A 72,089-nucleotide genomic window follows, 5' to 3' on the forward strand; every position below is an offset into this window, starting at 1 on the left:
CAGCATGCTCTATGAATCCCCACCAACAAATAGCCTTCGTGTTTTAACTGTCCTACACAATGTCACCCGCTACCTCTTTCATATCGCATATCTGGACTGTGATGCTGTTATATATGCCCTTCTGACCCTTTTCAAAGCTTTTCCATATTCTTTGGTCACCTTGTATGTCGTATATCTTGTATCGTAACTTTACACCTCAGAGCCAGACTAACATGAGTCCAAAATTTGGATTCTTCACTTTATTACTGCATTGAATGTAGAATATCATTCTGTGTCAACATATGAGATCCTAATTCTATGAAAGATATTCCTTCACAAATATTAAGCTGCATTTAAAGAGCGCAAGTTCCATCCTTTCTATGCCTCAGACAAACGTTTTCGCTCTCTCTTGAAAAGTTGCGAAAATGGACTAACGATAGTCTAGCTCAGAGGTACAGGTACTATAACTCTAAATTTAATTTGGGTGCATCAATACATAAATATCAAAACATTTTATTATTTTAGCATAAGCAGAACAGGTCACCAAATTAATTTTGTGTTCATTGTCTTTGGAAATCATAGTCGAGGGTGTACACACACAAATATCATTAGCAATTAACCTTGAACAAAATTAGCAAGTTGTTTCTAGCATCCTATGATATGAGGATCCCATTCTTTCCTTCTGTGCATCTAAGATAAAATAGCTCTTTTTTTTTAACTTATCTACTCTCAAATAATAGATATCAAGTAGAAACCTACATCTAGTAGAATTTACACTTAAAACAATATTCCTTTTATCTCATACAAAATGGTTCTAAGAGAGAAAGGAAAAATAACTGTCTTAGAATGTATTAAAAATGAAGTGATTATTTAATTAGAGGGAGAAATGTATTGTTTAATTTATTATGCTAATTTTATAATTCCATTGAATTTTTAATTGAAATCCATGTAATAATTGCACATAAAAGATTTAAATGCTGCATATATCTTGCAAGATTATTAAAACGTGCTTTTAGAAATTGTTAATTATGATTTAGAAAATTCTTCTTACATTGCTTGACTTTTGTATCTAATATATTTGTTTACGTTTTAAGTCATAACACATGTATATTTTTGTTTTTATTGTGATCTATAGTTCTAAATGGGAAAAAATGTTCTTTTCGGTGCACAAGCTAGAGTTTTTCAAAATTACTAAAAAGGAGAAACAAATAATTGTATTACTACATGCTTTTATTTAATAATAATAATAATAATACAAAAAGCTATGGCTTTTTGCATTACCTCTATTAAAATTTATTTTTTGAGTTAGATTACGATTTCTTTTGGCTTTATATTGTGCTTTGCACTTAAAGGGTCCTCCTGCGGGGATTCTGTTTGACCCTTTAGGCATTCCTTTCTTGAAATAGATGTCGGTTTAAGTTTTATTTTTCTACCTTTCCGTCTGGGTGAAAAAATTTTACTTATTAAATTTAATTTTTGATTCAATTATGTGCCCGTTATGATATTGATCAAATAGCCAACTTTGTTAATTTTGTTTTGTCAATATTTTCATATGACACCAGTCTTTTTAATTCGTGTACAAATAACTGCTTATCTTCAGCTGAAGCATTAATAATTTGAGAACTAATAGAGGGAGCCTGTATTTCGTTTTTGATTTCTTTATAGTCAAGAGTGTCACTGCTTTCATTGACTTCACTGTCTAATATGACATTTTTAAGTTCCATCTCAGAGATGATGTTTCAGTTAAGTCAAGAAAAAAAATTAGGAGCGGGACATTTGGGATCTAAAGCAATTTTAGCTTATTCATGCCTATCGATATAATTAAGTTTGGTACTATTGGGCAATATAAGTCCATTTTTATCCGGCAGCAAACATTCCTGGGGCAATCGCGACTTGCGCGTGCGACTCGAAGGTTGGCGATGAATCCCTTCCCGAACTTTTCTCCTCGCCAATCGATCGTAGCGCCATCTGTGCGACCTGCGTACGCGGTTGCGTTTCTAAATTCGCCGCCGGGACATGGAGGCAGAAGTGATGAACAAGCGAGAATGACAGATGAGAGTGTGAACAAGCTGATGGATAAAGTCAATTTATCCGCTGCATGTTTATGGACTCTCGCTGGTGAGATAGATTTACTTTATCCACCAGTTTGTTGGCACTGCCAGCTTCAATGACATATCTGCTTCCTGCTTAATTAATTCCAATTCAGAACTGCTAAACCTATTAAAAGATCGATACAGCAGTCTTCGGATGGAATAAACGAGTTTCCTCGTTAGTGTAGAGCTTCTCAACCCTTCTCGCTTTACGGCGGACATGATAGTTGGCCCGATTCTTGAGGCACACTAAACCAAATTTCATAAGTCAAACTGAATTAAAGTTCATCATGAGTTTTAGTGATTATTATGATCAGCAAGGGCCAAACTTTCACTTAACACGACTGAGAAAGTGGGTGTTTTTGTTCAGCTCTATTATGAGAAGAGCTACAGGAAGTTTTTAAATCAAGGATCTAGCTCCAATATTTCGTTGTTCTTCAAAAGTGTCACTGCTAAGAATAATGGTAACAGTAACAGCTCATGAATAACTTGATCAGAAATTTTTAGATGTACTATTTTTACTAACAGACAATTTACGTCCAAAGGCGCTAAACTCGGGTTTTAGGGAGCGCGTTCGCTCCTAGATCAATATTTTTTTCTTATGAAGAAAGTTCTTTGCTGATGCGTCAACGGATCACGAACCCAGTCATATTGTTCTTTGCCAGTCAACTTGAAGTAGTTCTTAAATTTTGTTCTGAATCATCGCCAAATGTTCTACTTCCATCATAAGCTTTTCTTTCAAGGTGTATATATAGTTCGTGTAACTAGGTATGCTTCGTTTCGTCGTGAAACATCTGAAATTCGTACCTCGTCCCCCAACTCAAAAATTCTTGGCTGGACCTTGCTTTTCAAAACACAGCGAACCACCGTGTGAAGAAGCAGGGAGTGATGATCTGCACCCACCCGAAAGTACGATGAAAGTATGAGAAATTGACCTTAATTGTATGAAGTTGACGGTGTTTACTGCCTCAACCGTGGCTAACTTCAGCTCATATGTCATATTGTTTGCCATGAGAGTTTCACGATGGAGAAAACCGATTTAAACACATGGATTTTGATTTTTTGCATTCAACATGAGCCCTCCGATGCTACCCATCTTTGCAACTGCTACATCACTGCATGCGCGTGTGTAGTTGTAACACTGGACCCCGTTGCTTTTTATTAGTTTAGCTGTATCGCAGAATATTTCATCACTCGTTGCATGATGAGAAAGTTCTTTGCAGAAAAGAAAATGATCTTTAATGCCGTCCTCATGAGCGAGAATAGTGCACCTTTTTATCTGTTCATTAGTCAACTTGAAATATATATATATATAATATATATATATATAATATATATATATATATATATATATATATATATATATATATATATATATATATATATATATATATATATATATATATATATATATATATATATATATATATATATATATATATATATATATATATATATATATATATAATATATGATATATATATATATATATATAAAGCAGCTAATTGTAATTTGTCAACCATTGTTTTTAATGTGCCCCGTGATGTCATTAATTAGTCGCCGAAACATCATCTGGAATTGGCACTTTGACTACTTCATTCATTGCATCGGAACCTATCAGTCCCCCCCCCCCCCCAGACTTCTTTACATGTTGGTAAAATAAATGTTCACATCGTTGGTATTAATTTAACGAAACTAGCAGCAACTGATGAAACTAGGAACATTATATGAGGCAGTGAGAAGCAAAGGGATGCAATTGGCAAAATTAAAAATTTGGAGATAACCAAAAAAAAAAAAAAAAGGTAGGTGAACCCCGCCTCTATCTTGGGGCAAGATATATTACTAGTAGCCCTGGTAGGTTCCGGTAGACAGCTTGATTTCGACAAAAATGTCAATGAAAGTCTACCTAGGGTCTGATCTTTAAACGCGTTTTACTCAAAACTTCAAAATGTCCACTTGCATCCCTTTGCTTTATATGTGATTTCTTGCGTAGCTAAAATAGGTGTTCTTCCTTATTCTACAATTCCAAAAATACCGCGGCACCACCAGTGCGCCGAGGCACAACTGTTGAAATGCACTTTTATAGGGGACGGTAGTCCCGTGGGCCACCCCCCCAGCTCGATGAGATGATTCGTTGTTTTGTTTGAAGTAAAAAAAAAAATCGAAAAGCGGGCTTAGTGCATTGAATAAAATAAGCATCAAGTAATTGATAACAATTAAAGAAAACCACCAGTAGTGGCCACTTCAAGGTTTAAACCGCACTAGTACAGTGGACGCCGCTTATATGAACCACGTTTGTTCTGAATAGTTTTGATTCCATAAAGCGGCTGATTCAATAAAGCGGCTGGTTCAATAACGCTGGATTTTATTCTGTTTTTGGCAAATTAATTCATTAAAGCTGCTGATTCAATTAACCACTGATTCATTTAACCGGCATCCACTGTAGTGGCCACAGTGAAGTGCATTTTTAAACTGCAGGGGTACAAAAAATTATTCCTCTTGAAAATCATTCAGCGATTTATAGCCAAAGGCTTTCTAAATCTTCTCACTTTCGAAAAATACCAGAATTTCAATTTGCTCAATTTTTTCTAGTGCTCCAAATTTGATTTTGCAGTGGCTACTCCATAATCTGAGAATCTCAGAAGTGGCCTTCTGACATTCTCTCATATGAAGTATTTACATTACTTCAGTAAGTTATCATCATGAGGCCAGTGCTGTTTCAGAAATACATCGCCAGCTCTGTCATTCCAGCCGAGGACTGCAGCTTCGTGCTTATTAGCACTTGTCAGCCCGGCATGGGAGTGACCGAGCTGGAGGTGGAAAAACCTCTTAAGGAAGCCAAGAGTGCCAAACAAACTGGTAGCTAATACAGAATTCGCACTAACCAGACAAGTGACCGAAGCAATGGTTCGGTATAACTCGAATATTGGACGCAAGGCAGGTATATTCAGAAAGTTACCGGCCCTAAAGCCAAGAAGAACCATTGCTTCGATCACTCGTCTGGTTAGAGCTAATTTTGTATTAGCTACCAGTTTGTTTGGCACTCTTGGCTTCCTTAAGAGGTTTTCCACCTCCAGCACAGCTACTCTTGTGCCGGGCTGATGAGTGCTAATAAGCCCGAAACTGCAGTCCTCGGCTGGAATTGTCTGAGCTGACGATGTATTTACATTACTAACTTTGAATTCAAATAACTGATGAATAAAATTGATTCACTATAATAGTTACATTAAGTACCAACAAAAAATCACATTATTACTGTTCATCTATTTCTTCAAAGTATAAAAATAAACTTGAAGTGACCACTAATGAAGCACTGGCCACTACTGATGTTTTAAGCTTATTGTTTATAACTTTCTTTCTTTTTCCATTTTTTTCCACGTTAGTTAGAAAAGAAAATATTTTGAAATTTTTTATGTGTTCTGGCTTACGAGAATGATTTTAAATAGGGGAGGGATAGTGACACAGAAAGTAAATTGAAAAATAGTCTTTATCTATATAAATAAAACAAAGAATATATTTTTATGTATGCATGTTCCTATGTGCCCTATACAATCCACAGTTAACATCGGATCTCGACCAAATTTGGCAGGGAGGTACTTGGGCGCCCGAGAAGGAACTAAGGGGGGATTTTCGAACGCCAAAAAGGAACCCAACCGTTCGAATTTTAATTTTAGGGCCCGAAAATCCTATTAATTGGCTCTTTCTACTCAAAATAATTATCCTATCAGTTCGAATGCTGTTGGTTCCTTCAGTCAAAAGTACTACTTTTACCCACTGAAATTGATAGAATGAGTAAAAAAATAACATGGACCCAGAAAATACTTTCATTTTCCCAACAATTATTTTTTAATTAATTTTTTTAAATAACCGATTTTGAAAACAAGGCATGGTCTTTATGATGTCACAAATGACGCTCTTTGGCGCATCTTTCTACCATGTTATGATAATCAAAAAGCGAATTAAAATTGCGCTCTACGCTTGTTATCAACCATATCGTTGCCAATACACGTGAGTAAAGATGCGAATTAAATATTTTTCTCCGTGAATGGCAGCACTAAATGGCATTTCATCATTTGTGATGTCATACGACAGAAATGTAAACAATGAAAGCGCACCGCTTTAAGTAATTTTTTAAAATTATTACACTTTAACAAATTATTCAAAAAATGGTCAGAACCTTTATTTTTAAGCATGCTCTTTCAGAAAAAAAATACTTTTAAAATTTTGGAAACGACCCCATTTAGCGCCATTCGAAAGCCCGCGAAAAATACCCCTGAAGTTGAATTAAGTCCGTCGAATTTCAAAAAAAACTAAGGTTGAAAAATCACCAATAAAATATTTGAAAGCATTCTTAAGTCTAATGGAATAGAATTTCATATCGGAAAATTATAGTTTGAGTTATCTCATTTTAAATTAGCGGGAAAACAATTCAGAAGATAGCTACATTTTTCTTTTTTGGACTGTGACTAAATGATTTTTTTTTTTTTTTTTTTTGAATCGAAGTAAAAAATTTCCCTTTTTGGTTGTTATTTGGCAATTTATCTTTTTTTTTAGGATTTTAGTAGTACTTATGGAGGGTTGCGTTAAATTTATATTCGTGAGTTTTTGATTTACCGTTTTTTGTTTCTTTAAGAGAGATTATTTTGGAGGGTTTCTTTTTTTTCTTTTGTAATTGAAGTCTGATTGCTGAATACGCGTCACTTGACATAACTGTTATTTCCGAGGTACACCGTGCGAAGCCGGGAAATGCAGCTAGTTAATAATTAAATATCGACAAAAACTCTACTTAAGCTTACATTCAAATTAATGTTTTGTTTTATCGTTAACGAAGTCAAAAAAAAAAAAAAAAGACAAAGTCACAATTAGCCACAGATACTACTTTGCGTGCAGAATACGGGCTCAAAGCATGCGGCCCACTACTGCCAATCTGGCGACTGACGTTTCTTCTCCTAGATCTTAACACATTGAAAATTATTTAAACACTTTACAAAGAAATCAGCAAATTGATAGAAGAGCAAATCTTACCTATTGACCATCTGGATACCACTTCACAGTAACAAGTCATCAAACACTTCCTATTGCAACATGATTGTCAAGACGATGAGGTTAAATTTTATGTAATTGTGATAAAAGTTGTGTGTGTGTGTGTGTTTTTTTTTTCAGAGTAGTTGTTTTACAAAAGAAGTATACTGCAATAGATAAACGCAGAAAAAAACAGAACTTTTTTCGTGTAGATTTTAATTTAAAATGTTCTGGAAAATATTCTTTTATTTGAGAACGAAATTGCGTTTCTCATTATTTACATGTTGACGTTTAAACGATATCCACTTAAAACTGACGATTGCCGTTATATGTAGTTCCACTACGTAGGCAGCGAATAAATTTATACATTTAGGAATTCCTAGACGTAACTCTAATGCAGAAAAACTACGCTATAATTGAATTGCTTACTTTGTTGAATAAATTAGTTCTTTTTTTACGAAGAAACCAACTTCCACAATTTCAGTTTTAAAAAAATATACGATCCCCTAAAAGGGGAAAAAAGGAATTTTTAAGAATAGCGCAAAAACCATTGAATATTTTCCGCACAAATTTCGGAATCCCGAATAAAAGCTTTTCTAAATTGTTTTTATGTTAAAATATAATATGGTTTAAGATCATATTTTTCAAAAAAAAAAAAAAAAAAAAAGAAAGAAAAAAAAATCATAATTCAAAAAAAAACCTAAATTTGAATTTTTGCTATTGTAAATGATGTTTTTATTATTGAATTTGATCGTATTTTGATAGGATTTTTTTTTTTTTAATTGTTTGAATAATTTTCAATGTGTTAAGATCTAGGAGAAGAAATGTCAGTCGCAGTAGTGGGCCGCTTGCTTTGAGCCGTATTCTGCACGAAAGTAGTAGATGTGGCTAATTGTGAAATTTTCACTTTTTTTTTTTTTTTTGTATTCGTCAAAAATTTAACAAAACATTAATTTGAATGTTAGATTAAGTTGAGTTTTTGTCTATTCTTAATTATAATTTAAACACTATTTTTCTATTTACTTTCTCAGTCATTGTCAGTGCATTTCACATTAAAATCATTCCCGCAAGACAAAGAAAAATTTTTAGATTATTTTCTCCTTTTTAGAATAACATGGAAAAATATCGATAAAGAAAGTAAGTTATAATAAATTATTGTTTTCAAACAACTAGATGCCTTATCTTAATAAATGCAAGTTTTTCAGAATCCAATGTCTGAAAAATTCGGCTACAATCTCATGCCACTGGAACTTATTCTGTTTTCCGATCTTATTCTTTTAGCAAACATCGAGCCACATGGATCAGCTTAACGGCGTTTTATTTGTGGTTCGGTTATCTCATTCGATAGCTGCAGTTGGTCCTTAATAACTACTACAGCATCCCTGAACCTAGCTTAACCGAACAACAAAGATGTCATGTCATTGAAGCTGAGAGTGCCTAAAAACTGGTGGATGAAGAAAATTCATCTCACCAGTGAGATGCCGTAAACATACAGCAGATAACTCTACTTTATCTACCAGTTTATTCGCACTCTCAGCTTCAATCAGGTGACTTCTGCATTCCGCACCATTAGTTCCGATTCCAGTCTGCAAAATAAACGGCTTTGACGAAATTGTTGCCTCTGGATAGCTTAACTCGCCCGTTGGTTATGCTGCGTGTAGTATTGTTATAAGTGCGCCACCCTAATGCCTGATACTATAGAAAATGTTCGTTTGCAAGAATATAGGGCGCGAAACAAAATCAAATAAATCTAAGCTTTGCTTGCAAGTGCAAAGTTACAAAATCGGAGACATGACAAGAAGTCTGGTTTCGGTTCACCTTGGTTTAAACTAAAATAACTTTTGTCTTTCGAATCTTGTTGCTAGAAACAGCATTGGGGAAATTACTTTCTTAAATTGCTTTTAAGAGTCATTACATGTTTAACTAAATCCGCCGATTGTGTTATGCTTTTTTAGTAATACCACGCATTATGATCTTTCGCATCAAATCTGGATTTGAAACAAATTCTCTTTTTTTTTATTACAAAAAAAAAAAAAAAAAACCGCTAGAACAATTACTGTGTTCGTCCACTGTGTTAATTCAAATAACCAAATTTTTTCCAATTTAAGTTCAAAAATGAACGGTTTGCTCATTAACGGGTATTTATATTCTCCTGTTTCTGTTTTATTATTTTTATTTTTACTTCGTTCATTTGATGTATGTAGAGCAAATTTTCATGGAATAAATGGACCTTGCTTAGCTTGAGTCTCCAATCTAGTGCTGCGTCTTCCCACGTTGTGCGGTATATTTTTTATATTTTTGTGTGCGATGGCCCAAACTTCGGCCAATGTTCTGCGAAATTAAAAACGCGCAATTCCATTTTACATAAAAAGACTTTCTATTCATTCCAAAAAGAAACCTGTAACATAGGTGCAATACATTTATCAAACATATTCATATCATGATTGTAGGTATAAGGTTGGATATTTGCATTTCTATGAGGCTAATATGCAGAAAGATTATACAAGTAATCCAATAGGTTCATATTACAAAAGGCAAAAAGTTCCATTACTTTTAATTTGTCATTATTCAATTTATTTAACAACGATCTATGCGATGGACCAGCCAAAACTCATCCGTCTTTCTTAGTCGAGGTAGATAAAAATCAGTAAATATTTTAACTTTTTTTTCAAAAAAAAAAAAAAAGTTTTCGACCGTAAATCGATTTTTGCCGCAACATTATCGGCCAAACATTATCGAATTACGGGAAAAAAGAGAACTTCAAAAAATCATTAATTGAGCTGGATAATCTCGATCTTTTCTTTGTTTACATTCCGTTACTTGATAAGCCATGACCTTGAAAGAAGCGTTTTCAATGTAGTGACGGTCCCTTAACCGTTTTTCGTTAATAACTCCTGTTTTACTGCACGGAATGCAGTGAAATTTCGTACCCTGGCTCTATTTTGCTGTCTAAGCATAATTATGTAGCAAAAAATAGGGGTTCCCATTTGAAAATCAAGAGTTGGTGCTCATTTTGCATTGTATATGTTCCCTTATCAAACTTTTACCTACATAGTTTAAAAGAAAACATTAAATCAAGTCGGATAACACCTTTCTTTCTTTTCTAGCATCTATATAGCCGAATAATTAAAAGTTTTTCGGGTTTTTTTTTCTGTGATTGTACCTTTGCTTTATCACATACAAAATTCATAAGAATTTTCCCTTGCGGTCTCTTACTCAATGGTGCTTCTGTGTACATAACTGCTTCAGGAAAGTATTTCCGACCCCGCTTTGCTGTTGGATTTCGAGTTGTCAGGATGCACCTTAACTTTCGTAGAAGTTCTGAAGCAGTTAACTGAAACACCCTACATTGATTAGAATCATTCAAAAAAATACTATCATTAGAGTATAAGACGGCAGGGGCGAAAATTCTTTCACAGTCGCCGGATCCGGAGTTTTTAATCTCTGTATTCGGTATGGTACCACGAAGCAGGACTATTGAATTTGATATACTGATCTCGCGGAAATGAGGAACTGGTTGCAGTTACGAAACGTAGCTCTTAACTTGGTCATCGCCAACAGTTATTGTCGGAAACGTTTACCGGAGATAAAAGCCGGTATAGCTTGACCACGAAAAGAAGGCAAAAAGGCGGGTGATCTTGAAGCAAAAACGTTATTTGTATCATTTGTAATAGGTTTTTTGGTGTTATTTTGAAATAGATATTATTAGCGATACCGTACGACTTACTATTCGGTACTTTCTGGCAGATTCTACGTATTACGAATGATACAAATGATGTTTTGCATCAAGGTCATCCGCCATCTTTCCGTCGTCAAGCTTTAAGCAAAGGAAGAAATAACAACCTTAAAATAAAAACATTGAAGCTTACTACAGACCCGTGTTTCGGCGTTAGAAGGAACGCCTTTTTCAATGCAAAAGAAATGAACTTATGCATGAAAAGACATCCGATATTTCCTTTCGTTCATAACCTCTTTTCTTTTGCTTTAAAAAAGGCATTCCTTGTAACGACAAAACACGTGTCTGCAGTAATCTGCAATTTTACGTTCTTAGGTATATGCACGTGTGATCGGGTCGGAACAAAAACTCAACATTCACTCAGGGGTGAGCAAAATGGAAATTAAGGTCGATTTTTGAGAAAAATTTTTTTTCCCGAATACAATACTTCCTTTTTTCTAAAAGGAAGTAAAAATGATGCTGATCACAAATATGTGATAAAAGAAGGGGGTTTTTACTGAAATGTTTGAAGTTGATACTCGTTTTAGAAATGAAGACGATCCCTTGCAACAATTTACTAACATAAATTTGTAGAAGACATTATTCCTGAAAAAATAACATCTTTCACGTGACTCTAGTGTCAAGTCTTCGAATACGAACGAGTGTTTCGTTTCTTTTTCTGTGAATGTACAGTCATAGAAAAAAAAACGAAACACTCAATCGTATTCAAAGACTATTGACACTACAGACACGTGAGAGGTGTCATTGTTTCAGGAATAAAAAGTTCTATAAAATTATGTTAAAAAATTGTTGTTAAGGGGTCGTCTTCATATTAAAACGAGCATCAACTTCAAATTTTTCAACGAGAACCCCCTTTTTTTATCACATATTTCTGATCAGCATCCTTTTTTAACTTTGTATGCAAAATTTTGTTTAATTCGATCCAGCCGTTACTTCAGAATTGAGTTTTGAAAAATTCCTCTCGTAATGTTAAAACGTATTTTGATATTTTTACTCATAACACAAAAACTAGATTAGGCACGGCAAAGATTGTATTTTTATATCAAAGTATGAATCGACCCAATAATAAAAACGCCCTTTACAACATCTAAAATGTAATTTTAGTTTTTTTATGAATTATTTTAATACTTTTAAAAAAAATATGATCTGAAACCATATTAAATTTTAACAGAAAAACAATCTAGAAGAGCTTTTGTGCGGGAATCCAAAATTTGAGCTCAAAATATTCAGTAGTTTTTGCACTATGCTCAAAACTTCATTTTTTCTTACTTTAGGGGACCGTATACTTTTTTAAAACAGAAATTATGAAAGTTGGTTTCTTCGTAAAAAAAGAAAAAAAAAAGTTCAACAAAATAAGCAAACCAATTATAACGTGGTTTTTTTACATTAGAGTTACGTCTATGAATTTTTTAAATGCATAAATTCATTCGTTGTCTCAGCAGAAAAACAACACAGTATTGCAACCGTCAGTTTTTTGTGGATATCATTCAAACGTCAATGTGTAAATAATGCGAAACACTACTTTATTGTTTAATAAAAGAATATTTTATAGAAATTTTTTAATTAAAAGAGACACTTAAAATACTTCTGTTTTTTTTTTCTTGCAATAGACAGTGTAGAATTAATGGCTCTTCCCGGTAATAATTTGCTAAAAGGAAAAATTATTGCCTTGTCTAAATCAGGAAAAAGCACTCGAAAAATAGCCAACAGTGTGAAGTTTCGCCTTTAACAGTATCCAGATGGGTCAATAGGTAATATTTGCTCTTAGATAAGTTTACTGGTTTTTAGGAATTATTATTATTATTTTTTGTAAAGTATTTGAATAATTTTCAATGCGGTAGGAGAGGAAATTTTAGTAGCAGTAGAGGACCGCGTGCTTTAAGCCTCATTCTGCACGAAAGTAGTAGTTGTAGCTAATTGTGAACTTTTTTTAACAAAACATTAATTTGCGTGTTAGATTAAGTTTTGTCTATTCTTAATTATAATATAAATACTTTTTTTTTTCTATTTATTTTCTCGGTCATTGTCCGTGCATTTCACATTAAAACTATTCTCGCAAGACAAAGATAAAATTTCAATTTTTTTTTTAATAACGTTAAAAAATATCGACCAAAAAAAAAAAAGAGTTGTAAAAAATTGTTATCAACTACTAGATGCCTATCTTATTAAATGCATGTTTTTTAGAATCCAATATCTGAATATTCGACTCCACCTTTATGACACTGGCGCTCTAATTCAACTTTCTGGTCCTATTCTTTAAGCACACAACGGGCCACATGGACCAGCTGCGAGGGCTGAACGTGGCCCGCGGCTCCACTGTGGTCTAGTTATCCCATTCGATGGCTGCAGAGGGTCTTAGTAACGAGCACAACAGCCCTGAACCAAACATCTGGATTAACCGAACAATGACGCAGGTGTCATGTCATTGAAGCCGAGTGTGCCTAAAAACTGGTGGATGAAGAAAATTTATCTCACCAGTGAGATGCCGTAAACATACAGCAAATAAATTTACTTTACCTACCAGTTTATTCGCACTCTTAGCTTCAATGAGGTGACTTCTGCATCCCGCACGACTAGTTTCTATTCCAGTCTACGAAATCCGTAGCAAGAACGAAATTGTAGTCTCTGGATAGATTAAACCGATCTGTCCCGGGCGCGAATTTAGAAACACGACTGCGTACGCAGGTCGTACAGATGGCGCTACGAGCGCAATTCATTTGGCGCGGTTCGACTCCTCGCGTAAATGCGCCAAGAAAGCGATTTCGCTTTTGAGGTACTTGCGCGTGCGCAATGATGTGATGTCTTTTTTTTTTTTTTTACCTTTGTTGCTGGTATTTCGTTGATTATGTGATATGAATGGGTGTGTGGTCAAAATTGGTTTTTTTGTTACGAACTTTGATGTTTTTCAACCTACGAACAAAACTTTTTTGACATTGTATTTCTGAAATATTCTTTTGTGAATTTATTCTTTGCATGTGAAAGTTCTGTGTTGGACTGTCGTTGAGATGAAACTTAAGAATGTTTCAATTTGCTCGACTGAACATTACAAAACATTAGAAATTAAAATTCTTTAAAACCACGTTTGAATGGATGTGGTGTCAAAATGAGCTATTTTGCTACAAACATTTACTTTTTTTTTTGACCTGCGGACATATCTTTATTGACATTGTAATATTCTTCCGGGAATTTCTTTTTTGCATCGGAAAGTTTTGATTTGGATTGCCGTTTCGATGAAAATCAAGAATGTTTCAGTTTTTAAACTGGAAATTGCTTAACATTAGAAATTAATTCTTCAAAACCACGTTTTAAACTGCATGTATGCAATAAATAATTATTTGGAGATATTTCATTAATTTAATTTCTAATTCTTGATTGGTTATCAAAAGTAGTGATTTTAAACGTTTAAAGTGTCAACTGAAAGTAGAATTTTCAGCAATTGAAGTATAATTGAGGTATCAACAAAAAAAAAAAAAAAAAAAGAAAATCTCAATCTAGTTTGTAGACATACTTCATTAGTATTTAAAGGTACTCAACTGGTTATGTATATCGTATACAGCAACAGCCTCAAATGATTGAATTAAAACCCTTAGTTGTATTTTTAACTGCTTTCTTTTTTTTTTTTTACTGTTTTTTAAGTAAAGTCAAATCTGGATAAATCGAAGTCTCAAGGGACCGGTAGAAAGCTTCGAGTTATTGGTAGCTCAAGTTATAAGAGGTTCCTACAGTATTCTCAAGATTTTGGGGCCCAGTGAAAAGTTTGAGGTGAAGGTTATACAGGGGTGCCCATCCCCTAAGAGCAAGGGCGCACTCCCCCTAAATATCGGGAAGCCCCCCCCCCCCAAAAAAAAAGTTGAAAATACCCCTCAAAACAGCCCCCACCCCCTAAAAATTTTAATGTCGCACTCTGCGCCATGACTACCCCCACCCCCCGCCTAGGTAGGCACCCCTGGTGTATTCGAGTAATAACTCTGCGAATTATCGAGACTCGACTGTGAGTAACTTCGATAGGACAATGACCAAACACAGTGACAGTAAATAAAATAAAATCATCACCAAGGTTAGAAATGGGCTGTAAGAATATCATATAGTCTCGATAGCTCGAAACTTATTGCTCGAATATTTTTTTATCTCGAAGTTTTGAATGAAGTGTGAAGGGAAAAAAGGGGGTGCTTGAAACGAGCACTGAGAACACTGCACAATAAAAAGCATGTTGCAAGGACAAATGTTTCAAGGGAGGGGCGATTGATTTCATTACGTATCCTTTACTACATATCTTGACCTGTTAGCATCAAAGATAGCCTAAAAAGGACTTTCTTGAACTTTTTTGAATATTAGAAATTTACCAGTGGGGATGTACCTCTCCCTTGTATTTTTCTGTGGTGTGCTGAGACAGGCTGAAAGTTGTAGAGGGTACTTTGCTGGGTAGTCGAAGAAATATACTGAGAAGCTGTCTGCATCGAGATTTTACAAAGCACATAGTGCTATAATACTGTTAAAGAGATGCAGAACATGTTGTTTATGCTGATGCAGATTGCATTCTATTGAACAGTAATAATATGTTTATACTATAGTACAGCATGCTCTATGAATCCCCACCAACAAAAAGCCTTCGTGTTTTAACTGTCCTACACAATGTCGCCCGCTACCTCTTTCATATCGCATATCTGGACTGTGATGCTGTTATATATGCCCTTCTGACCCTTTTCAAAGCTTTTCCATATTCTTTGGTCACCTTGTATGTCGTATATCTTGTATCGTAACTTTACACCTCAGAGCCAGACTAACATGAGTCCAAAAATTTGGAATGCTCACTTTATTACTGCATTGAATGTAGAATATCATTCTGTGTCAACATATGAGATCCTAATTCTATGAAAGATATTCCTTCGCAAATATTTAGCTGCATTTAAAGAGCGCAAGTTCCATCCTTTCTATGCCTCAGACAAACGTTTTCGCTCTCGCTTGAAAAGTAGAGAAAATGGACTAACGATAGTCTAGCTCAGAGGTACAGGTACTATAACCCTAAATTTAATTTGGGTGCATCAATACATAAATATCAAAACATTTTATTATTTTAGCATAAGCAGAACAGGTCACCAAATTAATTTTGTGTTCATTGTCTTTGGAAGTCATAGTCGAGGGTGTACACACACAAATATCATTAGCAGTTAACCTTGAACAAAATTAGCAAGTTGTTTCTTGCATCCTATGATATGAGGATCCCATTCTTTTCTTCTGTGCATCTAAGATAAAATAGTTCTTTTTTTTTAACTTATCTACTCTCAAATAATAGATATCAATTAGAAACCTACATCTAGTAGAATTTACACTTAAAACAATATTCCCTTTATCTCATACAAAATGGTTCTAAGAGAGAAAGGAAAAATAACTGTCTTAGAGTGTATTAAAAATGAAGTGATTATTTAATTAGAGGGAGAAATGTATTGTTTAATTTATTATGCTAATTTTATAATTCCATTGAATTTTTAATTGAAATCCGTGTAATAATTGCACATAAAAGATTTAAATGCTGCATATATCTTGCAAGATTATTAAAAAGTGCTTTTAGAAATTGTTAATTATGATTTAGAAAATTCTTCTTACATTGCTTGCCTTTTGTATCTAATATATTTGTTTACGTTTTAAGTCATAACACATGTATATTTTTGTTTTTATTATGATCTGTAGTTCTAAATGGGAAAAAATGTTTGAAAAATGTTCTTTTCGGTGCACAAGCTAGAGTTTTGCAAAATTACTAAAAAGGAGAAACAAATAATTGTATTACTACAAGCTTTTATTTAATAATAATAATAATAATAATACAAAAAGCTGTGGCTTTTTGCATTACCCTCTATTAAAATTTATTTTTTGAGTTAGATTACGATTTCTTTTGGCTTTATATTGTGCTTTGCACTTAAAGGGTCCTCCTGCGGGGATTCTGTTTGACCCTTTAGGCATTCCTTTCTTGAAATAGATGTCGGTTTAAGTTTTATTTTTCTACCTTTCCATCTGGGTGAAAAATTTTACTTATTAAATTTAATTTTTGATTCAATTATGTGCCCGTTATGATATTGATCAAATAGTCAACTTTGTTAATTTTGTTTTGTCAATATTTTCATATGACACTAGTCTTTTTAATTCGTGTACAAATGACTGCTTATCTTCAGCTGAAGCATTAATAATTTGAGAACTAATAGAGGGAGCCTGTATTTCGTTTTTGATTTCTTTATAGTCAAGAGTGTCACTGCTTTCATTGACTTCACTGTCTAATATGACATTTTTAAGTTCCATCTCAGAGATGATGTTTCAGTTAAGTCAAGAAAAAAAATTAGGAGCTGGACATTTGGAACCTAAAGCAATTTTAGCTGATTCATGCCTATCGATATAATAAGGTCTGGTACTATTAGGCAATATAAGTCCATTTTTATCCTGCAGCAAACATTCCTGCGGCAATCGCGACTTGCGCGTGCGACTCGAAAATTGGCGATGAATCCCTTCCCGAACTTTTCTCCTCGCCAATCGATCGTAGCGCCATCTGTGCGACCTGCGTACGCGGTTGTGTTTCTAAATTCGCGTCCCGGGCATGCTTCATGTAGTATTGCTATAGCTGCGTCAGCCTATTGCCTTACACTGTAGTTGAAGTTCATTTGCAAGTATATAGTACGCGATACAAAATCAAATAATACTAAGCTTTGTTTGCATCTGCTAAGTTACAAAATCGGAGGAATGACAAGAAGTCTGATTTCGGTTCACCTTGGTTTAAGCTAAAATAACTTTTGTCTTTTTAAATCACGGGTTGGACCATGTCGAAACTTGTTGCGAGAAATAGCATTGGGAAATTACTTTCCTAAATTGTTTTTGACAGTCATTACATGTTTAACTTAAACCGCCAATTGTGTTATGCTTTTTTAATATTACCACGCATTATGATCTTCCGCATCAAATTTGGATTTGAAACAAATTCTCTTTTTTTTATTACAAAAAAGCCGCTAAAACAATTACCGTGTTTGTCCACTGTGTTAATTTATATAATCAAATTTTTACCAAATAAAGTTCGAGTATGAACAGTTTGCTCATTAACGGGTATTTATATTCTTCTGTTTCTGTTTTATTTTTCAGAATGATGCTTCGTTCATTTTATGTATATAGAGCAAATTTTCACTGAATAAATAAACCTTGCTTCTCTCGTGTCTCCAATCTATTTAATGCAGCAACTTCCCACGTTGTGCGGTACATTTTTTATATTTTTGTGTGCGATGGCCCAAACTTGTGCCGATGTTCTGCGAAATTAAAAACGCGCAATTCCATTTGACATCAAAAGACTTTCTATTCATTCCTAAATAAACCTGTAACATAGGTGCAATACATTTATCAAACATATTCGCATCATGATTCTAGGTATAAGGTTTGATATTTACATTTCTTTGAGGCTAATTTGCTGAATGATTATATAAGCAATCCAATAGGATCATATTAGAAAAGGCAAAAAGTTCCATTAATTTTAATTTGTCCTTATTCGATTTACTAAACAACAATCTATACGATAGACCAGTCAAACCCGGTCCGTCATTCTTAGGTTAATCCTGATAGACAAAAATCTGTAAATATTTTAACTTTTTTTTCAAAAAAAAAGTTTTCGACCGTAAATCGCTTTTTGGCGCAACATTATCAGCCCAAAAAGTTTCGAATTACGAAAAAAGAGAGAATTTCAAAAGATCATGAATTGAGCTGGATAATCTCGATCTTTCCTTTGTTTACATTCCGTTACTTGATAAGCCGTGACCTTGAAAGAAGCGTTTTCAATGTGGTGACGGTCCCTAAAAGGTTTTTCGTTAATAACTCCTGTTCTACTGCACGGAATGCAGTGAAATTTTGTACCCTGGCTGTATTTTGCGGTCTAAACATAATTATGTAGTAAAAATAGGGGTTCCCATTTGAAAATCAAGAGTTGGCGCTCGTTTTGCTTTGTATATGGTCCCTTATCAAAATTTTACCAACGAAGTTTTAAAGAAGACTTGAAACCAAGTCGGATGACACCTTTCTTTCCTTTCTAGCATGTATAATGGCCGAATAATTAAAAGTGTTTCGTTTTTTTTTTCTATGACTGTACCTTTGCTTTTTCACATACAAAATTAATAAGAATTTTCCCTTGCGGTCTCTTACCTTATGGTGCTCCTGTGTACACCACTGCTTCAGAAAAGCATTTTCCGCTTGCTGTTTAATTTCGAGTTGTCAGAATGCACCTTAAGACTCTTATTAGAAATTCTGAAGCAGGTAACTGAAACATCCTATATTGCTTAGAAGCAGTAAAAAAAGTATTATCATTGGAGGATAAGACGGCAGGCGTGAAAATTCTTTCACCGCCGCCGGATCCCGAGCTTTTACTCTCAAACTGATATATCTCGTATCGTTAAAAGGACTCTTGTGTTTGATATACTGATCTCGCGGAAATGAGAAACTGGTTGTAGTTACGAAACGTAGCTCTTAACTTGGGTCATCGCCAACAGTTTTTGTCGGAAACGTTTACCGGAGATAAAAGCCGGTATAGCTTGACCAGGAAAAGAAGGTGGGTGATCTTGAAGCAAAAACATCATTTGTATCATTTGTAATAGGTTTTTTGGTGTTATTTTGAAATAGATCGGATTAGCGAGACCGTACCACTTTTTATTCGGTACTTTCTGGCAGATTCTACGTATTACGAATGATGTTTCGCTTCAAGGTCATCCGACATCTATCCGTGATCAAGCTTTATGCAAAGTAAAGAAGAACAATGTTGAAAAGCAAACATTGCAGAATACCGCAGACACGTGTTTCGGCGTTACAAGGAACGCCGTTTTCAATGCAAAAGAAATGAGCTTATGCTTGAAAAGACATCCGATATTTCATCCATAAGCTCTTTTCTTTTGTTTTGAAAAAGGCATTCCTTGTAACGCCGAAACACTTGTCTGCAGTAATCTGCAATTATACGTTCTGAGGTATATATGCACGTGCGATCAGGTCGAAAAAAAAAACTCAACATTCATTCAGGGTTGAGTAAAATGGAAATTAAGGTCGATTTTTGAGTAAAAAGTTTTTCCCACATACAATACTTCCCTTTTTGTAAAAGGAAGTAAAAATGATGCTGATCACAAATATGTGATAAAAATGGGGGTTCTTTACTGATATGTTTGAAGTTGATACTCGTTTTAGAAATGAAGATGATCCCTTGCAACAATTTACTAGCATGAATGTGTAGAAGACATTATTCCTGAAAAAATAATATCTTACACTTGTCTCTAGTGTCAAGTCTTCGAATACGAACGAGTGTTTCGTTTTTTTTTTTCTGCGACTGTACCTTTGCTTTTTCACCTACAAAGTTAATAAGAATTTTCCCTTGCGGTTTCTTACTTTATTGTGCTTCTGTGTACACCACTGCTTCAGGAAAACATTTCCCACCCCGCATTGCAGTTGGCTTTCGAGTTGCCAGGATGCACCTTAACACTCTTAGAAGTCCTGACGCAGGTAACTGAAACATCCTATATTGCTTAGAAGCAGTAAAAAAGGATTATCATTGGAGATTAAGACGGCAGGCGTGAAAATTCTTTCACCGCCGCCGGATCCCGAGCTTTTATTCTTTGGTAATTTGATAGTATCATGTAGCAGGACTCTTGTGTTTGATATACTGATCTCGCGGAAATGAGAAACTGGTTGCAGTTACGAAACGTAGCTCTTAACTTGGGTCATCGTCAACAGTTATTGTTGGAAACGATAACAGCCGGTATAGCTTGACCACGAAAAGAAGGCGGGTGATCTTGAAGCAAAAACATCATTTGTATCATTTGTATTAGGTTTTTTGGTATTATTTTGAAATAGATGGAATTAGCGAGACGGTACCTCTTACTATTCGGTACTTTCTGGCAGATTCTTCGTACTACGAATGATACAAATGATGTTTTGCATCAAAGTCATCCGCCATCTATTCGTGATCAAGCTTTAAGCAAAGTAAGAAATAACAATGTTAAAAAGCAAACATTGCAGACTACTGCAGACACGTGTTTCGGAGTTACAAGGAACGCCTTTTTCAATGCAAAAGAAATGAGCTTATGCTTGAAAAGACATCCGATATTTCCTTTCATCCATAAGCTCTTTTCTTTTGCTTTAAAAAAGGCCTTCCTTGTAACACCGAAACACGTGTCTGCAGTAATCTGCAAGTTGCTTTTTGACGTTGTATTTTCTGACTTTACTTTTTAGCACAAAGGTTTTTTTTTTTATCTGAAGCTGGTAAGCGCTTCTGACAATGACTATTGCCGATGTTCAAATTTCAGATCTACGTTTTGTAATGGGGTCGTTTCCAAAATTAAAAAAAAAGGAAAATTAATTTGAATTTTGACATTTTGAATTCAAATTATGTTTTTCGCAATCACGAGTGTGTGTGTGTGTAGGCGTGTGTGTATGTGCGTGTAGGCATGTGTGTTTGTGTCTGTGTGCTGGCATAAGTGTGTGGGTAGTTGTGTATATGAATGTGTGTGTGGGGGGTATGTGTATGTGTGTGTAGTTATGTGTGTTTGTGTCTGTGCGCTGGATTAAGTGTGTGGGTAGTTGTGTGTATGAATGTGTGTGTGGGGGGGTGTATGTGTATGTGTGTAGGCATATATGTTTGTGTCTGTGTGCAGGCATGAATGTGTGGGTAGTTGTATGTATGTTTTTTTGTGTGTGTATGTGTAGGTGTCTGTATGTATGCGTGTGTGTATGTATTTGTTTGTGTGTATGTGTTTGTATGCGTGTGTAGGTGTACGTGTGTATGTGTTTGTGTGTGTATGTATGCGCGTGTGTGTAGGAAATGGATGCAACCTGGTGACGGCTTTCGCTATAGGAGCAGCATCGTGAGGAGCCGGTCGACGGTGATGGTGCGGAGGGTGGTGGTGGGAAAATAAAATGATAGGAAGCAAAAAACAGTCAAATGAAAGCAATAAGTAGTCGTGATTGCTGAAAAAAAATTTGAAAGAGCATGCTTTAAAACATAGGATCTGACCGTTTTTTAAATAATTTGACCAAGTTTAATATTAAAAAAAATTACTTTAATCTGAGCGTTTTCATTTTTACGCTTCTGCCGATGACATCACAAATGATGAAATGCCGTTCACTGTTGCCATTCACAGAGCAAAATATTTAATTCGCATCTTTACTCACGTGTATTGCGACGATATGGTTGATAACAAGCGTAGAGCGCAATATTTAATTCGCTTCTTGATTATCGTAACGTGGAATCGCTGCAGACAGATGAGCCAAAAGTACATCATTTGTGACGTCATGAAGACCACGCATTGTTTGGAAAATCTGACATTTAAAAAAAATTAATTAAAAAATAACTGTTGGGAAAAAGAAAGTATTTCCTCGGTCCATGTTTATTTTATTTATTTATTTTATTTTATTTTATTTTATTTTATTTATTTATTTATTTATTTGAGCAATCACGATTGCTTATTGTTCTCATTTGACGGTTTCCTGGTCGGTGGCGTCCATGTCCTACATACACGCACGTTCACACACACGCATTGTTACCCACATACACACTCCCACACACAAGCCGTTACACACATACACACAAGCCTAAGTGCATACACACAGGTCTACGCACACACACAAGCCTACACATGCACGAACGTGCGCTGCACACGCATACCCAAATATACACACATAACTCCCAGAAGGAAGGGCAGGCTTGGAGGGACAGGAGTCGTTTCTAGTAGCAATAAGTCCAATGAGTAATGTCCTGTCGTGATTGCGAAAAACATAATTTGAATTCAAAATATTATAATTCATTTTTTTTTTTTTTTTGTTTATTCTATCAATTTTTAATATTTTTTTTTTTTTTTTTCATTGGCTAAAAGTAGTTTTTTGACTGAAATAGACATCCCATTGCAACCAGTTTCTTGCGCCAGCAGGTTTAGTATATCAAACACAGCAGCGACTTTTGCGTCAAGTGTGATAAAATAAAATTCATCTCGTGCGGGTGAGAATCATTATTACGCCTTTTATCTGGCTGTATTATAGTAAGAAATGGGATGTATGTAACTGTTAGATGTAGTTACTTATTGAAAAGATTTTGCTTTCGCGACCCCGTCGTTATGCGAGAAAGGTTCCAGTTGGACTTCAAATGGGAAGTAATTGGTTTCAACTAGTTTTACATGCGATGTGAATAATTACGAAACTCATTCAGTTGAGAATTTCACTTTTCTCAGCTTTTTTTGATGTGCAATGGAGTTTATTTATTTCCGTTTACCGTAACAGCACTGCATTCTGGAGAAAATGGAAAAGGTTCAGCTAATTTTTAGAAGATTTAATTGGAAAAATATTACACCTTAGTGTGTATTTTGCGTGAACTCAGCTCATAATAAAACTGCTTGCATGTAAGAAATATCATTTGCTTGTGTCATTAATAATACTCTTGGTTAAGGCTCATAAATAGTAACCAATTATTCATAGCATTGACAATTAACTCTGTCCTCTGTACACTCTAAAACCCAGCCAAGGTTTTTTTAACCCTTTTGAATACTCGCGCGGTTGAAAGCGTTAAGGGGGGGGGGGGATTTAAGTGTTCTGGTTTTACATTTCGGAAATCTGGCATGTCTACCTATTGTACGACTGTACTATAATTATAGTCCAGTCAATGAGTGCTCAAAACAGGAGTGTAACATGCATGGAATACGCGATAATTGTCGACTTCAGAGTATTGTTAGGGTTAGTTAGTAAGTAAACATACTAAAATTCCCTACCCCTGGGGGGTGAGCTAAAGGTGGGAGGGAGGGGGGAAGCAAATTTTGGGATTTTCGAGACTAAGTCGGGAACGGTGAAAAAAAATGCGTTTAAAATAAAAATTCAAGCTAAATAAACTTCCTATAAAACTGTTTCTACACATATTTGTCAAATTTTCAATAATTTTTTGGGTATATGTTATGAAAAATCGATGATTTTCGGAAAACTTTTCTTTTTCTGTCAAACATTTCCTCTAGTGCCTATTAGGATCGGTACTTATTAAAATTGTCAATGACAGAGTCGTAGAGCTTTAAATGCCTTCAATTTGATATGCTACCTTGTAACATTTTATTCAACCAACCAAAAGTTATAGTTTTCCAAACACGCACCTTCATGACAAAAAATGGAACACTCGCCATTTACAAATTTTAAACTGACTCGAAAGGATCGCGCACTTCCTATTTCCTCCATGAATTCAACAATCCTGATGAACAATAAAGAAGCATTTGTGGATTACTGCAACACAAATGATGTCCCGCTTCAAGGGGAGGGGGGGGGTTGTGAAACTGTGGCAAGGGGAAGGAAAGAATAAGAAGTGGAACATCAAGCAATTTTAATACGAATATGTTTTTAAAAACTAGTTTATGAAAAGTACTTCGTGAGAAAGGGGAAAGGGGGTCAAAAATTTTGGAAAAAGTGTAACATCATTTATGGACAGTCCCTTACCAAGAAATCGGTTGAAGATTTGCGGAACTACGTATATGCAGTATAAATTAGCTTCATAGCGCATGGCATCATTTAACGAAAGTGAACTGAGGAACTACAGAAAGCCAGCACTTCCTCAGTAAGAAATTCTTTACAAGTAATTAATAAGTAAACATATTGAAAGTCCCCGACCCAAGGGGGGAGGGGAGTTAAAGGTGGGAAGGGGAAGTCAAATTTTGTAGTTTTCGATTATATCTCGAAAGCGGCAGGAAAAAATTGTCAGAATAAAAGTGAAAGTTAACTAAATTTATTGTGACATTGTTTTCCTACAAAAATGTCACATTTCCAGTGGTTTTTTTAGGTATGCGTTCTTAAAAACCAATACCTTTTCGGAAAAAGGAGTCTGTCTTTTTGTCTCAGAGTGTCTGTGCCAAACAGGTACTCAAGGGATCTTGTGCAGCAATCATGTGACAAGGACCCTGACGGTTTTTTGTGTCTCGAAAATCCACCGGCTGAACACTTGAACTGCAGATTCAAATCTGATACCAAAGAAATTTGAAACCTATGCCCAATTAACGCCACACTCAGCTGAGAAGCGATCAAAAATTATGAAGTTCTAGCATGTACTCAATTTCGTTATTCCTATTGAAATGAATATGTGAAGCTATAGCGTGATAATGAAAATTTTAATAATAGAAATAAGGTAAATGTAACTGACCGGCAGCAAGTTTTTGTAATTATAGTTTTTATTACATTATTACTAATCATATTTTGAAAGTGTTTGTATGGAATATTGACTGACAGTAATTAGAAAATGAAAATATCATCTTGAAGGTGACATTTTGGTTTTATTTTGAGGCGGAAGGGTCACCGGCAGTGGAAAAATTGTTCTGATAAATTGGTTATGCATTGATGTCATCGTCGTCCCCTTCGTCCTGGATACATATTCTGTGGTTGCAACTGTCCTTGCAATGCAAGCTTGCGACAGACTAGATTAACGATGATTTTCTACAAGTGACCTTCTGGTCACTTGTAGAAAAGCAATCGGTCAAAATCATTTTCGAGAAAGCGTCAGGAGCAACATCCGATTCCGAGTTTCGCCACGAGTTAGTCATTCCTCCTTTCCCAAACCACCGATCCGGTACTTCACCATTAAGTTCCTAGCTACAGGTGTACCTGGTGGTACGGTAGAGTTAGAGATCAGTCTTGATGTTTGCAGCTACTTTGATAAATGATCTGTAACGGAACTCGTTGAGGGACTTTCTGTCGCTAGAGCACCATACCATGAGGGATACATATTACCCCAGCAGCCTCAATGAATTGAAGGGAAGAAGAACTGTTGATCTATACCTTAGATACATTTGTATGATTTTACATTTCTGTTACATTTTGAGAGCAGAATGTTGTGATCAGTTGGGGATTTGGCTATCAAGAAAACAACCAGGAAGACTTCCTCTCAAATGATAGCTGCCGAAGAATTTTGCCATCTGATGATAGCCGTTTTCGCAAGATAAACGTCAACATCAGATAAAACTTCAAGCGTATTCGTCTCGTTTTTCAACAGCTTCATCATTAGCGGATTTGTCAGCTGACTTGTTATGAAAGTTGGACAGAAACCTTCTCCTTTGATCGTCGTTTCAATGTTCTAACTGTTATTGATGTTCATATGGTTTATATAGTCGTATCTTTTTGCCTAACAGTTTTATAGACTAGGTACCCTCATTAACAACAAATTCAAATTTAATGAAATCAATGTCATTATCAATTTCCTTAAACAGTATGTATAGTGATGATTTTCTGCACGTACTCAGTTCACCAATTCATCCTGCATATACGTAATTTTGCAAATCTTCGTCCGGTTCCTTGGTAAAGGGCTGTTCGTAAATAATGGCACATCTTTTTTTTTTCAACATTTTTAACCCCTCCCCACCCCCCGTCACAAAGTTTGTTTTATAAGCTACTTTTCATAAAGTTTTTCGTATTTAAAAATGCTTGATGTCACAATTTCACGACCCCACCCCCTTGACGTGGGACATCAATTGTGTTGCAGTAATCTGAAGTCAAACATTATCGCATATTCCATGCACGCTACAATGTGTTCATTAACTGAACTATTATAACTATAATTAGTTCAAAACGGCTTGCATGAAACATTTATCAGACCAGCCGTGCAAGAATTTCCATCGACTTAAAAAAGAAATTAGCCAACGCTATGTTTTTTGCTATATATACAAACTCTGCGGTCGCAAAAAACTGGTTGTTATTTCGAAACGCAATCAATTCCAGAAACTGGTCAAACTTGGGACATCGCCAACAGTCATTGTCGAAAACGCTTACCGGATTTCATCTCCCCCATTTTAATGAATAGAATTATTAAAGAATGTGAGAGGGATTTCAGGTCAACTTATCACAGCCGGGTCCTCTGAGAGACTAAGATTAAATTAATTATGATTTGAATTAATTGCAGCTTGTTTTTTTTAAGTAAAATCAAATTCATTAATCAGCATAATTTGGATACTTATCATAATTAGTTACATATTAGTCGGAAATTTCAAACCATTGCTCTTCATAAATTTACTCAGTAATAACAAATTTAATTATCGTTATGCGTTCAACTTTGAAAACTGCCAAATGTGAAGACAACAGTTTGAAATTGTTTTTGACCTCATACACGCTATTTTTATGTAATGTGAATATGTGAATATCAATAGCGAACACATTCCGGTAGTAGTGTATTAAACAGATTAAACACTACTCTCATCTCCCACACACGCAAACCAGTCACAAGATTAATAAAGTGGTGAAATTATTTGGAGGTCCTATCAAGGGCGCCCATATGCAAAATTTTAGGGGGAGGCTCAGATATTTTCCCCATGGTTTAGTAGGATATTTTACCCATAGAAACCAATTTCAGTACAGATTAAAGTTATTAAAGTTTGACATTTTTTATTAATTATTTATAAATGGCTGGAGAAGAAATATTTTTACATTTTTGCAAAGAAAAAAGTCTAAAAGCAAGAAAGTTCTAATTTCTAAGGGGGGCTTGAGGCCCCTATATGGGCGCCCTTGGGTCCTATACATTTTTGATGGACAAGAAATAAGATTATTTGGTATCAGGAAATACAGAATTTCATTGTATCTTCTTTAGATCCTTTACTTTCTTTTCGGTGAAATAAGAGAGGAAATTTTGGTACAATGTGAGCAAAAAATACGATCTCGGAAAATTTTCGTGAAATTTTTGACTTTGTGACGGTCTGTCTACGATGCAAATAATGTTTCCTTTTACCCCAACAAACTAAGGGTGAATGGAAACACCCCATTCATTTCCCCCACGCAGTTGATCTAGGTAGACAGCCACACTATACAAATGCAGTCTAGCAACTTAAGAAGCTCTACACAACCCGCCGCCCCCCAACAATTCCCTCCCAGAAATGTCCCCCAGAAGTAAGCATTGAAAACAAAAATAACTGAGATCGGTGTCTTTGCACAATTAAACGTGTTGAAAAATACACACTTTGGTGAGAGAGTAAAAAAAAATATCCGAAAGTGAGCACGATATTTATCATCGCAAATATTCGGACCAATTGAATGAAGTTTTTCCGTGTTTAGAATACTGATCTCTTGTATTTGGAGGAACTCTGCGTGTTTGTTGTGATTTTGATTCCAAAATTGGCAGACAGAAAAATATTATGTGTAAAAAAGCATCATTGTGTGCAGAAAACTGGTAGCCAAGCTTTGGATGTTGTTGCCTGATTGATGTTTGATTATTTTATTCTGTAGATGAAGACGATTTTATTAATAAATAGAAAACAAATAAGTTGTGAGAATGAGGTTTATCACTGTAAACATTTCCCGATACATTTCTGTTCAATTTGTGTACTAAGCTATCTTTCTAGATTCACCTTAAGTGACACCTAACTCAATTTAGCATCAATTATTTTACGACATAGCAACCAGCAAATATTATAACGAATTTATAAATACTAAAAATAAGACTAAATTCAAATTTAATTTGGAACGAAGATGTCGAATAAGTCAATTGTTGGGGAAAAAATGGTATAAGTGGTGTTGTTCCCTTCAGTCAGAAGTAGTACTTTTTGTCACTGAAATTGATAGAATAAACAAAAAAAAAACATGGGCCCAGTTTTTTTTTTGTTTATTCTATCATGAATAAACAAAATTATATCAATGAAACGACCCCAGAAAATACCTTTTTCTTCCCAACAGTTATTTTTTAATTAATTTTTTTAAGATGACCGATTCTTGAAACAAAGCGTGGCTTGATGACGTCACAAATTATGCACTTAGCCGCATCTTTCTACTGCGATTCGACGTAATGATAATGAAAAAGCGAATTAAAATTGCGCTTTACGCTTGCTATCAACCATATCGTTGCCAAACACGTGAGTAAAGATGCGAATTAAATATTTTGCTCTGTGGATGGCAACACAAAATGATATTTCATCATTTGTGATGTCATCGGACAGAAGCATCATCATTGAAAGCGCGCCGATATAAGTATTTTTTTTAAATATTAAACGAAACAAATTGTTTAAAAAATGGTCAGATCCTATGTTTTTAAGCATGCTCTTTCGTAAAAAAAATTATTTTAAAATTTTGGAAACGACCCTATTACAGCAGTAGCAATATGGGACCTGGCACTCACTGTAATAACAATTTAGAAACGTTCCCGGATAATAATGAGCTGCTATTGTGCATAATTTTTACAAGTAACATTGCTTGCAAAAAACACGAGTGCTTCCCTCAAAAGATAAGAATTATTCCTTAAATTATTCTGACATTTTTTGAAGAAATTAGAAATCTCCCCGATTGAAGTATTTTTGAAAGATAAAATTTGGAGCTCTGGGGGAAAAAATTACGGCTAAAAAAGAATTTTCTACAAGATAATTTTTTTTATGATTAAACGTTTCCCTGTCATGAATTTTTGAAACCAGTCACTCCTGGACGCCCAGTACATGAGTAAGTGCTAAACACTTTAGAGATTCTCGGATAGACGCAATCACGAGTTCCGCATTTTTCATCCCTGTAGGTAAGCTTTTTTTCTTCAGTGAGCAGCTATGTGGTCCCCCGTGGCTCTAAATTTTGAATCGTGCCATGCCATTGCTACTACTGCAAATAGCATATATATTGCTGTCTGTCGACACTATTTCCACCACCGCAAGGGCTAATGTAGGATTTTTTCAAGGGAGAGGGTCGAAAAACTTTTTACACACCCTTTACTACTTATCATGGTCTGCAAACGTTTAGGCCTTTAATTCTAAAACATTCCTGAGGAATAGCCCTAAAACTCGCTTCCCTTAACTTAAATATTACCAAAGTCAGTCTAAACTAGCTTTTTTTCGAAATTTCACTAACAGTCAGACCCTCAAAAAAGGGGCGCTCACCGCTTGTATTTTTGAGCAATGTATAAATCATTGCCTCAAACAATGGAAGAAAAAGACCAAACTACTACAAAATCGTTGCTTCATTTACACATACAGTTCAGGGACTTGAACATTCGTTTTAATAGGCACCGTGCCGCAGGACTTCTTTCTGTTATATATGTAACACACATGTGAAAGAAAAACTGGTAGCAACTTCTAATCACTGAGTTACTATTGGCACACTGACCCGTCATTTCAAAAATGTCCAGGGTTTGCTTTCAATATTTATAGAGACACAACAAAAATAAATTTAAAAAATGCATAATATTCCTTAAATCCTGAGAGCAGTAAGAGGGAGTCGATTCCCCCTTAAATGACTGGCGTGTCAGCCCACAACGACAGTGATTATGACAGTCTTTCTATTTTCACAAAAGGAATCAAACTTTACTAAGGCAGACAGTGTCAATTGCTGTAAAAGCATGTGTTTTGATAAAAATTAAGATACGAAAGATTTCAAATTGCAGAAAATTTTGCGAGTTTATATGAACAGATCCAAAAGTTGAAGAAAAAATGTAACACGAAGCCTTAATTTTTGCGATAACATGGGCTCGTGAATGAGCTATAGCAATAACTAAGAGCAATCAAAAGCATTTTTTCGTCACAACACCTAACACGTAACTGTACATTTTGTTTACCCCCGACACTCAAAGGAATGGGCGTTATAAGTTTCACTGTGTATCTGTCTGTTGCACTCTAGCGCCGAAACGGATAGACCGATTTAGAAAAACCTTTTTATTCTTTGTTTGAAAGGAAAGTTGATCGAGAGTGTTCTTAGCTAGGTTTCATCTTTGGATGGCGTTAGATAACGAAGATATTAATTAAAAATCTCTAAAAGGTTTTTCGCTGTGAAAATATACTTTAAAGTTTAAAAATTTAGCACCGAAATAAAGACTAATTTTTTTTGCGTCTAATAGAATGAGTTTAGAACTTCCATGTTATATAAAGTAAGAATTATAACGTTTTAAGCTAATTTTAAATATGGCTAAGACTTTATTAATGCGATTAATAATCGAATTCATTGTTGGATGACAAGGAAATTAAACCTAATAATTGAAATTTTTATCAGCTGCCAGTTTCTATTTGTCAACAAAAAAATACTTGTAATTGATTTGACTTTTGAAAGGATTTTAAATTTTCCCTCTTGATGCTACATTTGCGACCCTGTCGTGGGTTTTTTTCACTTTTAAATTTAGTAATTTCATGTTATTAGAGTATGAGATGGTGACTAATCCAGCGGGTGCAAAAAAATTGGCTGCAAGTACAAAACTTGGATCCTAATTTGGGACAACTCCGGTTTTTCTACCCCCAGTTTTAATAAATAGAATTTTTAAAGCAAGAGCGGATTAAAAGTCAACTAACCTGAATCAGACTTTCTGGGAGGGATTCGCTACTTAGCGATAAATTTTTTATTTTGTAATTGGCCAATCAAATAAATAAATCAGCATTATTTTAATAGTTACTCACCATAATTTATTACTAATTTATTTAATATTTCAGACTATCGCAAAAACAACAAATAAAACTATCGTTAGGCGTTAAAATTGTCAAAACTACCTAAAATTTTAAATATGAAGAAAACTGCCTTGAAATGCAATTGATCACAATTGTTTTCCCCAGACACGCTGTTGCTAAATAAAGGGACTATTAATGCTTTATTTTGTCAAACATTACGGTACAATTGTATTAAAACGGATGAAACACTATTGTAATGAACCAGAAACGCATACAAGTCGGAAGGTTAATAAAGTGGAGAATTGATTTGGTGATCCTACACATATTTTAACGGACAAGAAATGTAAGGTAGGGTAATTTGAGACAAAAGGTAACAGAATTTCAATGTTTTAACTTTAGATCCTTTGATTTCTTTTTGGGAATTGAGGGATGAAATTTAGGCAGTGTCTAAGATATGTGTTCTTCTATTTATTAAATTAGAAGAGAGGATAATAGGTTATTATTTCCGATAGTGACTATTGGCGATGTTCTCAGTCAAGATCCGTGTTTTGTAATTAAAACCAGTTTTTTGTACCTGCAAGATTAGTATAACAAACGAAAGTGAGTCCCCCATTAGCACATGAATTCCAAGAATTGATTGCTTTACGCGCAGAAAGTAAAGAAAAGTAAAAGTGATACTTCACCTATGAAGGGGACTGACAGATAGAAGGATACTAAAAGGGTTATTGAATGATTTACCATGAATCAGGTGTTTTGATAAGAATGGTGTGATTGTGTCCCCCGCGCGAACTCTCTCGGTTTAAGGATGCGCCGATTAATCGGCAGTACCGATTAATCAGCCGTAATTGGCCACTTTCCCAAATATTTACAATCGGCCAAATTTTGTCAATTACTCGGCGAAAAACTATTTAAAAATAATTTTAGTTTTGTGTGTACCTCCAAAGAGTAACTTTGATGAATAAATTTATGCACAACTAGCGGTCCCTCCCGATTTTGTTCGGGTTAAAAAAAGCCATCTATCTTAATCATTTTTTCTTTGGTTTTTATGAGAGTTGAAACAAATCGATTTACCGCATTTCCTGATCATGAGAGACCAATATATAATTCCCACTGAACAATACAATCTTTCCGTATGCACCTTCTACTACGTATCGTAAAGTTGTACGTTTGAACTGTAGATTTGATGATGGTGATGGTATAAGAAATTTTCATTCGAAATTGCAATCACTTAAATTGGAAAAAGAAATATGCAGGGACCATGAGGATGCAACGAATGTGAGCCTACTGATCTATTGCTGATGCTGTATGAACAATACCCTAAATCACATTATTCCTTAATGATTTTAATTGGGATCCAATTCCCCCCATTGCATAGATTCGGAAAATTAAAGTTGCGCAATAAAACTATTGGGATATCGTCTTTAATTTTAAAAGCATGAGTAGAAGTCTGGAGGAGTTAAGAGAATTAAAAAACTCATGTGGAGGATGCACAGCGTTGTTTGCAAAAACTATTGCCATCTCGCACATCCACGAGTAATTTTTTTTAACAAAAAGTCTTGGTTTCATGATAAACATCAAGGAGCAAATATTTTAGAGAGAACCAACTCATATATTTTAATAAGCTGTCCTTTTCTGGGTTTTTTTTCTTGTTACTTTCTTGTAAGAAAAGACTCTTATAGGTGTTCTTAAGATACACTCAATGTAAAATCGATAACGTTTCAGGGAAAAAATGGGCAGCTAATGCGCCCGATTTCTATCAGTAACACATCTTGCAAAAACTAGGAATGTTTTCCGCTAAAAGTCAGTAATCTTCATGAAATTATCCTTGAAGTATTGATTCTCTCACGGCAGTGGCAAACAAAAGTCCCCTATTGAGTGTCCGCTTCATTGACAAATTATTCCTTTCATTTAAATTAGACTTTGATTTATATCGCTTGACACTGAACGATAGGCTTATTATTTCTGTTGACGATCTCCTTGCAATATGTCGTCACAGAGATCTTTTTTAATCTTTGCCAAAAAAACAATGGGATCTTAAAGTTGTCAGAAAAGTTTAAATAGTTATAAACAATTCTCTGAGTCCAGGAGCGGACTTCCGAAAGTTACATGTATTAATAAAAGTTAGTTTCCAAGGTTTGTCTTCTTCTATAATACTGAGCTCTAAACATGGTAATTGATAGGCTGGCAGGAGCTTTAGCTTTGAAAAAACTTTGGAAATATGTTCGACCAAGAAAATGTTCTTAAGTGAATAAATTCCGATTGGCTAATGGGAGGAATATTGTATATCTTACTAAGGAGTAAGTCTAGGGATTGCAATACCGGACCATAATTGCTATACCTGTATTCGGTATTTTTTTAACGTGATACTACGATTAGCAAAATAATACTTATTGTCTACCCGTGCTTTTACCTTTTAAAAATATTAATTGATACATTGAAATCCGATTAACCGCAATTTGATTATACGTATGGGGTTCGCTCTCAATTGAATCAGATCATTAGAATTCTACAGTATAAAATGGTTTGTTATGCACATAATTAATTTTTGTTGTTATTATTTTCCTAAACTGATGGTTAAAGTAAATGTTATTTTCTTTATTTAATCCTTCTATTTTGACAAAATATACACATATATACAATCTTGTTGCATTTTTCACGTTTCGATGCCTTGTTCCTCTAGCATAATGCTTTCAGATAACCTTATAATTTTCATAAAGAGCACAAGTCTTGGATTAAATGGCTGCAAATAGTTTAAAAATAAATTTATATTAAAGAGGCTTCTAAGTAAGCTTCCTGACCATAGGCAGCATGAAATTTTTAAAAATAATTTTATGTTTAGCTAAAATAAAGTAAATTTATTAACGATAATGTGAAAATTTGCAGAAAGGAGTTGGAGGCAATTTTAAAATTATTTTGGAAAAATTAGGTAAATAAATGTTTAAAAAAAATAATTGGAAAAATTAGGAAAATGGCGAAAAAAGTCGTTTATCACAAATGAACTATTCACTACGTGAAATACACCGCCAGCTTAGGCACTTCCAGCCGAGGACTGCAGTTTCGTGCTTATTAGTACTCATCAGCCCGGCATAGGAAGTGACTGAAAGGTTTACCACCTCCAGTTCAGTCACTTCCTATACCGGGCTGATAAGTGCTAATAAGCACGAAACTGCAGTCCTCGGCAGAATTGCCTGAGCTGGCGGTGTATTTCATGTATTTCTGCCTTAGCCCTGGCTATAAGGTGGTAAGTTACTGACTAATAACTAGTTATTTTAATAGAAAACACATTGATGGAGAAATAGGTGCTATTGAAAATTATCATCATGATCATGATTAATGAATTTGATTGTTATTTGAAAATAACAAGCTGTAATATAATTTAAATCACTAAATTGCGAAATACTCCCCGAAAGACTGGCTCTGATAAAGCTCTTAAATTCGCTCACATGCTTTAATAATACTATTTCATAGGAGGCTCGTATAGAGGGGCGAGTGAAGCAACTGTCTCCTCACTTCCAAAAATAAAGGGACCTTGCCCCCGTCACTTTTTAGGCTGAAAAATGATTTTTTTTTCAAATGGATTGAGTTATTCATGAAACTAAAAAATAAAAATACCAAATAAATGAACTTTTCTCATTTTATTTCATACTAGCGGTACCCGCACGGTTTCGCCCGTAGAAGAAAATTAAAAGGAAATTTGTTTTGCCTGTATATTTACAATTAATGGATGATGAATTTCTCGCCAATTTATTATGTTAAATGACTCGCCCTTGTTACGTTTCCGCGTTCTAATAATTTAGTAATTTACTCGTCCACGTTGTGATAATTTGCCGGATGAAATATTCTTAGAATTGGAATGGAAAAAGAACAAAATCGAATTTTTGAAAAATCGCTTGAGATGCACACTCCCATACTACAAACTAATTTTCTGCCAAATTTCATGAAAATCGACCGAACGGTCTAGGCGCAATGCACGTCACAGAGATCCTGACAGCGAGATATCCAGACAGACAGACTTTCAGCTTTATTATTAGTGAAGAAGAATGGAACTTTTTAAAATAAATGGAGAAAATGTATGTGGTGACCATTGGAGGGAGTGAAGCATTTCATTCATGAACCCAAGTCACGTGACCCAGGTCACGTGATAGATTTTAAAGCCAAGCATTGGAGGAAGTCAGGTTTCTTTCGCTTGTTTCATGCAAAACGTGACAACCGTTCGTCGTTGTTGAGTCACGTGACTTGGGGTCTTTAGGTCAGCTTTTACTAAGTCAATAACTTGCTCCCTCTATTTTAATTCCTGCTCTTAGGTGGTGACCATTCGTCCCATTGTTTGATGCCATGTTCCACAATTTTAGAAGTTATTAAATCAGTAAAACCCTCTAATATAGCCAAATTTTACAAAACAATATTTAAAAAATCAGCTTCAGGGGTCACGCCACCAGACCTCTACCTTTTTTTTGCCCCCCCCCCCCCCACCTTTTTTGATGCACCAGCCGCCTATGATTCTATTTATTCAAATAGGGAGGGGATAAAATCCGGTTTACCATTTCGACATTAACTATTGGTGATTGTCCATTTTAAGATCTGTGTTACTTAATTACTACCAGTTTCTTGCATCTGCAGCATTAGTATATGACACAAAATAATCCTGATCTGTCGCTGAATTGCATCTTAATTTCAACTCGTGAACGACAGGTGTGAATAAATGTCGCACGCTTGCACTCGATAATGTCATGGTATGAATTAAAATGCGTTTAGTGTGTTCTTGCTGTAACAAAACAAACACTTGGACTGATCCTTGTTTACCGTTTAAGGAACACGCCTTAACTTTTAAGCGCCTTGTTTACCGTTCGAAGACATTTTTTGAAAAATAGCTTGGACGTATTTTTCATGTCATTTTTTAACTACTATGTTTCGAAAATATGTAAAAACAAGCTTTTAAAATACTATTTTTAAAAAAAATTGGCCAAATCTTTAAGAAAAATTGCGAAAACACATGTTTTATGCTAACAGATGTGAACAAAATTTGGTAATAATCATACATAAATCCTTGTAGTAATACATTTGTGTGACACTTATGTGTGTTTCGCTCACAAAGATTTCCTGTTTTTCAGAAAAGCTCTGAAATATAGCCGAACAAAGTTCTTACACTGGTATTTTTTTTTTCGTAAACAAACGCTTTTGTTAAAACTTATCCACATGAAAGTATTACTTAATTCTGAAATTCAGCTTAACTTTTAGAGGAAGACATCAAGTATGTTACAAAGAACTATCTCAGAAAATTTCACATCAGTACTTGAATAACTTTTTGAGATATCATTGTTACAGTTGACAGTTTTCTTCATTCTTCAGAAAACGAACTTAAATGCAATTTCCGATCTGGAGTTTAGTGTACGAATCTGTCATAATACAGCTATAACTCTAGTTGTAATTCTGGTAGAGTAAAAAAGAGTAAAAACTAAGACAGTTTTGGAAAGCTAATGAATCAGACTACAAAACGGAATCATAAATTTAAAAAAAAAAAAAAACGAATATTTCATCAAAAATGTCAACTTCAACGCGATCGGATACCTTAAGCAATTATTTTCGGGAGACCATCGTTAACGCGACAAATAGACCTTGTGAAGTGTTCTATTTTTCACCTTTCGTTTCTGTTCAAATAAAATCCGCGAAATTTTCAGCTCCGAACTCATCCATATATTCATTTTTACAAAAATTATGGCTCGCGAAAATACGTGCTTTTACAGTAATTGATGCAGCTGGTTTAAAAAATTGGACGCGTTTAGTAAAAATATGTAAGAGGAAAGCCGATTATCGTGTGCTAACTGGTCAGTCATTTAAGCGATCAGGGGTTGGGAGGTGAATAAATACTTTAAGCCTGGTTTAAGTCATCTCTTTTATCAGTTCCAAGCCATTAATTACTTTAAGAACCATCATATGAGCCCATTTAGAAGAAGGTGGTAAAAGCTTCTCGAATCTTTTATTTCAAGTACGTGGTGGGAAATTGCCTGAACAAGGATGTCTTTTAAAATTAGAAGAGTTGGGAAAAATCTCTCAAATCAAAAAGATATCATCTTCAATGTTAATCCAGAAGTCAGGAATCTTTGCCAAAAAGATGACTCTTGGATGTTCAAGAGGGCAAGAAATTCTTCTGCTGATCTTAAGAATGCACAAATATTACGAAGAATATCAGGTTATGAAGAATTTATAATCCATTGTTTACATAACAGAGAGGACGTTGTGTTTCATCCACAGGAGCTCCTTCATTCCCTAAACCCTTCAGGCCACCCCCTTTCATGTATTTTAAATTAAAGTCGTTTTTCCAATGAGTGTACTGCGAAATCCTTATTCACATATTCTTTGTTTTACCCTAAGACGAGTCACTGGTTCATCAAGTTCGTCAAATCATACAACCATTCATAGAATTTAATTCTTTCGTGGAATGCAAACGTTTCATTTCGGATTGATAGTGTCTTTACGACGCGCAAATACCTTGTTTTCAGCCTCCTTTCCCAATAAAAGTCAGAGAAAGAAAAAACATGCATGAAAGAAAGCTTAATGCATCTTGAAAATATCGCGAAAAACGAAAAAAAAAGTCAAAAATAAAAAATATAATTCAATAAATATCGAAAAATTAAAAATTGGAAAGTAAGGTATTCAGATGGGGGAAAAATGTCAGTCGATCTGTCTGTCTGGCTCCCCCCCCCTAATAACTTTTGAGTGAATAGTCCGATTCGAACAATTTTTTTTTTTGTCGCACGGACACTTTATTCCTATTTTTCACTTTTTGAACTATTTTTTGTTCAATTATGAACAGTTCAAAAAAACTTAACATTAGCGGCTACAGGGAAATTCAAGGTATTTCCGAACTTAGTGGCGAATTTGCTTCAAACAAACTTTGTAGGAAAAAGGCTTTTGATAAAAAAATCATGTACAAAAAATATCTTTTTGATTTGAACAATGTTCCATTCAATTTTAAATGGTTCAAATCCCTTAATATTAGCGTCACGGGGAAAGTAAAAGTCAATGTAGATTCCGCACATGAACAACTTCAAACAAATTTTGTTTGAAATAGTTCTTGACGACAAATTCCTGACTCTGATTCCAAGAATTTTGCGGCACCTGACTCCGACTCCTGTGCCAGACAATTAGCGAACTCCGACTACCCGACTTCAACTCTGACTTCGTAGCTTTAGCAAAAATTTATACATGGAAGGACAAATGACTGACTGTATGCGATCATATACATAATATGTTATGATGTGAAAATTTTTTAAGCTTGAGGGTATATGCTGTATGACTAAAAAGTGTTTGAGAATATACGGCATGCATGGAGTATACACTATCGGAACACCACTGGTTACATGTTCTATCGCTGTAATGAGTTAAAAATATGTGTCTATGGATCAAATGAAAAATATAGTAAACTTTTAAGTGCTATTAGATAGCATGTGTAATCCAAAACTTATAAATGAAATTTCATAAAATTGGAGGGTGATAGAAATTTTTTGCAAAGATATTCTTTTCCAGCACCTTGATACCTATAAGAAACACCCAAAGTACATTGAGGAACAGAATATTAGTTAACATTTGTGTTTCAGTGTAATAGGGAATCGACTTGTAATGAAAGCAATGAGACAAACATCTCAATTGCAGCATCCAGAATTTGCAGTTTCGTCCTTATTTTAGGATGATAAGTCTGGGATAGCCATAACCCAGCTCTAAGTGAAAAACAAACCACATAAAAGCACTGAGTGTTTGGATTATTCATAACCAATCTAAGGCCGTGTAACATCATATAAGGTTATTTGGGATAAAATGAAGCGTGGGGTAAATGGAAACCAACTTTATGACTATAATTGAGACAGTGAGAAGCAAAGGGATGTAAGTGGACATGGACATTTTCAAGTTTTGAGTAAAACACGTTTAAAGATAACATATTAGGTAGGCTTTCATTGAATTTTTTTTTCAAAATCTTGCTCTATAGCAGCAACTACCAGGGTTACTAGTACCATCTGTTGCCCCAAGACAAAGGAGAAGTTCACCTACCATGTGTACAGGCTATCTCCAAATTTTTAGTTTTGCCACTCTTATCTTTTTGCTTCTCACTACCTCAATTGTAAAAAATTTAGAAACTAAATTGTTAGTGAGTAAAGACTAGGTAATATATGGAAAAAATTCTGAGAGTATCACTTGTTTCTAAACATTTTTTTAGGCGTCATCAATGTTTAATAATGACATCGTGAAAAATGTTGTTTTTGAAAATTTAGTGACCCTTCTTTTTTCCCTCCAGTAGTCTACAAATACGAAGTAACTGGTTTCAACTAGTTCTTTGTCAAGTGAAAGGCTACTAAAAGCATTCATTTATGAACTTTACATACCCAACTGATATTTATGTGCAAATTGAGGTGTTCCCGTTTTTATCATATACCCTGTACCTTGGGTTAAATGGAAATAGCAAAGCTTGCTTATTCTCGCAACTAGAAAATCGTCTGTCAAGGTATGACGAGTGAAAATTGCTTCTACATTTTAACGAAGCCATTGCCTGTTTGTTGATGTTTCTATAGTTGAAATTTTAACCCTTACTCTGTCGGATTAATCCTAAACTCCAGTAGGTGGCGTTCATTGTTGACCATTTTTTCGCTTCTTCATTCCCTTGAAAATGACATTCTTAACCAGTAAAACAGTTACGTCACCGGATCGATTTCAGCCTTCTCACGATAAAGCCTTTCCCTGCATTTTAAACAATACCAAAACATATTAGCAAATTATCATGCCGTGCGCGAGTTTCATTGTTAAAGCACGCGGGTTACTCGATCACTGGCTATTATATATATGAGGATTTTTGGAAGAAATGTAATTTAAATTACACCTTTTTATGTATATTATATGAATTCAGCGCTTAATTAAAATGCTCGCATGGTTTCTATTTTTGAATGCTATCCGATTACAGTGCGATGTTTCAGCGTGGCTCGTGTGACTTAAGGGTAACAGTTGAGAATTGTTGGTGTAGAGCGTCTTAAGCTTCTAAACTGATCGCGAGAAGTGCATTAACTTAAATAGAATTTAATCTGTTTTAATACAACCTTGCTTTAATTTGTTACAAGTTCGGCTGTTGATATTCACATTATTTAAAAATGAAGAAAATGTATGCGGAAAACAACTGTGATCAAAAACAATTCAAGGCAGTTTTTCTCAAATTTAAAACTAATGGTAGTTTTGACGATTTCAACGCATAACGATTATTATATTTGTTATTATTGGATAAATTTGGGAAAGCTATGGTCTGATATATCAAACTAATTATCTACAAATTATGATGAGTAACTATTAAAATAACGTTGATTACTGAGTTTGATTGAATAATAAACACACAAGCTATAATCTGTATACATAAATGGCTACTTCTGTATGTATGTACGGGGTAAGCTTCAAAACTATTGGACCTATTTTGAACATTTTTCCACCACAGATAGCTACATTATCAGGTAGCAACATAGGCTATAATTTATTTCTAAAAAACTTTTTAAAAAAAAGTTATGATGGAAAATAGTAAATTTCATGTAATTTCCCCTTTAAATGATTACACATAAAACCCATTGTTACAAAAATTCGTTGCCTTACAACAGCAATATTAATTGTAATCAGAATGTAAATTTCGAATCAAGGCTTCTTTGGAGCAAACATGAACTTAAAGTCATTTATAGTTTTGGAAACTCTACTTTTTGCACACTTATTGAAACATAGTAGAGACATTTTTTGAGCAATCACGATTGCTTGATGTTCTCAATGGACTGTTTTGATGTGTTATCATTTTATTTTTCCGCCAGCACCCTCTGCAGCATCACTGTCGACTGGCTCCTCACGATGCTGCTCCTATAGCGAAAACTGTCTCCAGGTTGCATCCATATGCTACACGCACGCGCATACATACACAACTTGACACACACACACACGCGCACACACACAAATACATACACCTACACACATACACAAACACATACACACACACGCGTACATACAGACACCTACACATACACACACACCTACGCACATCTACCCACATACTCATCACACTCATGTCTACACACAACTACTCACACACTCATGCCTGCACACAGATACAAACACATATGCCTAAACACGCATACACATTTCCTACCACACACAAACACTCATACACGAAACTACACACACACACTCATAGTTGCACACAGATACAAACACACATGCCTACACACACATACACATACCCCCTTACACACAAACACACATACCCCCCCACACGCATAAACACACATGCCTACATACACACACACACACACTCGTTTTCGCAACCATGCCGTTATCCTAAAGGTTAAGCTTCGCGAAAATTTCCAGCTGGTCAACTATGTGAAAGGGTTTCGCAACAGAATTAGTTAAGAAATTTACTGTTCTCGGTTATTTTTGAAATGCCTATCCCCATTTTCAGGTGTTCCCAAGGTAAAATGGAAAAAAAACGAAGCTTTTTTATTCTCAGAATTTTTAGAAGATCTAATTGCTATGAAAATTTAACCTTTTTGTGTATTTCACCTGAATTCAGCGACTAATAAAATTTTTTTTAAAGTTTTTTTTTTTTTTTAATGCTATCCGAATACATTTGGAGGAATTAGTGGGTCGCATTTGACTTGCGGACCACAGTTTAATTATTGTTGGTGTATAACACCTTTAACTTCCGAACTGGTCGTAAAAAGTGCGATTATCTACTTACTTCAGCCTCATGGGGTAAGAAGCGGGGTGTTTCCATTCACCCCGTAGTCTCTGGGGTAAAAGGAAATATGTTTTCGTTTGTCATATAGAAAGCTACTAAAAACATCAATCATAATAAGTCGCAAATTTCCCTTTCCTAGCTTTGTTTCTGATGCCTAATTATCCTTTACCTTCTGTACCCTGGGGAAAATGGAAAAAACCAAATTTTTCATTTGCTGTATTTCAGTAAATTTACAAAAAACGACGGACTGAAATATCAAAAGAATAAGTAACAATTTATGGGGAGTAACTATTAAAATAATGCTGATTAATTCATTTGATTGGTTAATATATATATATATATATATATATATATATATATATATATATATATATATATATATATATATATATATATATATATATATATATATATATATATATATATATACTACCTCTAAGTTGCGAATCACTCCCAGAGAGTCTGATTCTGTTAAGATGGCTTTTATTTCGCTCTTGCTTTAATATGCCATTTATTAAAATTGGGGAGAGAAAAGCCTTCGTTGTCCGAAAATAAGAGGGCGTGTGTGGGGGGGGGGGGGGCAGGATGTGTTTTGCAGTTTCAAAAAAATTTTCCTTATTCTTTATTGCTTCGTTTTATAGTTAAACATTTCAAAAATATATTCCCAAAATTTCAAGTCGTTTCGAGCAAAACTCTTAAAGTTATCATGTACTCAGACTCCACTCCTTCAAACTGCAGCTCCGACAGCTGCCGAAGAATGCAGCTGTTCTGACAGCAGCAGAAGCTCTGAATGTCCGTGCTGCTTGCTTGGAGTTAGTTAAATATACTATAAATAAATAATAACAAGAAGTTCCGTCTAGAACTATACGATCCTACTTTCCCGTATACCCATACTACTTTCTAGTGCCTGATCAATATTCTCAAAAATAGCTAAAATCGCAAATTGTTTCAAACATATTTTTGCTAATTTCTAGGAATAAAGTATTCCTCAGCCATCTAAAAATATTAGATGCGTAAAAAAAAAAGAAAAGAAAAAGCAGCACCTTTTAAACAAAGCAGCTAATACACTTTTTTCCCTTTAAAAAAATTTTTTTAACAGCTTTCGAAACGAAAAAATAATAATTGAAATTTATAAGCTTATTAAAATAAATGCATCATATCAAAAAAAAAAAAAAAATCGTTTCTTTTTCCCCTGTTGCCAAAAATAATTTTTTAAATGAATTAATGCACTTACCAAAATAAATAAAAACAATAAAATGTCAACTTAAAAAAATACTTTTCATTGTCAAAAAAAAAAAAAAAAATCGTCTGCGCATATCGTTATGTAGAAACATAAATGACTTTGAGTTTATTCGCCGAAAACTGAATATACCTAAATTAAAACTTTAGCGTGAAAATAAAGCAAATCATATCAACAATTATTATTTCACAGTGAAAACCACAGCTGCGGAGTCGGAGTCAATCTCATTTTGGGATAAAGGAGTCGGAGACGAATATCCAAGAATCGGAGTCAGTCACTTGTTTTCCGTGTATAAATTTTTGCCAAAGCTACGAAGTCAAGAGTCGAAGTCGGGGAGTCGGAGTACGATTAATTGTCGGGGGCAGGATTCGGAGTCGGAGTCAGGTGCCTCTTAATTCTCGCAGTCGGAGTCTGCAGTTTGGCGTCAATAGCTATTTCCAACAAAATTTGTTTGAAATATATCCGCCTTCAAGTACGGAATCTACATTGACTTTCAGTTTCCCCGTAGGCGCTAATGTTAAGCTTTTTTGAACTGTTCAAAATTGAACAAAAAATAGTTCAAATCAAAAAGTGAAATATGGGAATGAGGTGTCCTTGCCGAGATCTTTCGAACAAAAAAAAGTTTGTTCGAATCGGACTATTCATTCAAAAGTTATTAGTGGGGGGGGGGGCAGACAGACAGACCGACAGACATTTTTCCCCATCTCAATACCCTACTTTCCAATTTTTAATTTTTCGATATTTATTTAATTATTTTATTTATTTTTGATTTTTTTTTTTCGCGATATTTTTAAGATGCATTAAGCCTTCTCTCATGCTTTTTTCCTTCTTTTTCTGACTTTTACTGGGAAAGTAGGCTAAAAAAGAAGAGGCTGATGAGGAGAGCGAAGCTGCTACAAGAACTCTACCTTATTCAGCTGGAATTGATGCTTTTTAGCTTCTAAAACTACGCATTTTTCTGAAAACCCTTTTTCAAAGTCTGTGTTCATTCCCATTTTAAAACCAATTGATCGATTCATTTCAAATTTAGTACACACATTCTGCTTGTAATCCCCCCCCCCCCATGTTGAGTTTGAGTTTTTAAAATTGTTTTTTACTAACAAAACTGCGGAATCTTTCGTGAAAATTTTAATATGGTTGCGTGTCAGGTGTGACGATAAAATACATTAGAAGGTGAAATATTTCCTATAGAAGCTCTTATTTTCGCAACCATGTCGTTATCCTAAAGGTTAAGCTTCGCGAAAATTTCCACCTGGTCTGCAAATGCGAAGTAGCTGGTTTCAACTACGTTTATTTGTATATGAAAGGTTACTAAACAGAATTAGTTAAGAAATTTACAGTTCTCGGCTATTTTTGATGTGCGCATCCCCATTTTGAGGTGTTCCCATGGTAAAATGGAAAAAACTAAGCTCTTTTATTCTCAGAATTTGTAGAAGATGTAACTGTTATGAAAATTACACCACCTTGTTACGTATTTCAACTGAATTAAGCGACTAAAAAAATTTTTTTGTAAAGTTTTTCTTTTAATGCTATCCGAATACATTTGGAGGATTTAGTGGGTCGCATGTGACCTGCGGACCACAATTTAACTATTGTTTGTGTATAACACCTTTAACTTCCAAACTGGTCGCAAAAATTGCGAGTATCTACTTACTTCAGTCTCATGGGGTAAGAAGCGGGGTGTTTCCATTCACCCCGTAGTCTCTGGAGTAAAAGGAAATATGATTTCGTTTGTCATATAGAAAGCTACTAAAAACATCAGTCATAATAAGTCGCAAATTTCCCTTTCCCAGCTTTGTTTCCGATGCCTAATTTACCCTTACCTTCTTCTGTACTCTGGGGAAAATGGAAAAAACCAAATTTTTCATTCGTTGTGTTTGAGTAAATTTACAAAAAGCGATGATCTGAAATATCAAACGAATAAGTAACAAATTATGGTGAGTAACTATTAAAATAATGATGATTAATTCATTTGATTGGTTAATTAAAATATATATATATATATATATATATATATATATATATATATATATATATATATATATATATATATATATATATATATATATATATATATATATATATATATATATATATATATATATATATATATATATATATATATATATATATATATATATATATATATATATATAATAAAATAAGATGTTTGTGTGTGTGTGTGTGGCGCGCTTCCCGGGTAAACGGTAAGGCCTAGAAAGATGAAATTTGGTATACAGGTACAGTTTCTGCCGAAGATGTGCACCTGGGGCTTCGTTTTTTGATATTTTAATTAGAAAAAAAGTTATTGAATGTTTTATGTGTTTTTTTGCACTTTTTAGTACTTTTTACCTCACAGACCCCAAACCAATCGCGCCACACAAATATTTTTTTGTACTATAGTGTTGGAAATTTAATTTTAAATACGATGAATGAAAAAATTTTGAAGATAGAGCAATTTTTGTATTTTTTATGAATTTTTGAAAAAACCTTCAATTTGCATTTTTTCCTGGGTTTTATATTTTTCTAATATCATAATGCGAGAAGTATCACAGCCTCATTTCTAAAATTTAAGTTGGTAATAGTAAAAAGATTTCGCCCTCTTCAGAAGAAAAAAGTTCTTAAAAATACGCAATAGTTTTTTTTTTACAATTTTTTTAATGCTGAACACATCATGTCTTTCTACGCATCGGTCGAAAAAAGCGTTCTTCAATCTTTTATGCCTCTGACGTCACTACTTGGATTTCGATTCGATATTTACGACGGAATCTTAATCGGAAACAATGTTATTTTTTTTTTTTTTTTTTTTTTTTTTACTATATAGCTTACTTCTACATTTTATGACGTGATGACCACGTGTTTTTCCGGCAGTGCTTTTTTTTTCTTCCTTTTTTTTTTTTTTTTTTGTTTAATTTAAGGATTGCATTCATTTCTTTTTCGAATTCCACCCCCTCCCCCCAAGCTGGACCTTTTGCTGTATCTATATTACGTTACATTTCATAGATGTGCGCATTTAATTCAATAAAAACAGCGAGATTTTTTTTTCTTCGTCACTTACTTTACTTCGTAACTTTTTGCACACTACGGGAAATTTTGGAGATAACTTTTTTTTTTTTGCTCTATTTAAAAAAAAAAAGCGGTTTTTTGAGTGATCTTTGTTTTTATTAGGAAATGAGCGGGGAAGTTAAAATAAATAGAGATGGATAAGAAAACTTAGAGATAGATCGTAAAGGTAGATAGCCGCCGAAGGCGGCATTAGGTAGATACAGAGATTGAGATTTAGTTTACAAAAAATGTTTTTTTCGAATTAATACTTTTATAAATAAAAAATGATTGTTAATTGCTGTCAGAGATAGATATGCATACATCGTATAGATAGATAAACAAATATAGAGGTCGATACAGTAAATGGACAGCAAAGAAAGAGACATGCCCGTCATTTAAGGAACTTCAACGAGGTGTCAATGCTCCCCCCCTCACACACACACACACACACACACATAATGACTTCGAAAAAACAATGCTTTCACATAAAAGTGGAAGTGCTTTTTGTTATTTTTTGACAAATATTTCCATGAAGAGTACGCCGTTTGTGTCTCCCCTCCCCCTCCTTTAATAATATTCCAAACGACGGAACTGGAGATAGATCTAGAAAATATTTTATTCAAACTACTAATGATGTAGATAGATATAGATTGATTGATACCGCCACGAAGTTTATTTAAGCAGCCGCCGAAGGCAGACCGAAACATTGGCGTAAAAAGGCGAATGATAATATTGATAATATAGAGAAAAACATTGATTAATACCGTCGTTAAATTGTCCAAGCAGCCGCCGAAGGCGCCAACTCTGGCGCAAAAAGGCGAATGGCGTAAAAAGGCGAACCAGCTGGTCGCCGCAGGCGGCTAGTGTATGTATATGTATATATATATATATATATATATATATATATATATATATATATATATATATATATATATATATATATATATATATATATATATATATATATATATATATATATATATATATATATATATATATATATACACTGGTTGCAAAAATTAAGGACGAAGTCGAAAAATTAGCATATCAGCTGAACGAAGAGGCAGAGCGGACAGAAAGACCAATCAGGAGATTAAGTAATGTGATGTACGGTAGCACATGCGCAGATATGCAGGCAGACGTAATGGGGGAGTGTCTGAGTAGTATAAAGCATGTTGTCGGTGTAAGATCAGTATTTCTGGCAAAGAGATTGTACGCCGTATAGCAGTTAAAATCACACCGAGTTGCTGCCTCAGCGAGAAATGGCGAATAATCAATCTGTTAGACGACATCTGGATGCTTTTACCCGAGGTCGAATCATTGGGAAGTTGGAGGAAGGCCGCAGTGTGACAAGTGTGACTGCAGAGTTCGTTGCTCACAGCATCGTTTCACGACTTTGGAGACAATTTCAAACTACAGGAACAGCTATCCGGGGGTTCAGTAGTGGTCGTCCACGAGGAACCACACCCGCAGATGACCGGTATTTTGTCTTACAGGCCAGAAGAAACAGGCGGCAGACAGCGGGAGAAATCGCTAGACACACGACACAGGCGACTGGACGACCGATATCGCGTTTTACCGTGGCCAGAAGAATGCACGGTGGTGGTCTGTTTGCTCTACGCCCTATACGGTGTGTATCTCTAACGCCTGTCCATCGGAGAAGGCGTTCTCTGTGGTGCCGGGAACACCGGAATTGGAGAGACAATGAATGGGGACAAGTACTCTTTACAGATGAGAGCAGATTCAGTCTGAGTAGCGATTCTCATCGCATACTCATCTGGAGAGAGCGGGGAAGCCGCAATCATCCCTCGTTTCGGGAGGCATCATGTTTGGTAGTCATACAGACCTTCACATCTTCGACGCAGGTTCAGTCAACGGGAACCGTTATTGTAACGAGATTCTTCTTCCATATGTGAGTCTTTTTAGAGGCGCTATGGGTCCGCAGTTCCTTTTCATGGACGAAAATGCACCATGTGATCGCACAGTAGCTGCCGAACAGCTCACAGAGAGTGAGGATATTGGACGTATGGATTGGACGGCACGATCTCCGGATCTCAATCCCATCGAGCATGTATGGGATTTTCTAGGCAGACGCTTGGCAGCTCGTACCTTACCACCAGTAACGTTTCGGAAGCTTTGATTGGCGCTGCAAGACGAAAGGGCTGCAATGCCTAAACAACTCATTGACACCCTCATTCTCAGCATGGGCAGACGCTGTGAAACCTGCCTAGCAGTCGGGGGAGATCATATCCCCTACGAAAGACCCGATGTTTCTTGCTGGACACCCATCACAGGGATGTTTCGGCCTTCAGTCGCATTGCGCTCCATGCTACTTTTTCAATAAAGCTTCTTTTTATCCCTCTGATTTCTCTTTTAGTAAGTGTTGCTTACATTACACATGTCCTTACGCATTGGGGATCTTACGATATTAAATGTGTTGATTTGGAATGCTTTTGTACAAAGTTATATTGAAAAAACTGTCTCGTCCTTAATTTTTGCACACCAGTGTATACTACCTCTAAGTTGCGAATCACTCCCATAGAGTCTGATTCTGTTAAGTTGGCTTTTATTCCGCTCTTGCTTTAATATTCCGTTTATTAAAATTGGGGAGAGAAAAGCCGGCGTTGCCCAATATTAAAAGGGCGTGTGTGTGTGGGGGGGGGGGCGGGGTAGGGTTTTGCAGTTTCAAAAAAAAAATCTTTTTCTTTCTTTCTTCGTCTTATAGTTAAACATTTCAAAAATATATCCCCAAAATTTCAAGTCGTGTCGAGCAAAACTCTCAAAGTTATCAAGTACTCAGACTCTATTCCTTCAAACTGCAGCTCCGACAGCTGCCGAAGAATGCAGCTGTTCTGACAGCTGCAGACATCTAAATGTCAGTGCTGCTTGCTTGGAGTTAGTTAAATATACTATGAATAAATAATTAAAAAGAAGAGGCTGATGAAGAAAGCGAAGCTGCTACAAGAACTCTACCTCATGGAGCTGGAATTGATGCTTTTTAGCTTCTTAAACTACGCATTTTTGTGAAAACCCTTTTTCAAAGTCTGTGTTCACTCCCATTTTAAAACCAATTGATCGGTTCATTTCAAATTTAGTACACACATTCTGCGTGTAACCCCCCCCCCCCCTCTACGTTGAGTTTGAGTTTTTTTAATTGGATTTTTACTAACAAAATAGCGGAATCTTTTGTGAAAAATAGCTCTTTTAACTTAAAATGGCCGCCAAAAATTTTAAAGTCGAAAAAAAAAAAAAACAGATCTGAGAACGTAGGGAGAAGGGTTACTGAATATTTTGACTAAATTGAATTAGAATTTGGTTTCAGATCAATGTCAGCTTAGATACAGTGAACAATCATCTTTCTACACAGGAGCTCTGGGAAAAGCTCTGTCACCGGCTTCTCTGCGGATATTTTTTGATCAAAAATTTATAGACTATTCTGAAAACCATATTCAAAAATAAACAAAAGATTTCAATAACTTTAACCGAACCGTTTTCTACCAAAAAAAATCGCAAAAAAATTGAGTTTTGTGACCTGAAAACCCTCCCCTCCCTCCCCTTAAGATTTAAAATTCGTACTTGAAACCAGTTTTTTTCATCTGCTAGACAAGTATATAATACAGAAAAACGAATAGTTATTCGGTACCACAACCCTAGTATAGCTAGTGACATTGTTCACTTGCTCCCCCTCGTGGGAGTTGCTGCAAACTGCCAGGTTGGTCTGGCAGTTTGCTTTTCTCCATCTCATGACTTCGTTCATGTAATTTTGTATATACTTCATACTTATTCTCAACTTCATGTTATTATTTATCCTAGTATTTCCTATTTATCCGGATTTTCATTATTCTTCTATTACACTGTCTTATCTCATGTTGTAAATATGTAAATATGTATATAGTGTGGCCCTGAAACGATTCCTTTTTTCTTGTTTTTCCTCCTCCCCCCCTCCCCTCATGACCTAACTAATGTCAACTCCATCACATCTTATCTTTCATACAGAGTAAAAGAGCTTCGCTCTGACTCAAAATATTTATGATCTGTATCTGTATCTGATATTTGGTACGACGCGTCACAAAATACTGCTAGAGAGCCCAAGAAAGGCAATTGTGAATAAGCGTTTCACGTTGGCCGTAAAGTTACAGCATTACCTAAAATGTAAAGCTAGGAGCAGTAACAAACAATTGCATTAGAATGCTCTCAGTTATTGTTACAGCAACAATTTTCGCGTGTATACTTTATCGCGAAAATTAAGGATTCGTGTAATATTTTTTCGACTACTTTCGGTTTTGTTCATATAAACTCGGGAATATAAGCTCTTGAAATCTTACATATCTCAATTTTTATTAAAATGCGAAATTGATATTGTCTGTCAGATAAAAGTTCGATTCTTTTTGTTAAAATATGGTAGAGCCTGTCAGGGTGCCCATATGCAAAATTTAAAGGGGGGTTCAAAAATTTCCCCCACGGTTTAGCAGAATACTTTCCCCATGCAAACCGATTTCAGCAAAGATATTAAAATTTGACATTTTTATTAACTTATTCAGTAATGGCTAGAAAAGAAATCTTTATACATTTTTGCAAAGAAAAAAGCACTAACAGCAGGGAAATTTTCATTTCTAAGGAAATTTTCATTTCTAAGGAGGGGGAGGACTGAGCCCCCTCCCCCTTGTCCCCTGTATAGGCGCCCTTTGTCTGTCAGAATTATTGCCGCTGTGCCGACAGGTCAGTCATTTAGGGGCGAATCGACCTCCCCCCCCCGCTCTCAAGAGTTTAGGTACATTATGAAAAATGCAATTTGAGTGTTTTTTTGTTGTTGTTTCTCTATAAGTATTGAAAACAAACCATTTGTCCTGGGTGTTCTGAAAAAGACTGATTCTTTTTAAAAATTTATAACAAGAAAACGGTAAATAATAAAAAAACAAAAATAATTCTTGCAGAAAATTCATGTGGTGGGTCGTAAATTCTTTCCCCCTGAGTCCAAATTTTTGTTGAAAATTTTTCCAATAGCTGCAGATAGTAAGCCCTTAAATCAGAAAAAAAAATAGTGAATTAGAACATAATTTTTAGAAAATAATGAACAAAAGAACAAAACAATATTTCCAAACAATCGTCGGCTGTAATCCCAAGTCGTAATCGGAGGAAAAATCGGTGTATTTCAGTTCTTCGTTTATGACTTACCTGCTTACTATGTGCAGCGGCATCTATTGAAACATTTTTGCACTAAAGTTTGGAACTCTGGAGGAAAAAATTTAGGGTCCACCACATGAATTTTTTTGCAAGAATTTGCTTTTTATCATTAACCGTTCTCCTGTTATAAATTTTTAAAAACAGTCAGTCTTTTTCAAGACACCCTATATGTGGCCTATAGTAGTTCAATAATTAGAAATTGCTACCAGTTTTTCTCTCATCTAGGTGTTAAATATATTACACAAAGAATTCAATAAAGCTATTGAGATTTAGTGGTTAAAAGCTTTTAGTTTTTCATTTAACAAAATAGGAGTGGCAATATTCCTTCACTTGAAGGTTTCCTTGTTGATGAATTCGATGTTGAAGATTTAAAAAAAAACACTATATATATTTTAGACGATCTTTGACACTATTAAATTTAGGGGCAGCGCTTTTTAGGGTAATTCCCCAGAAATGCTTTTGAATTGAAGGACTAAACATATGCAAAACAGGATACGTAGGGAAGGGTCATGGAGTATGGTAAAGGGTATGTTTAAAAATTTTGACCCTCCTTCCCTCCCCCGTGAAAAAATCCTTAGATCATTGAGACATTGATACGGCAAGTGGGAGTGGTTGTTGACGCAAGAATCTTCGCGGGGGAAAGTAAAGGGAGACCACGTGACTGCGACATTCCACAGAAGACGTTTCGCCAGAGCTACACTAATTCTCGTAGGGATTTGAATAGTCGTCGATTTTAATTTTTTATCTTCTGCCTGAAATGTTTGGCCACATTTTTTCTTCTGTCACCCGCACGAGTATATGTTACTGATTCATGGATAAGTGAGAGGTTTTATTTGCTCCAATTTCTACAGTAAGTTGTTAAGTTATGCTGATTTAAAAATGGCTCTAAAAGTTGCGCTCATTGAGAAATAGAGTTAGTATTTCATGCCGTAATTGTAGGAATTTACCACGTGGTACACGGCGGCGAAATTATTTGATATTTTCCCCCGGAGATAAGACCGGTCGTCCTTACTTCTCCTTCAGCGCATACAATAGGCTCGTCAATATCTTCATAGCCACGTTCACAACACTCTTTTCGATTCCGTAAATGCCCGCTACAGCTCCGCAAAAAAAAAAAAAAACGTTTCCATGTATAAAAAGGTTTACCCATTTTACCAGAGAAAGCGGTTTTTACCCAGCATCCTTAGCGGCTAGTAGACGAACCTGTTTTGCGCAATGCATTCTGGGTAAAAACCCCGCTTTCACTCCAGAAGCAAGCAGGAAGAGAAAGATTCCACATACACACGGCAAATAACCGGAATGCAGTTAAAAGCAGGTTTTTTCCAGGGTCGTAAGTGTTCATGGAAACGGCCCTATTGGTCAAAAAAAAAAAAAAAAAACTCGATCAGCACTTGAGGTGGTGGAACCTACAGCATTATATGTGCCATTTGCAGTAGTAGCAATGGCATGGCACGGTTCAAAACTTACAGTCAGGGGTACTGCACTGCAAAAAAATAAATAAATAAATACATAAATAAATAAATAAATAAAATAAATAAATAAATAAATTAATTAATTAATGAATAAATGAATAAATAAAAATAATAATATAAACACTTGCCTGACTTCAGATGATGCAACGATGAAAAATGCCCCACACGTAATAGCGGCCATCCAGGAATCGCCACTTACTCACCTACATGGTGACCTTAAATTGCCTGATTTCAAAAAATTATAGGATGAAAGCGGTTTATGATTCTATAATAAATTCTTGTAGGAAAGTCATGTGGTGGGTAATTGATTCTCCCCCAGTGTTCCAGATTTTAGTTCAAAAATACTTCAATCAGGGAAATTCTTGAATTCTTTCAAAAATACCAGAATAATTCGACGAATGCTTTTAGAGGTAAGCAATCCTCTTGCAAGCTACGTTACTTGTAAAAATTGTGCACATTAGCTGCTCATTATTTTCCGGGAACGTTTTTAAATATTTTTTACTGTGAATGCTAGGCCGTATTGCTACTGCTGTAATTAACACATACACTGCCAACGCAAATCACTACATACGCACATACGCGAGGGGTGAAAAGAGGCTGTCTCGCTTGACAGTTTGTTTTTTCAAAAATGTCGATTTGCATTTGTACGAAAGCCTTGCTGCAGAAAACTGGTAACCAAGCTTTAGATGTGTTGTCTAATTGATGTTTGCTTATTTTTTTCGGTAAGTGAAGAAGATTCTATTAATACATATTAAAAAACAAATAATGGTGTGAAAATGAGGTTTATTGCAGAAAATATTTCCCAATACATATTGCTGAATTTGCGAACTAAGTTATTTTCCTAGACTTACCTTATGTGACATTTTACTTAACTTATCGTCAATTGTGTTACGACGTAGCAACCAGCGAAAGTTATTACGTATTTATAAATACAGTAAAAAAAAAAGGTTGGATCCACTGCTGTTTCAGAAACCAAAAATCAGATACGTCGGCCTGTCCTATTGAAGGTTTTCTACTACCCACACCACTACCGTACTTCCACAGCAATGACGCAGCAACCTCTCCAAATACGGAGATCAGTATTCCGAACTGTGTAACGATGTTGTGTTTGTTTCGAAGATTTGCGATGATTAATATTATTGATCACCTTCGGATTTTTTTTTCCATTTTACCGATGTGTGTAACTTTCGATACGTTTTATTGTGCATCGGCACCGATTTTAGTGATATTTATTTTCAATGTTTATTTCTGGGAAACATTTCTATGGAGAATTGTTGGTGTAGAGCTACTTAAGTTGCTGAACTGCTTGTGTATAGCATGGCTATCTAACTAGATCGACTGCATGGGGGAAATAAATGCGGAGTTTCCATTAACACTTGGTCAGGGGAGTAAATGTAAACACTCCACATTGCAGTAACAGGAAACATTATTTTCCTCGTAGACAGACTGTCATAAAGTCAAAAATTTTTACGAAAATTATCCGAAAGTCTAGTTTTGAGCACAATGCCTGCCTCTCTTATTTCACCGAAAACAAAGTCAAGGATCTCAAACAGAAACAATGAAATTCTGTTTTTGCTGATCCCAAATGACTTTATTACTTGTCTATTAAAAATCTGTAGGACCTCCAAATTATTTCACCACTTCATTAATATTGTGACAGGTTTGCGTATGTGGAAGATGTCAGTAGTGTTAAATCTGTTTTAATACACTGTTACCGGAATGTGTTCGCTATTGATAGTCACATAACAATAGCGTGTGTGAGCTCAAAAACAATTTTAGGCAGTTGTCTTCACATTTGGCAGTTTTGACAGTTGAACGCATAACGATAATTGTATTTGTTTTTATTGAGTAAATTTATGAAGGGCGAAGGTTTGAAATATCAAAGTAATAAGTTACTAATTATGATAAGCAATCATTAAAATTATGCTGGTTAATGAATTTGAATTGTAATTTAAAAAAAAGTTGCAATTTAATTTAAATCACTAAGTTGCGGAGCACTCCCGGAAGGTCTGGCTCTGATAATTCTTAAATTGTATTTATTAAAATAGGGGAGATGAAATCCGGTAAGCGGTTCTGACAATGACTGTTGGCCATGTCCCAAATTAGACCAATTTCTGGAATTGACTGCGTTTCGTAATTTCAACCAGTTTCTTTTGTCCGCAGAGTTTGTATATAAAGAAAAAAAAAGAGCTATGAATCAGGTACAATAAATATCATTATTTCATGACCGGCGGGTGTGAATAAATGCTTCATGCTAGCCGTGGTAAACTCATCACGGTAGAAAGTCTACTTGGGAAATAAGCGGGCGACCCGCATTTCTTACATGTACAGCCGCAGCACTAGAATCCCCCCTCCTTCCCCCTCCCAGCCTCGCACATAGGAGTGTTTGTATCAAAAAACCGAACAAAATTATTTTATGCGATTTTTTTTGTCCTATAATGTATTGAAACTTGCCCCTTGATCAAAATAAGGTGTTTATTTGAAGAAAAAAAGATATTTCTTAGAAAATTATTATCCTTTTTTCTCTACCATATACTAACTGCAATTAAACGATTACTCATCTGGTATTTATTACAACCAGTTTCTTTTGTCCGCAGAGATTGTATATAATGAAAAAAAAAGTCCAATATATTTATGACATGCAAAGCTTTAAAAACTTCCTGAGCGGCGGGTGTGAACAAATGCTTCATGCTAGCCGGCGTAAACTCTTCATGGTAGAAAGTCCTGTTGTGCATTAAGCAGGCTTGCCAAATTTCTGACATGTACAGCCGGGACACTTGAGTCCCCCCTCCTTCCCCCTCCCAGCGTCGCACATAGGAGTGTTTGTATCAAAAAACCGGACAAAGTTATTTTATGCGATTTTTTTTGTCATGTAATGAATGTATTGAAACTTGCCACTCGATCAAAATAAGGTGTTTATTTGACGAAAAAAAAGATATTTCCTAGAAATTTAGTATTGTTTTTCTCTACCATACACTACAATTAAACGATTGCTCATCTCGTATTTATTACTGCGTGCTTGCGTCTTGCAATCATCATGTTTACTACTTTTAGAGAAAACGCATTTGTTTTTTGAAGCTGCCTGGGTCTACTACCACTTCTTAAGTTGTTGTGACGTAAGTGTTCGAGTTCCGCGTATTGATTAGATAATTCCGAGGTAGCACAAGAAACACGTTTATTACTAAGATTTAGCTCACATAAGAAATAATTAACTTTGAGTAAATACTACAATTCGATAACAATTCGATAGAGCTCCCATGCAGCACAGCATAGATTCGATGGTTGATGGAGTGAATCCATTGTTAGATTGATTGCATGAGTCTCGTGCCCAGTTCGACGTGTTGCCACTCACTTTTTGCGTTCGTAGAAATACCATATAAGTAGGGGTTAGAATGTCATAAATGCCCGTGTAGTATGCATCTGATACAATCCATTCGTGGAAATTATCGAGAAAAATGTATTCGGTGATGCTGTGAGGGCTTATTGCGGGTTATAGCCGCTTTCACTGAAAACTGAGCAACTGGTTGAATTGCTTGAGAGGTAAACTTCAAAATTCGGCATCAAAAATTTATACATACTTTTAGGCATATTCGTATGGATTGACAAAATCTAACAGAGGAAAGAAAAGTGTGTGTTGGTTTTGTAATTGTGTCCCTTCACCATTAAAAATTACAACTAAGTCGAAAGAAACAAGTGAGCTCTGTTTGATATTAACATCGTTTTCGGCAATGTTTTAAAATTTTTGTTTATACTGTGTCTGCTGGTATCCATCGTCCCTTTTATCACTTTTATTATAACGCTTGTCACTTTTTATAGCGCATTGGCTTATACCAGCTACAATTGTCAGCTCTTCAACAGGTACAGTCATAGAAAAAAAAAACGAAACACTCGATCGTATTCAAAGACTATTAACACTAGAGACACGTGTAAGGTGTTGTTGTTTCAGAAATAAAAAGTTCTACATAATTATGTTAAAAAATTGTTGTTAAGGGGTCTTCTTCATATTAAAACGAACATCAACTTCAAATTTTTCAATGAGAACCCCCTTTTATTATCACATGTTTGTAATCAGCATCCTTTTTTAACTTTGTATACAAAATTTTGTTGAATTCTATACAGCCGTTACTTCAGAATCGAGTTTTGAAAAATTCCTCTCGTAATGTTAAAACGTAATTTGATATTTTTGCTCATAACACAAAAACTAGATTGGGCACGGCAAAGATTGTTTTTTCATATCAAAATATGAATCGACCCAATAATGAAAACATCCTTTTCAACAACAAAAATGAAAATTTAATTTTTTTATGAATTATTATAATATTTTTGGAAAAAAATATGATCTGAAACCATATTAAATTTTAACAGAGAAACAATCTAGAAGAGCTCTTATGAGGGAATCCAAAATTTGAGCTCAAACTATTCAGTAGTTTTCGCGCTATGCTTAAAAACTCATTTTTTCCCACTTTAGGGGACCGTATACATTTTTAAAACAGAAATTATGAAAGTTAGTTTCTTCGTAAAAAAAGAAAAAAATTGTTCAACAAAATAAGCAAACCAATTATAACGTGGTTTTTCTGCGTTAGAGTTACGTCTATGATTTTTTTAAATGTATAAATGTATTCGCTGTCTCTGCAGAAGAACAACATAATATTGCAGCCTTCATTTTTTTGTGGCTATCGTTCAAACGTCAATGTGTAAATAATGCGAAACACTACTTCATTGTCCAATAAAAGAATATTTTATAGAACTTTTAAAATTAAAATTTACACTTAAATTTTGTCTTTTTTTTCTTTCTGCGTTTAGCCATTGCCTTTTGTAAAACAATAACTCAGAAAACAAAAATTAACATGCACCAACTTTTTCATAGAAACACAATAAAACCTCATTTTCTTGCTAGTCATGTTGCAATAGGCAGTGTAGAATTAATGGCTCTTACCGGTGATAATTTGCTAAAAGGAAAAACTATTACCTCGTCTAAATCGTTAAAAAGCACTCGAAAAATAGCCGACCGTGTGAAATTTCCTCTTTAATAGTATCCAGATGGGTCAATAGGTAATATTTTCTTTCAGATAAGTTTGCTGGTTTTTAGGGTTTTTTTTTTTTTTTGTAAAGTGTTTGAATAATTTGCAATGTGTTAAGATCTAGGAGAGGATATGTCAGTTGCAGTAGTGGGCCGCGTGCATTGAGCCCGTATTCTGCCCGAAAGTAGTAGTTATGGCTAATTGTGAACTTTTTTTTTTAATTCGTCAAATATTTAACAAAACATTAATATGGGTGTCAGATTAAGTTGAGTTTTTTTCTTTTCTTAATTATAATTTAAATATTTTTTTTCTACTTACTTTCTCTGTCATTGTCCGTGCATTTCACATTAAAATCATTCTCGCAAGACAAAGATAAAATTTCAAATTATTTTCTTCTTTTTTGAATAACATGGAAAAAGGAAGAAAGTTATAATAAATTATTGTTATCAACTACTAAATGCCTATCTTATTAAATGCATGTTTTTCAGAATTCAACATCTGAATATTCGCCTCCAACCTTCTGATCTTATTCTTAGAGCAAACAACGAGCCACATACACCAGCTTCGCGGGCTGGAATGTGGCCCGCGTCTTCACTGCGATTTGGTTATCCCATTCGATGACTGCTGTGGATCCCAATAATGAGCACAACAGCCCTGAACCAAGCTGAACTGAGCAATGAAGCAGGTTTCAGGTCATTAAAGCTGAGAGTGCCTAAAAACTGGTGGATGAAGAAAATTTATCTCACCAGTGAGATGCCGTAAACATACAGAAGATAAATTTACTTTACCTACCAGTTTATTCGCACTCTCAGCTTCAATAAGGTGACTTTTGCATCACTTCCGATTGATTCGATTCCGATTTGCAAACTCCACAGCAAGATGGAACTCGTAGTCTCTGGATCGCTTAAATCGACTGTCGGGTACGCTGCGTGTAGTTTTGCTACAGGTGCGACAGTCTGAGGCCCGATAGAATTGGAAAATGTTTGTTTACAAGTATATGGTGCGCGATACAAAATTAAATATTGATAAGCTTTTTTTGCAAGCGCAAAGTTACGAAATTAGAGAAATGACAAGAAGTCTAATTTTGGTTCACCTTGGTTTAAGATAAAATAACTTTTGTCTTTTTAAATTACGGGTTCGACCATCTCGAATCTCGTTGCTCGAAACAGCATTGGGAAATTACTTTCCTAAATTGCTTTTAAGAGCAATTACATGTTTAATTAAAACTGCCAATTGTGTTATGCTTTTTAATTAATACCACGCATTATGATCTTGCGCATCAAATTTAGATTTTAAACAAATTCTCGCTTTTTGATTACAAAAAAGCCGCTAAAACAATTACTGTGTTTGTCCACTGTGTTAATTCAAATAACCAAATTTTTCCCAAATAAAGTTCGAGTATGAACGGTTTGCTCATTAACGGGTAGTTATTTTCTCCTGTTTCTGTTTTATTTTTTAGTTTGTTACTTCGTTCATTTTATGTATTTCGAGAAAATTTTCATGGAATAAATGGACCTTGCTTCGCTCGTGTCTCCAATCTATTTAATGCTGCGTCTTCCCACGTTGTGCGGTATATTTTTTTACATTTTTTTGTGCGATGGCCCAAATTTCTGCCGATGTTCTCGAAACTAAAAACGCGCAATTCCATTTTACATCAAAGACTTTCTATTTATTCCAAAATAAACCAGTAACATAGGTGCAATACATTTATCAAACATATTCACATCATGACTCTAGGTATAAGGTTGGATATTTACATTTCTATGAGGTTTGAATGATTATATAAGCAATCTAATAGGTTCATATTAGGAAAAGTCAAAAAGTTCCATTACTTTTAAATTGTCATTACTCGATTTATTAAACAACGATCTATACGATGGACCAGCCAATCCCCATCCGTCTTTCTTAGGTTAATCCAGATAGACAAAAATCTATAAATATTTTAACTTTTTTTATTCTTCAAAAAAAAAAAGTTTTCGACCGTAAATTGCTTTTTGGAGCTACATTATCGGTCAAAAAGTATCGAATTACGGAAAAAAAGAGAACTCAAAAAAAAATCATGCATTGAGCTGGACAATCTCGAACTTTTTTTTGTTTACACTCCGTCACTTGATAAGCCGTGACCTTGAAAGAAGCGTTTTCAATGTGGTGACGGTCCCTAAAACGTTTTTCGTTAATAACTCCTGTTCTACTGCACAGAATTCAATGAAATTCCGTATATTGGCTGCATTTTGCTGTCTAAACATAATTATGTAGCAAAAAATAGGGGTTCCTATTTGAAAATCAAAAGTTGGTGCTAATTTTGCTTTGTATATGGTCCCTTAACAAAATTTTACCTAAGTAGTTTTAAAGAAGACTTTAAACCAAGACGGATGACACCTTTCTTTCCTTTCTAGCATGTATAATGGCCGAATAATTAAAAGTGTTTCGTTTTTTTTTTCTATGACTGTACCTGATTTTGTAGTTCTTTAGTTTTACAATTTAGCTGTTGAAAGCACTTTGATCGCCTCTGCTAATTATACAGATTTTGTCGACCAGTAATGGAATAGCTTATCCAGTGGTCTTTATGTTTAAAGAAACGATCATCAATATAGCATTCAGATGCCTCTGTACACTATAACCCTGTTTAAAAATTCTTCAAAACACGACTCAATATATACAACCCAAATTCAAAATAATGGAATACTTCCCACTTTTTGGAAAAAAGTTTATTTTAACCAAAAGTAAGTACAAATTAGGCATTTAAATGAACGTGCCACCTCTCTTAGACCTTAAAGTGTGCATTTCATTTCAAATATATTCAATTAAAAATACTCTTAGAAAGAATAATCCAAAAGTTTATAATGATGAAGATTTACACTGAATCAAAAAAAAAAAAAAGAATATTCATATTAAAGGGGGAAAAGCACTTTCAAAATAAATAATAATGAATACTACAATGCGTCATTTTTTTCTGGATTCAATGCGTTAATCCTTTCTCACACGTATTCTACCACCTTTTCCCATTAATCGTTTCTTTCAGTTTCCATATCCTCTTCAATGCGGCAACGAACTCAATTTTGTTCGCGGGCACCAGGTCTTGAACTTCTTTTTTTAGATTTGACGGTCCCAAAAATTCTTGATCGTACTGATATTGGTAGAGTTGCTTGACCAGTTTAATACCGAAAATCCTCTTCGTGTTTAAAACCTCCGAGTTGATTTAGAAATGTGACACGGAGAAGAATCTTGCTGAAAGATAAAAGTGTCACTAAATTGTAACTACTCTGCCTCAGATGAAGTATCATGCAGTATTATTGATAAACAGCGGAAGTCACGCATTGTTTCATTCCACGCGATATACATAACTTCCCAATGTCAGCAGCCATCATGCACCCACAAACCAAGAAGGACGTGTCAAAGTGGAGAGAACGTCTTACACAAGATTTCTCATACGCATTTCTTTTTAAACGTCAAACCTGAACAACTTTTTTTGCTCACAAATATTTCAAAAAAAGATTTATCACTGAATATAATACTTTTCCAACCTTGTACCCCCTATTTGAGCTTCTATTTGCTCCAGGAGAGCCATGCACGTTTCTGCTTCATGTTTATTTTTGTTCTTACTTCGTAGTTCATCAATTAAAATTGCAGTTTATGCAACCGTGCTAGTGTAGTTGGCTTTGGATAAGATAGCTACACTGTAAAAACGATTCAGAAACGTTCCTGGAAAATAACAGGCAGCTCATGTGCCAGTAACATATCTCGCAAAATTCAGTAATCTTCCTGGAATATCTAGGAAGTCTTCTGAAAAATCCAGAAATCTTCCCATTTAAAGCCATTTGTGTCTTCGGAACTTATCGGATTTATCTTAGGCAGTGTTAATATAACCGCTTGTCACCTTCCTGATTAATCAAGACAGTTGCAAAAGCAGTATTGCAAAAATAGCCAAAGCTAAGTCAGAATTGCAAGTATTAAGCATCTCGCTTGATTGCAATTCTTGCAAAGCTACGTAGTCCATATTTTGTTTGCTCCCTTTAGGAGTTTAATCAGCATGTACGTTCCGTAATCGAACGGAAGCCGATACACCTTATAAATGCTCTCAGTTAATCTTTTAACTGGAAGCTAAAATATTTTTTACAACATAGAAAAGTCTGCATTCGGACAACTTGTAAGAATTCAGGAAACCTTTAGACAATGATATTTGATATTTACAGGAAGTGGATAAATACCATAGAAATTCCGAAACGTTACACGGAAATACTCAGGAACGTTTCGGAATTTTTTTACAGTGTATACATTCTGTCCAACACCTGTGGACATAAGAAGCATTTTTCAACAATTACTTTCGACAAATTACTTTATTTTTAGGTTCATCTCTTCCAGGTGTTACAATTTTTTCACTTTGTTTACTTCGGTTACTTTTTAGTTGGTCAGTCCTTCTATAGTCCTTTAAAACTTTACATACCATAGGTTATAAATGGTTCATTTGAATTGAGTACAGTTTTTTTCTGACTTTAAGAAATGATACAATATGTAACTTTGTTGTTTTGCTATTTATCACTTTGACGACCCATTTTGAGTAGTAAAAGGCTTTTAAAAGAGCGTAAAATTATCCGAGCGCCAAGCTCCATACTGTGATAAACTATAGGGTAACAGGTATGCAAATATTTTTGCTACTTTTTTAAATTCGCATTGAATGAATAGATTATTCTAATTGTTTGACCCATATAAAAAATCTATCTATTTTTCCAATGCGTTAATGATCCATAAATTAATAAAATAATATCTGAAAAGTTGTTTAAATTGATTTACCCATTCATGAATAATGAGTCTTTTTGATTTGTGTGCATGCGTTCATTTTTCCCGACTCAGGGACAAGTTTTGTTCGAACAGTTCTGATATTCTATTATTTTGAATTTGGGTAGTATAATTTGCTTATTTCCCTAATTCCTCAAGTTTTTTTTCTACCGGCAATGTAAACTTTTTGTCCAGTATCATGGCTTGAATTCTTTCATGATATCATATAATCCTATTCTGGTAAATGACTTAACAGTTTCAGAAGAATTTATAAAGAAATAAGAAAAATCTCCGAACTTGAAATAATTAAGCTTTTTTCACTAAACAACTTTAAATTCCGAAAAAACAAAATGGCGGATATAGGCGGAAGATGTTTTCACAGAATATCATAGCAGACAGTCTAAATTTTATGCCCATAGCAAACTTATAGCCCGACTCGAACCGGAAAGTAAACAAAAACCTTAATATCTAAAAATATTGGACATATTCAAAAGTTTGTTTTACTAAAGGCCATCACATTCAAATACAATAACAAGAAAACGGAGACTTAGCATTAAAAGCGTCGAAAACAAAAGCGAGAGATTCCAACAATGTCGAATTTCCGACTAGCGTACACCAACGAAAATGCAACAGGTGAGATTTTTACTGTTGTCCTTTGATAGAACAGCTATCTGACTTGAAGAAAAGTAGGTTTAAAAAAACTTTCATCAAACTTTTTTTATTTCGGTTTTTGTCTGGTTTTAAGGACCAAAGACCTCTATGTGCGTCGCGAGTATTCAAAAGGGTAAAAAAGCTGGGTTTTAGAGTATTCGGAGGGCAGAGTTTATTCTCAATGCTCTGAATAATTGGTTACCAGTTATGAGCCTTCAAAACGGGTATTATTAATGACACAAGCAAATTAATTTTCTTACGTTTTATTTCATACATGTTAATATTTATCAGTTACTTAAGTAAATAATCAGAAACAATGAAAAATAAAAATTTGAACTACATTTCGGTCATTTGGTCGTAATCTTGTTGTAAAAATCATCTCAGTCGAATGAGATCATTATTTTACAAGTCCATGTTTCAATTGACAAAGAGATCATCCTAAAATAATCCCTTACAATTAATTATCATGCGACTTCTTTGGTCATCTGCAAATCAAGTTTTTTTTCCGGGACCTAAAGCCAATCTTCCGGGTCACTGGAATTTTGTATGTAATCGGGACGACTGGCAAGCCAGGTGTAGTACCGAAACAATACGTTGGAATGTTCCTTGTTTACAGTAAAATCATTTATTTTTGCGAGCCCATTGTTACCACTGAAATAAAAGATTGCGAAATATTTTTTTCTTTGACTTTCAGTTCTTCTGCTCATGTAAAATTTGCAAAAAATTTCCAGCTCTCGAAATCACCCATGTATTCATTTAAGCGAAAATACGTGCGTTTTGCAATGACTGACATAGTCTTGCTTGCACAGTTAGATTCCTTTCGTTAAGAGGTAGGAAGCCGGTTTGCGTTTTTACGTGATAGCAAAAAGGCATCCGGCTCAAAAATAGCTATTTCTGAAGTATTTTGCCTTGTTAAACACGAAAATTACCATAGAAAGCCGAGATCAGTTCTTTTTTTCACGATATGAAGCAAACTGGGGCTCACTATTGCACTTTTTTCGTCCCAAATAGAAGCACTTCCCATGCTACTAACTGTGTTTTAAACTTCGACCCCAGATTGTAACAGAAAATCTCGCGAGGTAAAACTCAAATTTACTACAAGAAATTTGAATACCGAGGAGAGAAATGCCCAAAATGAGCCTCTAGTAGTTTCATCCATTTCTGCTCCACCTCATTCTTCTGGGAATATTGACGAATATCTTGAAAGCTGAGCACAAAGATGGTTTTCCAATACCTTAGACGGTACTTTTGAAGATTTATTGAAGCCAAAGTTAAATTGGGAAAATTTTTAACGGCCCTTCCAATATGCTCAATTGTGAAGATCACTGTTTTTGATAAAATTTTCGGAGGGTAAGAGAAAACATCTTGGAAGCTTTTAAGGGTGTGTTGCAAGTGTTTCTAAGCAGCAGAGAAGACGAGAACTTAACACAGTTCGTCGAATAAGTCCTGCAGAAATTCTGTAACGATTGTACGTCTCTGAAACTCCATTTCCACCACTCCTCCAGATATTTTTTCCTAGGTATCCTTCAGGATTTATGTAAATTACAGCTCATTTGATTTCGTGTAGCACGTATGTAAACTCGTGAGAAAGCACTCTTTTTTACTGAGATCATTATTTTTGAAGCCGTTAAATTATGAAAGCTGATCGGATCCATGGATTTTTGCCATTAATATAAATGTCTATACCAAACCCGCTCTATGCCAATAACTTTCCCATTGATTTGCAAAGATTTAAATCGTCAATCAGAAAGAAACAGATTAAAAACGCATTGAGTTCCTTTTGGAACAAAAAGCACCCCTTCCCCGGGTTTTAAAATAACATGAATCAGCTTGCAGAGCAGTAAGGGCTAAGGGGCTTCTGAGCATTGCAAAACTGCAGTTTTGTGCGTTTGAAAAGTCGCTTTTATATTCGTGTATCTAGTAACAAATTTTGCTTTTTAGCTCGGGTCTTGAGTTGAGTAGAGCCTAAGATTTTCCCTTAAATACGAAACCCTTAAAATTGTGAATAAGAAAGAAGAAACAAACGAATCTAAAAGAGGTAACACTGTAGCAACGCCAAATAAAACATCAATAATTTGAATGGAGATGAGATTTTTCGAACTTGATTAAAATTGCTTGTGTTTTTTTTCCTTTGGAAATAAAAGCTTAGTTTTTCGACCATAGGTCGAGTTAGATGTGGAGTAAAAAAAGTCGCTCTTTTCAGTGATGTCCAAAAGAAAACTGTACGACAATTCCTTCACATTAACTGATAGATTTAATGAAGAAAGTAGTGCCTTAATTTCAGCTAAGCCTAAAAAAATTCGAGCTATAAACGCAAATAACTCACGCCGTAACTAAGTTAGAGCATTGAAACAAATTGCGTAGACCGCGAAAAATTTCACAGTTTCCAACGATACATAATATTAATATGTGCAAGTAATTTTCATCCCTTTAATAGGCAATTTACGCGAAATTCGAGCTTAAAAAATTAATTACAAAAAAAAAAAACTAATTCGAACTTTAAAAAACAAAACTCCAAATGCAAACCATTGGTGCTGGAAGTTCAAAATTTCAGGGTTGTAGGTGTTATGGGGTCTCTTGGACGCAAGCCTGCCGCAGACTTCCTTTCATAATTTCTTTGAATCTTACATTTTCTTTAATATAAAGAGAAACCGCAAATTAAGAAGGCGTTTATACTGTTTTTATTTAACAAAACTTACCCCACATAAAATGCATTTAATTTAATTGGGTTCCACTTCAAACTCCATAAGCACAAAGCCGTCACATTTTGGTGGTTTCTCTCAGCGCGGTAAATTAACACTATGTACAGTGAAAACAGTGCAAAATGACCACTTTCGGTACAATAGTTACGAGGTGAACTTCGACAAATGGTCAACTTGAACAGTTTGCTCCATATGATTATGACTAAGTCTGTACGTGACAACAGTGTTTTACTTATAAAGGTGATTAACTTTACAGGTTTTAATGTATTCGTAAAGTCCTTTTACAAAGTAATCCCATCAGTCATCATACACCGTTTTAAAAATCTTGGTGTAAAATGGCACAATCATAGAGCATGAAATGTAAAATAAACATATGATGTTAAGGTCAATTGGTGATGAGGAAAAATAATTTCATTGTTTCAATTTTTGAGTCCCCTTATTGGGACTTATTTATCCCTTATTGGGATAAACTGTGTGATAAAAGTACTCTCCGAGGGTAACTGGGTGTGAAAAACTTAATATTATGACCTTTATTATCATATACCATATTTCTTATGCCCTAGCATTTTCCCTTTTTCTACTTGGACTAGAGGGTAAATGAAAGCACTTCATTTATTTCCTCATCAGGCAATGTAAGTAGATAATTGAACTAGTATACACAATCAGTTTAGGAACTTAGGAAGTTCTACACCAATAATATTCAGTCTGTGACCCGTAGGTCACCCAAAGCAAACTTAACATTTTGAATCTAATTCTAAGTCCTTTATATGTATAGTATTATCGTCGATTCTGACGGTATAAAAATGTCAAGCTTGTGTGACTGCTGGAAGCCCCTTATAGTATTGATGATCCTGTCAGTGACATCATCTGTCGGTGACAAAATTCAAAAACTTCGGCGGGCTATAATTTGTAAACAACATGAATAGAACGAATTTCTAGCATAGTTCGTAATTGAATAATTTCTTCGTCACTAAAAATTCAGATTCTTTTAACTCGGCACTAACCACAACGAAGTTACTCGGAGGTCAAAAGTGAAAGAGGTCAAAAGTGAATGGCTTTGAGAAAAGGATGGTACGTTGGGCTTTTGTTTAAATCGACTTGATCTGCTTTAGCTTATTTTGTAGGTGGGCAGTAGATACAAAGAAAAACGAATCTGACGTCGTGGGGCTCTGATTGCATGTCGCCAAGTCTAGTCGACAAATCAGATCTTAAATCTCCTTCAAAAAACACAAGCTAGATGGTAACTGAGCATGAAAAAACTACAGTAAAACGAAGCTTTCTGCAACAAGCATGGTTTCAAATTTGGATGACATTGTCAAAGCTATTACCTAATTGGTGTTATTTGACTAATTAATTAAATTAATTTGACTACCCGATTTGGGTCCACCCAATGAGGCAAAAGCAGGCTTTCGGAAGGATTAAGTTTTTTGATGACTTTTATCTTACAAATAAGTATTTGTCTGAGTTGATTCTTTGAAATATAAGCAATAATTGCCACAGAGAATTGTGAATGTGTTATGAATTAACGTACCCGCTTTGAGCTTTCTTCCCTCACGTCAGTAATAATGATTTTTTTTTAACTAACTGCCAGTTTTATTTATGATTTATTATAAATATATATATAAAAAAAAAGCACCTAACGGCAGAACTTTTCTCTCTGATGATGTTGGTCAAGTAAATCTCTTCTCTGGTTTAAGAGGTGAGAGCAAATCATAAATGAAGGCACGCAGGAAAAAGAAACAACGTGTTTAAATTGTCCCACTGAAAGTAGCCGTACTACACGCGTTGATTCAGTGTAACTGCAGCAGAATCTGTTCCTGCGGGTTTGCTAACAAAATTCTTCACAATACATAAAAAAACAGAATGTAAACTCATGAGAAAAAAAAAAGAAACACTTGTTCGTATTCGAAGACTATTGACACTAGAGACACGTGTAAGATGTTATTTTTTTAGGAATAATATGTTCTACATAATTCTGCTAGTAAAATGAATGTTGTTAAGGGGTTGTCTTCATATTAAATCGAGCATCAACTTCGTTATTTAAAATGTCAACCCCCCTCCCTTTTTTTTCACATATTTGTGATCAGCATCCTTTTTTAACTTTGCATGCAAAATTTTGTTTAATTTGATCCAGCCGTTACTTCAGAATTGAGGTTTGAAAAGTCCCTGTCGTAGTGTTAAAACGTATTTTGATATTTTCACACTTAAATATAAATCCTAGATTAGGTACGGGAAAGATTGTTTTTTTATAGAAAAATATGAAACGACCCAATAACAAAAACATCATTTACAACGGCTAAAATGTAAATTTAGGTTTTTTATGAATTATGATAAATTGTTTTGAAAAAAATATGATCTGAAATCATGTTAAATGTTAACAGAAAAACAATCTAGAAGAGTTTTTATGAGGGAATAGTTTTTGAGCTATGCTTAAAAAATCTTTTTTTCCGATTTTAGGGGACCGTAAACCTTTTTAAAACTGAAATTATGAAAGTTCGTTTGTTCGTAAAAAAGAGAACAAAACTGCTCGACAAAATAAGCAAACCAACTGTAACGTGGTTTTTCTACATTAGAGTTACGTCTATGAATTTTTAAATGCATAAATTTATTCGCTGTCTCTGCAGAAGAACAACACAATATTGCAGTCGTCAGTTTTATGTGGATATCGTTTAAACGTCAGTATGTAAATAATGCGAAACACTATTCCATTATGTGGATATCGTTTAAACGTCAGTATGTAAATAATGCGAAACACTATTCCATTATCCAATAAAATGTTTTTTACAGTGTATTTTTTCATTTTAAATTGAAAGCTGCCCTTAAAATACTTTTTTTTTTTTTTTTGCATTTAGCCATTGCAGTATAGAACTTTTATAGAATATAGTAGCTTTAGTAGAACAATAACACTGAAAAAAATTAACATACCCAACTGTTTTACACGAACATACAATAAACCTCATTGTCTTGCTTGTCTTGTTGCAATGGGCAGTACAGAATGGCTGATCTGAGTGATAATTTGCTAAAAGAAAAAAATATTGCGCTGTCTAAATCGGGAAAAAGCACTTGAAAAATATCCGACAGCGTGAAATTTCTCCTTTAACAGTATCCATATGGGTCAGTATATACTACTTACACTTAGATCAGTTTTCTGATTTCTACGAATTATTATTATTATTATTATTATTATTATTTTGTAACGTGTTTGAATTCTTTTCAATATGTTCAGATCTAGGAGAAGACATGTCAGTCGCCAGAGTGGGAGTAGTGGGCTGCATGCTTTGAACCCGAATTTTGCACGCGAAGAAAGTAGTTGTTGTGGCTAATTGTGAACTTTTTTTCTTTTGACTTCGTCAAAGATTTAACAAAAAATTAATTTGGATGTAAGATTAAATGGAGTTTTTATCCATTTTTATTTATTAAAGACCATTTTACAATTTACTTTCTGTTATTACCCCTACACTTCACATTAAAATCACCCTCGCAAGCCAAAGATAAAATTTCAAAATATTTTCCTCTTTTTTAAATAACAAGGAAAATATGGAAAAAGAAAGAAAGTTATAATAAAAAATTGTTATCAATTACTGGATGCTTATTTTATTAAATGCAAGTTTTTCAGAAACCAATTTCTGAGTACTCGACTCCATGACATTGAAATGTACTGTGACTTCTGATCTTTTAATTTAAGCAAGCAACGGGCCACACGAACAAACTTCGCGGGCCGAATGTGGCCCGCGCAATTTCGGCGCTAGACTACGGGTCCAGCTATCCCAACCCGAAATCTGCTGTGTTACATCATAACAGTGGGAGCAACGGTCCTGAACTGGGCGGTCATTCCAGCATTTAATTCTTGTGAAGTAGAAATGTCGCAAAGTAGCATTTAATTCTACTCGGTAGTTTGCGGCTGGTTCGAGAGATTAGAATATTACTTTGCGGCATTTCTACGTCACAACCAATCACGTGAGCGCTCTCTCGGGATCTAATGCAAAACGAGGCAGATGTCAAGTCATTTAAGTTAAGAGTGCCAACAAACTGGTGGATAAAGAAAAATTATCTCACAAGCGAGAGGCCGCAAACATAGAGCAAACAAATTTACTTTACCTAAAAGTTTGTTTGCACTCTCAGCTTCAATCTGAAGACTTCTGCCTCCAGCACGATTAATTCCAAGTCACAAATGCAAAGTCCACAGTAAGAATGAAACTGCCACCTCTTTAAAGACTAAACTCGGTTGTAGGTCTGTTGTGTGTAGAGTTACCGTAGGTGTAACAGCATAGTGGCTGATACATTAGAAGTTGTTCTCTTGCAAGTATAGGTGCGCTAAGCAAAGCCAAATAATGCTAAATATCGTTTGCATATGCAAAGTTACAACATCCGAGAAATGTCAAGAAGTCGGATTTCGGTTTATCTTGGTTTAAGCTAAAATAACTTTTGTCTTTTTAAATTACGGGTTTGATCCATCTCGAATATCGTTGCTGGAAACATCATTGGGAAATTACTTGCCTAAATTGCTTTTTAAGAATCATTATATGTTTAACTAAAACCGCCGATTGTGTTTTGCTTTGTCAATAGCGAAACGAATTGTAGTCGTTCGCATCAAATTTGGATTTGAAACCTATTCTCGTTTTTTGATTGCAAAAAAGTCGCTAGAATAACTACTGTGTTTGTCCACTGTGTTAATTTACTGTTCCCAAATAAAGTTCGAGTATGAAGGGTTTGATCATAAACATGCATTTATATTTTCCTGTCTGTGTTTTATTTTTCAGATTGATACCACGATAAGTTGTGCGGTGGTGCGGTATATTTCTTATATTTTTGTAGGCGATGTCCCAAACTTCTTTCGATGTCGGCGAAATTAAAAACACGAATTCCATTTTACATCAAAAGAACTTCTATTCATTCCAAAATAAACCAGTAACATAGGTGCAATACATTTTTCTAGGTATAAGGTGCAATATTTACAATATGGGGCTAATGGCGAATGAATAAATAAGCAATCCAATAGGTTAATATTATAAAAAGTCAAAAGTTCCATTCCTCGATTTATTAAACAACGATCTATTTGGGGAACCAGCCAGACCCCGCCGTCTTTCTAATGTTAAACCAGATAGACAAAAATCAGTGAATATTTTAACTGTTTTTCAAAGAAAAAAGTTTTCGACCCTAAATCGCTTTGTGGTGTAACAATAGCGGCCGAAAAGTATCGAATTGCGAAAAAAAAGGAGAAAAATCATGAATTGAGCTAGATAACCTCTATCTTTTCTTTGCTTACATTTCGTTACTTGATTAACTGTTACGTCAATAACTTTTGTTCTACAGGGCAGAATGCAATGAAAATTCGTACCCAAGCTGCATTTTGCTGTCCCAACATAATTATGTAGCAAAAAATAGGGGTTCCCATTCGAAAATCAAGACTTCGTGCTAATTTTACTTTGTATATGGTCCCTTATCAAAAGTTTTAAAGAAGACTTTAAACCATATCAAATGGCACCTTCCCTTTCTTTCTAACATGTTTAATGACCGAATAATTAAAAGTGTTTCGTTTTTTTTCTATGACTACATTAAATTATTCAATTACTTTTACGAGAATGATCAACTTGGTTTAACACTAACGGCTCTTGGAGCAAAGCCCCTACACCATGCTCCACCACCCATGCCATTGTAGCAAGAGAGCTTTGCCCTAGTAGCAAAATCGGTTGGGAGATGGTTGATCAACGGAAGCCAATGTCCGCTTTGGCAACCGTTACCCAACCAACCATTTGCTAACGAAGGACCAACGATCTGCTACAGTGCCAAACAATTTTCCAACGATAGCCATCGAAAATATTCACAGTTGGCTCAATGTTGACCAGAAACTTTATGGCCGCATTGACTAATTCATTGCCAACCCACCGTTTCCCACCGGTTTCTACCGTTAGTCACCGTTGACCAACCATTTCCTCACCGTGCGTGCTACTTGGGTAAGAATCAAAAAGTGCCATGATTTAAATAAAAGCAGCTGCGATAGTACTAAAAAGCCCTGGAACCATTCGTTTGAAACTTATATTTCTTATCCTGATACGCTACTTTACATATACGCAACAACTGTCACTAC

Source organism: Uloborus diversus, chromosome 9 (genome assembly GCF_026930045.1).
Source record: "Uloborus diversus isolate 005 chromosome 9, Udiv.v.3.1, whole genome shotgun sequence".
NCBI lineage: Eukaryota > Metazoa > Arthropoda > Arachnida > Araneae > Uloboridae > Uloborus > Uloborus diversus.